Here is a 72,089-nt window from a genome sequence, read left to right as displayed (position 1 = left end):
TCATATTTTTTGCTTTTTCAAAAAAAAGGAATCTTTTTAAATGGGCTGCTATTATTGCACCATCATTTCCCATGCCACCTATGCCGCCCTTCACCCTTCCCCATACTACGTCTCTTTATCTCTATTAGTCCCCGTTCACCTCACATCATTTTACTTTCCCATTTCTATTTACTCTAAACAGTCATCTCCCCAGGTTATCTTAACTAGCCCTCCTTCTCCCTCTCTCTCTCCTCTTTTAAAACTCTTCCCTTCTCTCTCTCTTTTCAAAAATTTGATCACTGGCCAATATTTGTAAAATCTCCTCTGAAGGTCCTATTTCTCTTTTATAATCCTCTGATGAGTCATCATCTTAGTCCTTTCTTCTTAAGAGATAAAGAACATCTCCCAGCCATGTCTCTTCAGCGAAAAAAACCTATCTGAATCCCTCAGTCTTTCTTCCTTTAAAGAGAATGTACCAATTCTAGACAAACTCTCATAAAGAAAAATTCCTGTTCTTTAAAAATCGCTCTATCATACCCGATCGCATCATCAATCTTAATGGTCTAAGAGATGCCTCTTGAAAAATCAATCACTTCTTCAAATTTAAAGATCTATCCTTACTATTTTGCCTCTGTGGACTTCTAGTTTACGAAGACCCTGTCTGTATATTTTATGCTAATCTTTGACTTTCCCTAAACAGTGGTAAATTTGAGACTCTTGTACTAGGCACAAGAATTGTCTTGAATAACTTTCTATTTGAAAATTTTTTTGAAATGAAGTTCTCTGGTATAGTACCCTTCATGAACAAAAACTGGCCTGAGGACTTTAAAGTGCGCTTTGAGGAAACCAAAAAGTTCCTATCTAATTCTAACTCTGCGTCAACCAACTTTTGTGCCTTGTCTCTCTATTTCAAATATCGTATTATGGCCTATATTATTGCCACCACTCTAATTCCTAGAAAAAAATCTCTATGCAACATCACTTGTCGTGATGCCTTTGTGCTATACTGTCTGGTCAAGAAGATCAAAATAAATTGGATAACTTGGATTCATGAATAGATGCTTGAGAGTGCAAGAGAAGCCAATGCTTCAGCCAATTTACCATATGGATTACTTATCACTTGGATCCTTTTTTTCTACTGCATCGATCTCTTTGCCTACCCCCTGTAAAGTGGCTGCAACTTTTGATTCTAGAACTTTCAGTAGCATGGGATATGTCATGGTGTAAAATGAGTGGTACAGGAAGAATCTACCTGTGAAAATGCTGAGCCTTTGAAGGTAAGTAAGTCTGCTTCTAACCCCTTTGTCTCTTTGATGAAGGAACTTGAAGAATTTAAGTAATGGTTTAAAACTATCAAGGAAGGTATCATGCAACTCCAAAAGTCTACTGCCAAACCCTTGGACCTTGGGAAAACTACAAGCTCTGACATAGGTATAGTCCATTTGGGGCTTGATAGGTTCAAACAAGGAGTCAAGTTGTTATCTCGAGTGCTCTCTCACATGGACTCTTTGACATCCCAAGTCTCTTCCTCGATTGATGATCTATCCATCTGTGTTCAAAATTCCTACTCTTCATTTGTTAAAAATATTGAAAATCTAATGGCAAGTTCTATCAAAACATACATAACACGCTCACCAACTTTTTGGCGAAACGGTGAATTATGGACTTGTCTTTCAAAAGGGTGTCCTGTCCTTTATGGTTTTGGGTTGTAAAGATAATTCATACTATCTGATAATTTCATTTGCTATGCTTAGTTATAGCTATCCATTGTTATCTACTACCTCTATATATATGGATTGTGTCATGCATATATCTGCTTAGTTATATTCTCTGCCTGTATATGTTATTTTTGTTGCTTGCTATTATTTTTTATTATACCAAAAGGGGGAGAAAAATAGGAAGGGAAGCACTTATCATTTAGGAGAAAGTCAACTGAAGAGAAGCACTTATCAGTCAGGAGAAAGGACAAACTCAACTGAAGAAAAGCACTTATCAGTCAGGAGAAAGTTAATTGTTGACTTTCATAGTCTACTGTTAATTTAGCAATCATAATCAATAAAGATGCTCATAAGTCGAGGGTAGCAAGCTGACTGATAAGGAAGTCAACTGATGTTTACTCATGTTTGTCAATATCAAAAAGGGGGAGATAGTTAGCCACCAAAGTTCAGATTTTAATAATGACAAACTAATATGTAAAACCTTACTGGATATAAAAGACCACTAATGAAGAAAGATGGCTCTAGTATAGGAAGGATATTTAATCACAAAAAGATTATGGCATTCTAAAATACATGGCAGATAAATCAAGTATGCTAAAAAGGAAGAAGAATTATTATCCCAGAATCACAGCAGAATGGGAAGCACAGAAGAACAAGATCAATAAAAGAATTAATCAAGATCTAAACAAAAGAAGGAAGAACGCAATCAACACATAAGATATCCAGACTAAAAACAAAGAATCACAGACATATCTGATATGGACATGATCCAAAGATGTATATGGACATATCTGAAATGGACATATCAAACAGCTATATTTCTTAAATCAAGGAATCAATCTAAGTCCTTAATTGAGAAGAAATCTCTTGAGTTTCCTTATAAAGAATAGTAGTCAAAGACTATAAAAGAAGAAGATCGAACACAGACACTACTTACAAAACTTCAAGGAGAAAATTCAAAGTGTCTCATTCTTAACCTTACAAAGCTCTATAGCATTAACTTATAATTGTTATATAAAGAGTAGGATCGAGTCATCTTTGTAACATCAACTAAAGTTGTGTCACAAGTTGTAATGAGTAAAATAAGTTTTCCAAACTTGTTTCATACATTGTACTCGAACCAAACTTTTAACGATCTAAAGAAAACTTGAAACCTTACGGGACTAGAATAGGCACTGGATTTGTGTAACAAACCAAGATAAATCTTTGTGTTATTTAATTTATGCTTTATTATTTATGTGCTTAAATATTCAAGTTTAATTTGGTTGTGAAGTATTTTAATCTGCAGGTGAGTCGACTGTGAAGAGTCAGTAATCGATTCATAAAAGAAAATTTCAATTCACCCCTCCCTCTCTCTTAAATTATGGATATTCCCAAGATTGATTTCCAAACCCGATACGACCATTATGCTTTTTTGGTTATGTCATTTGGGTCGACTAATGCTTCGGCTGCTATCATGGATATTATGAAGGCAGTTACTGGATTTGTTTGTTATTTTCTTTATTAATGACATCTTGGTGTACTCTCACAGTGAGGAGGATCATGTCAGTTGCCTCTAAATCATGTTGCAAAATTTTAAGGTACAAGAATTATATGCAAGATTTTCTAAGTGTGAATTTTGGTTAAGTATTATGTCCTTTCTTCTGCATGTTATTTCTAGTGAGGGGATCAAGTTGGATCGATAGAAAGTTGAGGCAGTTAAGAAGTGTCCTAGACACACGACTCCAATCGATATTATGAATTTCTTGAGCTTGGTAAGCTACTATAGGAGGTTTGTAAAGAGTTTTTCATTTATTACTGCCTACTGACAAAGTTAATATGGAAAAAGGTAAAGTTTTTATGGTCTAATGCTTGTGAGGGTACTTTTGAGAAGTTGATGGATCATTGACTTATGCTCTAGTTTTGACCCTACCGAAGGGTACTGATAGGTTTGTGGTGTGGTTTGATATGCCCCATGTTAGACTGTGTTGTGTTTTGATGTAACATGGTATGATTGTAACCTATTCTTCTAGGCATCTTAAGGTTCATGAGAGTAATTACCTGACTCACAATCTAGAGTTGGCGGTTATCGTCTTTGCGTTAAAGATTTTACACCATTATCTATAAAGGATGCATATGGATATTTATTTAGACTATAAGATCTTATGGTATATTTTTATGCCTATGAAATTGAATCTTAGGTAGAGGTGGTGGGTCAAATTGCTTACTTATGACATGAGCCTTTAATACCATCCAGGTAAAACTAATGTTGTTGATGATGCTCTTAGTAGGTTGTCTATAGGGAGACTATCTCACATTGATAAGGAGAAAAGAGGGTTTTTGAAGGACATTCATAGGTTGGCAAATATAGGAGTTCATCTCTTAGTCTCTAAGGATGCAAGAGTATTTGTTTAGGGAGTATTTAAATCATCTCTTGGTACTAAGGTGAAGGAGAGATAGGCTTAGGATCCCATACTTATACAGATTAAGGATGATGTGGGTAAGCAAAAGTTTATGGCTTTCGAGATTAGGGGAGATAGCATTTTGAGGTATTAAGGAAGGTTATGTGTTCCTAATGTTTGTGGGTTATGGGAAAGAATTTTGGTTGAGTCTCATGAGTCTAGATATACAGTTCATCCACGTTTGACTAAAATGTACCATGACTTGAAGGAAATCTACTAGTGGAATAATATGATGAGGGATGTGACAAACATTGCGGCTATGTGTATGATTTGTCAGCAAGTTAAGGTTGAACATTTGAGGCTTGGTGGCATGTCTCAAGAGATAGGGTTTCCTATCTTAAATTGGGAGATAATTAATATAGATTTTTGTTATGGTTCTTCTAAGGTCTTACAGTCAGTCTGATTCTATTTGGGTCATTATGGATAGGATGACTAATTATAAGACCCGAAAAAATTTATAGCTTAATTCAATCCTTTAAGTTTGTTAAGGGGTCCCAAACTTAGAAAATTCTAGCTAAGTATTCATACTTAGTTTATTTTTAGTCCTTCGAAAGTTGGCAATCTCATTTCGCGACCTTAAAGTCCTTTAAATATCTATATTTTAGCTAATTCATGATCAGAAAGGTCAATAGGTGTTCCCGGACAAGTTTCAGATTTTTCAGACTTTGTTTGAAGCTCCTTTGGAATCCCTAAATAGTGTACCAACACAATCTTGGCACATCGTGTCACCTATCACGTTAGTTAATATTTTCCCCAGCTACCAGCGTCAAATTCTAGTGAGAGCGCGATTTTGGCGCGATGCACTGAGTATCATGTTGGTGCCATCGATGCGCCACGTCGACCTATGCATTGGCAATCCAATTTTCACTCATTAAAAGACCACGTTTTGGGGGGTATTTGGGTCATTTCACCTGACTTTCAGCCCCTAAAACACAAAATTTAATACCCTAGGAAGCAAATAAACTCATTCTTTCTCAATTTCTCTCAAAAACAAGCCTTAGGGTTTTAAAATTTCAAATAAATAACTCAAGATTCCGCCATTAATTTCTAGAATTCTTCAACAAGGTATGTAAAGTGTTCATCCAAGGGTCCTTTCCACCCTTGGAGTTCAAGAAACTTCTTTCAAGAAAATGAATTGTTATTTCCATGTTGTAGGTTTGAATGTAATCATGTTGATATTGTGGAATAGGTTCCAAGTTGAAATCTTTATTTGTTTCTTGATATTATGATAGCATGTAAGTTGAAATTTGATTCTCTTATATTGAAACCATTGAATTATTAAGTCATGATGTATTACCATTGTTGATCATAGCCAAGTATAAAGCTACACCTACCATGCGTTTAATAAAATGCTAAATTGAGACTATAGTGCCTTTATGATCCTTCGGTGGTCTAAATGATGAACTTGTGCTATACCTACATGTTCATAATGTCTTCTATGTTAAAGTTATACCTTGTATGTGTTTGATGAAATGCCTCATAAGATTGTATTGTGAGTTGTTGACTATTGTCAGGTATTCAAGAATTGTCATGTCTTATTATTTTCATGCTATCGAGTCCTGAGGGTATTAAATACCAAATAATTTAGCTGTGTGACTAGAGCCAGTGTCAGTTATAGAACAGTCTCAATTATGTCACGATCAGTAGTACTCTAGTTCAGTTACAGAACTCAGGAAAACTTAATAAACTCAGTATTAATCCAGTCCCATTCAGTATTCAGTTCAGTCCTCAGTAAACTCAATCAGATAACAAAACTCAGTAGTATTCCTTCAAACAACAGAACTCAGTAAACTCAACTTAGTTTAATTAATTAGTACAAACTCTGAACTAGGAAATCAGTTCAGTGTCTATTCATTTGGGAGTAGGATTGAACACCAAGTGAACCCAAGGTTAGGGACTCACCTGCCAGCATAGGGTGTGATCCTTAGAAGTAGTCCTTGCGTTCTAAAACTACATAGCCAACATAGGTTGAGACATAAAAACCTTCTAGTTGAGGGTTGATGAGGTGGCTTAACCTAAAAGTTGAGGGTCCCACCGTTATTATTTGAGAACCTACCAGATAAGGGTATCTCTTCAGTGTCTTTACCTGTGGCACGGTACTGATACCCTTCCAATTGAGGTTACAGGTTGGACCATAAATCTAATAAAAAAAGGGGCATGTCGGTTAGATAATTAGCTCCCACAGTCTCAATCTCAGTCTTGAGTAAAGAACTCAAATAGTTCTATAGATTTCAGGACTATTAGATACAGTCACTCAGCTCAGTACAGAACTCAGCTAGTTCCATTAGAAACAAAACTGTCAGACACAGTCACTCAGGAAATAGCATATCAGTTATCAGTTATACCAGTTATCATTAATCCATGTTATCATTAAACTCAGTATTCAAAACCCTTATGACTTCAGTTATAGTTATGTACTCATGCATGCAGTCTTACGCAGTCTTGTTCATGTTATTCAGTCAATTATAGTTCATGCATATGAACCCTTGCATTCAGCCGTACCTCACGTTGCGTACCAGTATATTTATACATAGTGAGGTATACTTTTATTTTACGCTATGGTGTTTTATACCATAGGTTCAAATGTATGGGCTCAGAGCATTCTTAGTGGTTCAGACATTCAGCCAGCAATAGTACACTAGCAGTGAGTCTTCATCATTCAGATTCTGATTAGATTTAGCATTTCAGTAGATGGAGTTAGTTGGAGAATTGTCCTATCAACTCCTTATTCAGATAGTTCAGTTTAGAAGTTTTTCAGACTAGATGTTTAGACAGTATTCAGGATTTCAGATTCTGATGTTTTATTAGACTTTATTATTTTCTTTTCATCATTATTACAGTTTTGAACCTTATGTTATTTCATCCCATTATTCCACATTATACAGTGTTATTACTTAGTTATTATAGTAGGTATCAGTCATGGGTTAGCTTGTGGCCCTTCAGGATTATGAGTATGGTGTAGCATCTAGGGTAATAGACTCGGGGCATTACACTAAGTCTTTTTACTTTTTGCTAGTGAGGACTAACTACTCAGGAAAAGATTATGCTAAGTTGCTTTTTCAGAAGATAATGAAGTTGCATGAAGCATCGGTGTCCATTATTTCACACTGAGGTATGTAGTTTTTATCTCATTTCTGTTTACATTTTAGGAAGGTTTGGGTAGTCAGGTTAACCATAGCACCGCTTTCTACTCTTAAATGGAAAGAAAAGAAAAATGAACTATAGCTTGTGTGAGTAATTTTAAGGGTAGTTGGGTGGACCATTTTCCTCTTATGAGTTTTCTTATAATAATTTATAATTCTATCATCCAAAAAGCTACTTTTGAGGCTCTTTATTGTAGGAGATGCAGGTCTCCTATTAGGTGGTTTGAGGTAGGTGATACTAGGTTGTTTTGCCTTAACTTGGTTCACCAAGCCATGGAGAATGTGAAGGTGATTAAAGAAACACTTAAGACTGCTCATAGTCACCAAAAGTCTTATGCGGATATAAGTCAAAGGACGTTAGATTTTGAAGTTAGTGATTGGTTATTCTTGAAGGTGTCTCCTATGAAAGGAGTCATGAGATTTGGAAAGAATGGAAGCTCAGTCCCTGTTACGTTAGTACATATAAGATTTTAAGTAGAGTTGGGAATGTCACTTATGAGTTGGAATTTCCAGCAGGTTTAGGTTCTATTCATCCTATTTTCCAGGTGTCTATGCTGAAAAAGTGTGTGGGTGACCCTTCGTTAATAGTGCATGTTGAGAATGTTAGAATTATGGATTCATTATCTTATATGAAGGTCTCCATTGAAATATTGGATAGACAAGTTCGTAGATTGAGGACAAAGGACGTAGCTTAGATGAAGGTTCTTTGGAGGAACCAAAAGGTAGAAGAGGCTACAAGGGAAGCTGAAGAACATAAGAGAGCCAAATATCCGTTCTTGTTCCCCATGTTGGATGAAAGTGCTTTAGGTATGAGTTTTGTATCCCTCTTATCTCTTTTTGAATTTGTCACTTGATTTTGATGTATCTTGTATTCTCATGCTAAAATCGTCCTAACTCATCATTCAGGGAAGAATGATCCTAAAGAGGGGATAATGTAACACCTCACAAAATCTCAACAAATTAATTTTTGACCCTCCCGCATGCGTAATATCAATTTTTTCCTTAAATCATGATAAAGGATATTAATAGGGTATTTTGGAAAGTTTTAGGATTTTTAGAAAAGGTTGGACGTCATTTTGGAACCCTGGGGTAGTAAGCCTCTATGATAGTAGCATGCTATTGAGGTTAGACTTCGTGATAAGGGCGTAGCATGGTGGCTACCCTCTATGATAAGGGCATTCCACCAACCTATGTTCATTTTATCATGTTTTTTATTTTTTTCACTTGGGGTGAGGTATTTCGGGTCATTTTACCCCTTGTACGACTTATAAACATAAATAACCCTTTACCCTTTAGTTTTAAAAGATCAAATACCATTCTTCTTCTCTCTAACGCAAAACCTAAGAAAACTCAAAGATTTTACAAGAAATTCACCATCCAAGCTTCAAACATTGAATTCTCTTAAAATTGTTCTATATTTCAGGCATGTTTCTCATCACTAATATGTATTTTTCCATTGTGACATTAAATTAATGAATATTTGTGTGATTTTAATTGATGGGTTTGAAATTGGGTTGAGGGCTTTTCATGGTTATTACTTGAGTTATATTCCCTATGTTTTAAATGTCATATTCATGATTTATTTATGGATTTGGGAAATGGATTGGTGCATTGTCTTAATGGTTGGAATGGGGGACATCGTTTTCCCCAACTTGATGGAATTTTATCTTGATAATGGCATTAACCTCAACCCACCCTGTAAACTTGTTTTTGAATATGGATAATTTCTTGCTTTAACGTGTCTTTTGAGCCTATTGCATATGCATTAACTTGGATTTGGATTTTAAATGGAACTTGGGAGTCAATTTGGTTATACAAATTTGTTTGGCATAATTATATTAGCTTGCAAGCATATTTGTATGATGATACCATGTTGGTAAATGCCTTAATAAATGATTGCATGGTTAATGGTTTGCTTATGTGCAACTATTTAATTTGGGCTTAAAGAGAATTGTGTAGCTCATTGTGAAGGTATAGATCCCAGGGGGATCAATACTAGAAACCATATTTGGTGGCATTGGGGGTCCATGTTATTGTGTGCTTGGTCCACACATTATATATATATATTTTTTGAGAGGGATATAGTCTTGGTGTCTTTAGCCTTTCCTTAGTTTTTCCTCAGCTTTTCCAGCTAATATGTGCTGGGTCCATTCTAGTATGGGGAACTAGACCCATATAGTCCATGGGTTCCTTTAGGATGGAGCGAGCTACACATTTAAGTCTAATGGTTTTAACTCTCATGTTCATACCCCTTATCCCTATCATGACATCCTATATATGTATATATAAAAATTATGCATGTGGTTTGACTGGTTTTGACAAATATAGTATTTTATCCCCTTATCCTAGGTTACATGCCAGTGCTCGTCCCACTGACCATCCCTGGACACTATGTTATTTCATGATGTAGGGTTCAAAGGTTTTTCTTTTGCTCATGTACAAAGTTAAGTGATTCAATATTCTTGTGGATCTGCTATGAAGTGGTGAGCCTCCATTTTCTAGAAGGCCTTGTCATTTGCTAGTTTATTTATTTCTTTTAGTACTATTTAATATTCCATTTTGGATTTTTTTGGTCATGGTCGATGGCATGCCCTGACTTAGTTGGTATTTCTAGTTTTATAGGATTTTATGGACAATTGTGGGTTGGTTAAATATTTGGATTCTTAGAACTGTCATTTGACTTATATATCCTTCTTATTACTATTTAGTTGTCGTCCGTTGTTTATATTTACAAGCTCTTTAGATAAGTTTAGGGGGTGGTCTTCAGCCCATGGTGGACTTGAGATACTCGTCACGGTTGGCCCAAGTTTAGGTCATGAAAGGTAGAGATTGGGATTAGAGAAATAAGGATAGAAAGTATGACTAGTATGTACCTCAACTTGATAAGGCCAAGGGTAAAGAGTTGAACTTCATTTATGTTGGAAAGTTCAAAAATGAAGATGTCTTTGCTAGTATCTTAATGGGTGTTGAGGGAATCGATAAGATGTTGAGAGAGCTAAATAGTGATTTATCACAACTCAATCAAATAGTGATTCCCATTCAACCTTATCAAACAACTTTAAAGAAAGTGGGTTGAATCTCAGCTCATCTCAATGTAAGGACAAAAGGTGTATCACCTAGTGACATGATTACTAATCTAATAAATAATGCTCATGTCATGGCCACTATTACTAGGAGTGGTCAGACTCTTTGTAAAGATGTTGTTGATTTTGATGAAAACCTAATGAAAAAGAATGATGAACAAGGAAATAAAATGAAAAAGTGTCTAGAGAAGTATAATGATAAAGTTCCGAACACAAATGAGTAAATTGTTGAAAGGTCAAAAGTAGATGAAGAAAAGGATGTAAGTGAGGAAGCTCTAAAAACGGTTGAGGTAATGACCCAAAATCGAATAAAACTCCTATTGTTCCTTTACCATAATTAAAGATTTATCCCTCATTCCCACAAAGGCTCAATAATAAAGAAGATGATACCAAGTTCAAGTAATAACTTGTAAGCTTTACCAACCTATCGGTGAATACTCTTTTGTTAGAAGCTATAAAAAAAAGCCCAAGTATGTAATGAAAGAATAGGTCACAAAGAAATTAGTTATGGATTTTTAAACTATTGAGATAACTCACAATTGTAGTGTCATAATGTCTAGCACAACAGTAATGAAGAAGGAAGACCTGGGTGCATTCACTATTGCTTGTACTATAGTCATGCACAAGTTTAAAAAAGCAGTGTGTGATATTAGTGAAAGCATTAACATGATGCCATTTGTTGTGTTCCAAAATTTAGGTTTGAGTACCCCAAAATCAACCATAATAAGGTTCTTAATGTTAGAGCATTCCATAAAAATCCCGTGGGAATGCTATTTGATGTTCTTCTGAAAGTGGCCTCATACATCTTCCAGGCCAATTTTGTTGTCTTGGATTGTGATGGACCATGATATCTCCATAATTAATGGTTACCATTATTGGCTATCAAACAGGCCTTTTTTTTATGTTGAATGTGGTGAAATAATGTTCAATTCAATGATGAGGAAGTTTCCTTTAATTTATGCAAGTCCATGAAGCAACCAAAGGACGTGCAAGTTGTTTCAATAATTGATGTGAGTGGTGATGTGTTGTTAGCACCATGTAAATGAATCTTATGAATGACCCTAAGAAAGGTGTATCGGGAAACTTAGGGAGTGAGGAAATTGAAGAACATGATGAAATGGTAGTTTAAATAATTGTTCATGGATCTTATACTAAAACCCCTAGCAAGTTAGATCTTGATTTGAAGAATTGTGAAAGTCCACCCACCAAATCATCAATTGTTGAACCTCAACTTGAGCTTAAGACATTTTGTTCACAAATTTGGTATGATTTCTTAGGTTAGAAAAATACTTTTCCAATCATTGATGCAAATGATCTATTGACTGAACAATTGAAAGCCTCAAAATCTATGGTGAAAAAGTTAATTCATATTAATTGGTGGACCATAGCGGACATCATAGCATTGTTCCCAAAATTTTCTCAAATATAAGTAAAAGAAAGAGGTGGCGTGATTCTAAAACCTTGAACCAAGAGATTCATGTTTGTCATGATGTGCTCCTCTTCAACGCTAGGTTGAAAATTATCACGAAAAAGCATAAAACCAAGTGATTGGGCCAATTTGTGGTTGCGAAGGTCTATACAAGTGGATAAATTGAATTAGAAGACCATGAGAAGAAGATGCATTACCATATTGGTGCACCCAAAACGACTAAGGTTGAGTCCCTTTAATCCAAGAATACAAAATGATTATCAATTGATGTCTTTCCATTAATATAACAAATGCGTTTCATGGAAGTCAATCCAAATATTATTCTTATTATTTTGTAGCTTTGGAAACTAATTGTAACTTTTTTTTGGGTTCTTAGAAGATACCATAAGTCGGGATGTGTGAAGAAAGGTTTTTGGGCTCAAAACTATACCCCAACCCAATGTATCATTTAAATTTAAGCCCAAAATATGGATATCCTAGGCTTGACATATGTTGAACATACTTGAGAAGTCCTGTCTCAATAACAAAGAAGATGATACCAAGTTCAAGTAATATCGTGTAAGATTTAGCAACCCATCGGTGAATATTCTTTTGTTAAAAGTTTTAAAAAGATGCCCGGGTATGTTAAATTCATGAAAGAATGGGTTACAAAGAAATTAGTTTTGTATTTTTAACCTATTGAGATAACCCACAATTATACTTCCATAATGTCTAGCACAATGGTAATGAAGAAGGAAAACCTGAGTGCATTCACTATTCCTTGCAGTATAGTGGTGCACAAGTTTGAAAAATTATTTTGTGATATTAGTGAAAGCATTAACAGGATGCCATTTGCGGTGTTCCAAAAGTTAGGTTTGAGTACACCCAAAACCAACCACAATGAGGTTCTTAATGTTAGATCATTCTATAAAAAATCCAGTGGGAGTGCTACTTAGTGTTCTTCTGAAAGTGGATGAGTACATCTTTCAGGCCAATTTTGTTATCTTGGATTGTGATGGACCATGATATCTCTGTAATTAATGGATGCCATTCTTGGCTACCAGACAGGCCTTTTTTGATGTTGAATGTGGTGAAATAATGTTCAATTCAATGATGAGGAAATTTCCTTTAATGTATGCAAGTCCATGAAGCAACCAAAGGACGTGCAAGTTGTTTTAATAATTGATCTGATTGGTGATGAGTTATTAGCACCATGTAAATGAATCTTATGAATGACCCTAAGGTGGGTGTATCGGGAAACTTAGGGAGTGAGGCAGTTAAAGAGCATAATGAAATGGTAGTTTCAATAATTGTTCATGGCTCTTATACTAAAAACCCTAGCAAGTTAGATCTTGATTTGAAGAATCGTGAAAGTCCACCCACTAAATCATCTATTTTTGAACCACATCAACTTGAGCTAAAACATTTCCTTCACATATTTGGTATGATTTCTTGGGTGAGAAAAATACTTTTCGAATCATTACTTCAAATGATCTATTGACTCAACAAGTGAAAGCCTCAAAATCTATGATGAAAAAGTTAATTTGCACTAATAGGTGGACCATAGCAGACATCAAAGCATTGTTCCCAAAGTTTTCTCACATAAAAGTAAAAGGAGAGGTGGCATGATTCTAAAACCTTGAACCAAGAGACTCATGTTTGTCATGATGTGCTCCTTTTCAACTCTAGGTTAATAATTATCATGAGAAAGCATAAAATCAAGTGATTGGTCCCATTTGTGGTTGTGAAGGTCTATACAAGTGGATAAATTGAATTAGAAGACCATGAGAAAAAGACCAAAATGGATAAGGTTGAGTCCCTTTAATCCAAGGATACAAAATGATTATCAACTGGTGTCGTTCCATTACTCTAACAAAGGTGCTTCATGGAAGAAAATCCAAGGTTTATTCTTATTATTTTGTTTCTTTGAAAACTAATATAAATATTCTTTGTGTGTTCTTAGAAGATATCATAAGTCGGGATGCGTGAAGAAAGATTTTGAGGCTCAAAACTGTGCCCTGAGCCAATATGTGATTTAAATTTAAGCTCAAAATATGCATATCCCAGGATTGACATGTGTTGAACATACTTGAGAAGTCCTGGCATAGGTAAGGAACATTATGAATGAATGAGAAGGTATCATTCACTGCCTGGACATGCTTGAGAAGTCCAAGTATGTACCATGCAATAGGAATGTAGGTAAGCCAACAAGTTAATGAAAAGACCGGTAGTTTCTATTTCAACCCGTGCTGGATATGCTTGAGCTATTCATGTACAGGTCATGCATAGAGAGAACGTACAACATACTGGTTTGAGGTTCTCAGGGTTGTGCTCGTGCATCCCATGCACATCTCAGGCGCAGGGTGGGTTCAAGTCTCCTATGCCATGCCAACATTTATGCCATAAGTTTAAAATTCTTCTAACTCACTTCAAAATTTTCACTTCCTATAAAAATAATTAAGCTCCAAATACTTAAATTGGCCATTTGTTTCATTTTTCTCCTCTCTTCAATCAGTTAAAGGTATGATCTTTCATGGTTTTCTTTTTGAATTCTCTTAAAAGTAGAAATGGTGCTTCACATTCCATGATGCTTTTTCATTTGAAATTGATTTTATGAGCTTATTTGGATGGTTTATGGTTGTTGGAGTCATTATTTTGGATTGGTTCCTTTGTTTACATATTTAACTGGTTATTCTTTCTTAATGAAACTAGTACACACCATATGTTTGATAAAATATTCCATTGAACTTTCTTGCCTAATTAGTATGGTGGGTTGCTCAACTAGGATAGTATGAGCACCAGGAATGTGTATGTAGATGATTTGGTGAAATGGGCTTACTCACATGTGCTTCTATTCTCTTTTTCCAAGCCTTAGTTTACATGAACACTATGTGTTTGTTGAAATGTCGATAAAAGAAAAATGTTTGTAATGGTTAATCCGATCTTTCTCGGGGCATAATGTGACACTACTAGAAATTACACTTATGGAAATATTTATTTTCCGTTGCAATAGATACTATAACCATCGCTATATATATATATTGAAGTGGTTGAGCTACTCGTTACATCCGATGGTGTTGCAATAGAATTAATGCAATGGTTTTCATTGATGGTTCAAAAAGTCTCTATAGTGATGGTTTTTTGTACACATGAATGGAGATGGTTTAGCGTCTATTAAGACAGTTATAAACTATCGCAACTGAGCTTTATGCACTGGTTGTATATATGCTATCATGACACTTATTTGTATTTATCTAATATTGAATGGCGATGGTTTACTATCTATTAAGATAGTTATAAGCCTTTCAAATGATCTTTATTCAAAGGTTGAATATATGCTATCGTAACACTTTTTTTTCTATCAACTAATGTTAAATGGAAACTGTTTACTGTCTATTAAGATAGTTATGAACCATATCACATGAGCTTTATGCAACAAATGTTAATATTCTATTAGGACACTTTATCTTCCTGTTTGTAACAATTATGATGATCTAATGCACCGGTTGCGATCGTTATTGGAATAACTATAGCAACGATTTTATAAAGCTGATGCAATAGTTATTGGTAGGTTGTTGCGACAATTATTTATAGCTATTGTAACAGTTATTTATTAGTCTAACACAACACTATTATATGATTTCATAAAGCATAACATAACATAAATCAATTACGAGTAAACACTATTCATTACCAATATAACAACTCAAGAACCAAATATTCTTGACCATCCAAAAAGTACAAAGACATATTATTTAATCACAATCATGATTCGACACTATTCATTACAACCCTAGAGCCATACATTTCTTAACCATTCAAAAAAGTGCAACACATAAGTATTCAATGTTAAAAAACAAAAATTGTTTGAAGCTTTGTCAAGATTTTCAACAACCAAATAATTACAATTGTTCTTAACCATTCCTAGCAAGGTCATATCTACTTCATCATCATCACTTTCATTCCTATCTTCAATGCCATCAGCTATAATATAACAGAAAATAATTAATAAATGATTGTGAGTCGTATATAAATACACTATTTAGTCTAGAAAATATCTATGCATATATATGCACACGTTAACTAAAAAATATTATTGAGAAAAATATTACCGTACTATTGTTTCAACATATGTATCAATAAAAATTTTTGCTTTACAATAAAGTACATGACTTTAGTTTCTGGACAATAGAACATATAGTTGAACATGTATACAAATTCGAGTCAAGGCTGTTAGCATTAGGTTCAAGCTTCAGCCTTCCCAATCTATATGTATCAGTCTTTTCCTAATGCTCACCAGTCTTCCCAAAGCTCACAATCTTCCTAATGCTCACACCTATATATAATCTAGTCTAGCATACTTATATACAGTCATACTAGGCCAATACCAAGGATAGATATGAATATATCTTTTTCAAAAAGTATTGATAATGAAAGAAATGCAATCTAAGGACATAAAAATCTCAAAAAAAAATCGCATATGAATTCCCGTAGCTAGGTAGCTTTGTTTTGAAATTATGTTCTCTAACCATGATCAGTAGTTATATGTAAAAAAAAAAATTACAACACTAACCCTGATCGGTCATAAATCTAATTCTATCCAATACCAACCATATATAAGAACAAATGAACTCATGAACAACACCATAATATAATAATTGTTGTCAATGTTTTTCAAGTTGCCTATGCACTTAAGAAATAAGGAAAAATTTGAAGCAATAATTAGAAACTCCACAACATACATTTCTATAAGCAGTAAGATGATGTAAAGTTCTGATAGAAACCAATACAAAAATTGAGTAAACACCAACCACAATGTGTTTCAGTTTTCTTATTGTATTCACACCAACCAACTGAAGTTTTCCCATTAATAATCAAATTGAAACAAAGAAAACAACTGAATACTTTCTATTCACTTGGCTAACAAATAGTGTCATCCTAAATCCTTAAAACTATCAGTATGACTGATCCGACCACAGTGCACGAACCTGATTAGTGGCAAACTCAAAGAAAAAAAGAAAGAAAAAACAACGAACAATAACAACAGAATCAACACCACCAACAACAAAAGGTATATAGACCCAAGTCCTTATAAGTTATGCAACATACATATTTCTAGGATCAACTTCAGCAAATAAATGACACGAATGAACAAGATCCCAAAATGTCGTATCAGATAGAAAAACAAATATAAACTAAAATAAAATGCTACAATCTTTCTCTATACACACTAACTAAACACTTCGTATTCACTTGGGTAACAAAAAATGTCATCCCAAATCTTTAAAATCATCAGTATGACTAATCTGAAAATAGTGTTTCACCCATAAATCATTCAAAAAAGGCAACTAGAACAGTACAAATAGGCACAAAACAAATAAATCAAAATGTTCAAGTGCATTAACCTAATCAACGGCAAATAGAAATGAAAGAACAAATAAAAGACAACCAACAATAGTAGCAAAATCAGCACCAAAAAATAAAAGATATATAGATCCAAGTCCTGACAAGTTACACAACATACATATTCTCAGGCTCAAATTCAACAAATAAATGACATGAATCCACAAGATCCTAAAATGTCATATATGATAGGAAAACAAACACAACCTGAAATGAAATGTTATGACATACAATTAACTATACAGACCAACTGAAGACTTTTAGTTAACCAATTGAACACTTCTTGTAAATCAAACGAAAACAAAGACACAACTGAAGACTTCCAGTCAACAAAAAATAATTTCTGCTACAATAGTACAATATATAATAAAATGTTATGGTAGTCCAACTATTAATAATTTAATATCTATATCAACTTTCAATATATAAAAGGTTAAATAAATTAAAATAGAGTAATAATAGATATATGAGAAAAATAGTTATGAAAAAAAGAGAATAATAAGAAGAGCGAGAAGTCATAACAATAAAGTAGCGACACTAACCTTGATTGTTTCTCCCTATAACTAGTTATGCAGAAGTAGATTCTCTTGGTGAAGGCACAGACAATGTTGCTAGTATCTTAGGATCAATTAATCTTACCTGCTGAAGTTGAGCATTTACCTCTAGATAACTTTTTGTTGCCTATTTTTCTTTTGTTCCTGAATTTCTTTCTCCTTGTTTTGCATTCCTTCTTTCAATTTTTGTACTACATTATTTGTGGCATTTAAAGTTATTTCAGAAATGCTAACGTTTTTTTTCAAAGAAGTCTTTGCTACCCATGCACCATACAGTCTTAGACGACCCGAATGTTCAAGGCCCATGATGATTTAAAATGCATCAACATTAGACTGATCAGACAGACCATCTATACTACAATAATGTGATTCAATTTTCTCCATTTGAACCTAAGAAATCATAGACAAAAAATACAGTCAAGTGAATAAAAAGTAAGTACAATTAATTGAAACCAATAAAAAATAAAAAATAGATAACATTAGTACAATTTGAGTAGCTATGATTTTATTGGTGTCTTCTATGAGAAACTAGGTTATCTTGCTATTGTGGCACAAAGATATCCTTTTGTGGTACACTCATTCTTTTTTCCTGATCATATTAAAATGGATATCAATATTTTCTTAGAATGACTGTAGTTAAGTGTATAATATAATACATAAAAGAAAACATCAATTTATAGTGGATTAAAGAAAAACACTTTTTGCCATCAGTGTGTGGATTCATCAACTTATTTCAATTTGTAGTATTTGTTTTAGATATTTTGAAAATAAATAAATCCATAATGTTAACTGAAAGCATAAAATGGATAAAATAGTTTCTCAGTACTAAAGAAAAATAACAAAACAAATATAAAAAGAACAAATCAAAAATAAAATCAAATATTTAAATTTAGAAAAAATAAATAAGCAAGCTGCCCACAACAACCATATCATAACTGGAAACAACATAAATAAAATCAAATATTTCATATTCTCAAATATGTTTTATCTTGAATTTCTCAAACTTCCAATATATGAAAATCTCTTTAAATTGACATTTTGGAATATCATTAGGCTTCTTGATCATTTGAATTTCATCATTAGGATATAGATCATTGGAATCTACCTACAAATCACTTCTATATTTTCTCCAAGATTTTTGAATTCTTTTCAATGATCATTGTTTCACAGTATTAGGGATATCATATTTTATCTAAATTTTGGTTTCAATAAGTAAGCTATTATATATAAAACAGAATTAGGGATATCATATTTCATCTATATTTTGATTTCAATAAGTAAGCTATTATATATGAAGCAGTTAACGAATAAGTAAATATTAAAAATATCAAACCTTTATGTACTCCCATAAATCATTTTGGTGTCAATAACTCTCCAGTCAAGTACATTCAATGAGAAAATGGTAGCATTTATTTCTAGTCTTCCTAGGAACCTATTTAATTCTGAAACTATTTCATCAGTGGGAAAATGGTAGCATTTATTACTAGTTTTCAAAGGAACCAACTTAATTCTGAAACTATTTTGTTCTTTATACATTATTTCTTGTAGTAGGCCCTTTTTAATTACCGGCTATCTAAATCTGCATAAATAAAAAATAGAACAAGTTAAGAATCTCACAGAGTGTACCTAAAAGGTGTTTGATTAAATGATTTATCATAACCTAAATTTTTTTACACCTGTCTGTTGTTAATCACAAAGAAATAAATAAACAAAATTAAGCATGACAACATAAACCAGGGATGACATTGAAAAATAGTTTAAACCAATTTGTTCAGCTGCAAGTAACTAATCTAAAAATTGAGACCCCTAATAAAATCACCTCAAACTCATGATTTACACTGTGAGAAATTTACCTAATACAATACTAAATACCCTGGAATATATACCATATGCCAAAAATAGTTCCAAAATAAAATTTGTTGGCTCTTAAAGGAATTTTGGAGAACCGGAGTTCATTTTTTACTATCCACAAACAATGATCAACTTCATAGGTACACAAAAAGTTAGATCAAATCACTAGCAGAAGAATAAAGAAATAGAATAAAGAATCAGATAGCGAATTCAACAAAATGTTAGTTTCATATATATAAACCATATAATCAAAAACTCAAAACTACTCCAGCATTTCATGCCTAAACTATACATTATGGTTAATCCAAAATTAGTTGAATATACCTAAATTGTTTCTCATATAAATTCCTATTTTATTCTTCAACTACTTAATTCTACTAGGGCCTAGATTTTTTCCTCTCAACACAAAGGCATTGTATTAACAATGATGAACCTACTTTCAAACTTCAAATGCACAGGTGCATCACTAAACCTCCATAGGTAACAAATAAGAGATAATGACATAAAAACATCACATTGAATCAAAAATTGATTCATGAAAATAGTGAAATAAAAATTCTAGACTAACTGTGACAGGAAAACTCAATCCAAAAGCATATTGATCAAATAAAGTACATAAATAGTAACAAAAATTAATTTGTCGGTCATCATCAATTTTTATCCATTGTCAATCAGTATTGTCAATGTCAACATCCTCTTTCGATATTTCCATAATTACATCTTCTGAATGTTGTGCAACAAAAGTCACATCAATGATATCAATGGGCAGATCATCTCTTTGCTAGTTCACATCAACATTAATAACTCTTTCTAATGTACTAATGTCCTCATTAGGCACTTAAAAATGTTTCTAATTCTGATATACCAATGTCATCATTAGGCTTCCCCTAAAATGTTTCTTCAATATTTGGACACCTTTCCTCCTTTAAATCATACAAATTAATAGGTACTTTAGTTCTTGCATTGTAAACTTCTTTCTCTATAGAATCTTCCATATAAAAAATCTGATGCACTTGAGATGCTAGTACATAGATATCATATATGCTGTATTTTTTATTTAAATAAACTCGAGTCAGTCCATATTCACCAACCTCGTTGTAAAACTAATAATATCTAAAGAGTACATCACTAAATCAACCTAAATAATCAATCTCAATGATATCTTGAATAACTTTGCAATAGATAACAATTCCATAGGTAAGATTCTTATCCCTAGCACTAGAGAAGATATTTGTTGTTGCTGAAAATATTACTCCACTATTTTTAATCATCAATAAAGCATATTGTGTCTTCATATGAAATTGATATCCATTAATGAAATATGTTGTATATATTTTAGCCACTAAATGAGGACCTTTAACTAGCCATTTAAATATTTTAGCACTTCAGCAGTTTTAGCTTTTTCCCTAAACAAATCTGTGAATTCTCAACTGTGAATTCGTGCTTTGACCCAACCTTCGATTGAAGCTACTTCTGCGGATTGCGATAGCACCTGACCTTGGATCAAGCTCTCACTCGCTCAAGACGTCGATGCGTCACCGGGTTGACCCTTTTCTTACCAGCATGAGAAGTTACGATGGATGCCAAGATGAAGACTCCTCAGCGCCAATTAGGGGGTACAAGAGATAGTTGGATCGTAAGACTTTCTCTCACATCCCACTCCCTTCCATGAGATAGTCAATTTTAGCATCTTTGAAGAATCATATTGAGAAAAAGAAAAAAGCCTGGGGATAAAGTGATGAGCCCGAGATGTTATAAAACTTTGGGGCACTTCCTCTATAATGACTATAAATAAAATCTCTATATTATCTGCAAGCATGTGTTACAAATTAACTCATTAATGATATTGATAAATAAAAGTAAAATAGATTATGACTTATAAATTAAAATTCAAATATAAATAATTATTTATCTTACTTGATAAATTACCTCTACTTGTTCATCTCCAGTATTGAACAATGTATATCGAGGAGCTTTATCTAACTATTGATTATCCATGTCAAAACTATTGTCTTTCTCTTTATTCTTGCCTTAAATTGGATACCTAATCTTAGGAAATATATTTGAAAAATCATCTCTCTCTATTTGAATGACCTCAAGATCCTCTATTGGATACCCTACTAAAATTTGTCTTCACCCTATCATCAAGGTATCTCAAAAAAAAAGTATAAACATTTTATAGACAAAAAATCCCTCTACTATAAATGTTTCCGTAGTATTTCAATTATGAATAAGCTCGCTAAATTGAAACATTTCTATTTCAACAGGATACATCTAACAAATGAGTCGAGCCCCCCCAAACTTAATTTCATCCACTGAATAAATAGGAAAACTTGTAATTAGTCAAAAAGGTTGGAGAAAAAATTATTTCAAGATCACCATGCAATATCTATGATTTTTTCCTTCAATCTATAAAGATTACTCCTCCTTATAACCTTACTATATATATCTCTAAAAATATTCCCTAGCATAATCAAGATCAAAGACACATTCTTGGGTAGCACTTTCCTAACTGCAATTTGGACTAAGTAATGAATATGAAATGAGCATCATTACTTTTGCATCGTAATACTTTTATCTACCTACACAAGACTCGATATATTAGACGTACACGCGTTCAGGAGTTTCATGTCTTGTTAAGATAGTGTAAAACAACTTTTTCTCCTCTGGTTACATAGAAAAACATGCTTTAGCTAGATTAAGTTTCCCGCTGTTCTCATATTAAACTAGCTGAATCTCTTTATGAATACCTATCTCATGCATATCATAGTAAGAATTTACATGATCTTTAAACTTTACATCTATGTCTAACAAATACCAAGCAAACTATCACACATATTCTTGCATCGGGTCAAGATTGTGCCTTAATTTATTTTGTGGCCAATATGGTAGTTCTAAAAATATGGATTTTTTCTCCATGGACCATCACTGCTTCATTTTCTTTTCTTTTGGATCTTTCCAAAAACATTATTGAAGTCACATAGTTCTTCAAGGAATTCTTCACCTAATAAAAGAGTAGGTGCAATTTTGTTTTCCTGTTTACCAGTAAATTATTTTTTATCCCTTTAATATGGATGTCCTAAAGGCAAAAAATTCTGATGACCTAAGTACCACATCTTATGATTGTCTTTTATATACTGGTGGCAAGTATAATGATTACAAGTGGGTCATGCCCATCTGCCCTTGGTGTTCTGTCAAAAAAGAACTGCTAATGTTCAAAAGTCACTAATAGTTCACAATAACGTTGCATACATATCAAATGTTTTGTTAGTTTCCACATCGTACATTTCAACACCCACATCCCATAGAGCCTTCAACTCTGCAATCAATGGTTGTAAGTGTAAATCTATATCATTTCTAGGAGATGAAGGACCTGTAATAATCATTGAAAATATTATATACTCTAGCTTTATACATATCCATGGTGCTAAGTTATAGTTCACTAACATAACCGCCCATGTGCTATTAGAAATGCTCATTGTTTGAAAGAAATTGAATTTATCGGTTGAAAGATCCAATCTATCATTATGAGCATCATTAGTGAAATCGGGGTGCAAGAGATCAAACTTTTTCTAAGCTTCCCTATCAACATGATGTCTTAATTTCTCATCCTTGAGTCTTTCAATAGTATGACATCTCAAAGATACAGATGGTTTAAAACACATGAATATTCTCTAAAGCCTATGCTTTAAAATAAATAACCTTTAAACCATTGCTAGAACTTCAGCGGTGTTTTTAGCCAACTCATCATGAACGTTCTTCCACCTAGAAGATCCATACACAGAGCAATTATCAAGCTTTGCATTCTTATTCCTTAATAACATATAATCATTAGGGCATGCATTATTTTTTTCATAATTGAGAATCAAATCTTTTATTAATTATCTTACTTTTTAAAAAGACTCTGGTATCTTAGCAATCAAAAAAACATCTTTTATGCATTCTCACTGCTTAATAACATACAATCATTAGGGCATGCATGAATTTTTTCATAATTGAGAACCAAATCTTTTATTAATTTTCTTGCTTTTTGGAAAGACTCTGGTATCTTAGCAATTGAAAAAGCATCTTTTATCAACTCTAGCAAGTATGACAAGGTCACATTACTCATTCCATGAATGTATTTAAACAAGTACAACCAGATAGTGAAACTGAACTTTGAGAAATTCTTACACCCCGAATACAACTCCTATTTTCCTTCCTCCACTAACTTACAAAACGTCTTCATATTTTCTAATGCTCTCTCTCTTACTCCTTTATAACTCTAATCATATTATACATATCTAAATGAATTATGAAGTAGTTTACCAATATCATCATGCATGTAAGAATTTGCAACATAACTTGTTAGATGTAATATATTTCTGTAGGAAAACCCTTCTCCATGAAAACTCACTATGTGTATTTAGGAAAAAATCCATGAGCAAACAAGTTATCCTCCACCACCTTTTAGGAACACCAATAACAATTAATGCACCACCTATAAGGACATAATATTTCATTTTCTTGGGAAGCGTGTTCAAATACCTTATTGAGAAAATCTCTGGCTCTACTATTATAATCATCGGTTGATCAAGGATGATACATTTAATTTTTATCTCCAGTATCTATAGCCGATGTGACATGAATTTAACATCAAAGGAAAAAAATTTATGAGCAAGTGAATACAAAGATAACTTAACGTTTCATGAGAACATATAGTAATTTTATAACATATATTTAATAGCAAATAAGATGGAGAAATGCAAGTCCTACATTTAGTTACATATTTTACTTACTCTAGAATAATAGCAAAAAGTAACGTTAAAACTATTTGCTAACAAACTCCTAATTAAGACAGACAAGTTTTATGTGAAATCATTTTAACTCAACTATTAAAAGGGCATGCCACTATAAGATAGAATTTCTAATACCAAATAAGAATGTGAAGATATAAAATCATTTTGACAACCTATATAAGTAGTCCCAAGGTGAAAATTACTTCTAACCCTCAATAACAAGTACATTCTAGACTATATTAGCTAAGGATAAACATTTAAGACTCTTAATCTCCCCACTAGTTGTGGTGTCAACCTTGATCTCTATACAGTAGACTGAGTAATCAACCTCACAAATGGTGTCAGCTACCAATTGTCTAAAATTTTTCTTTATTAATTTCAAACCTCCATATTAATTAAAGACCTATCGTATCACTCTTAATGATACAATACTAAAAGCATTCATACTTTAAGTGTTTTACTAGCCTTTACCATTTCGGATGCTTTGCATAAATGGACGACATGGAATCAAATGAAAAATAAATTTAGTATAGTTGGTATTAAAATTAATATTTAACTAATTCAATCAAAATTCTTATTAAATCTACCTCATTAAATAAAAGTAAATACATATACATACATAATGGAGAATCTAACAGCTTCACAATTTCATCAAAGTTTATAAGCAGTCACTAAAATGCTACAGAAATTAAAGTTAGGAACAATAACTTTAAAATTTTGACCAACAATTGATTTCAATTCAATTGATATACTAGAATCAAATGCAAATAAATATTATTAATGTATTTGTGCAAAACCAACTATGGAATTAGTATTTGAATCATAAAATTAAAAGTCAATGTTAGTATATAAATATGATCATACACGTTTGTTTTCATACAATGAAAATTAAAGAAAAAGTTTCTCAACACATTATTCGCAATTGTAACAGCACATTAACTAAAGAGGAAAAATAAGTAAAGTGTTTGAGTTAGCAACCTACTTTTCAGAAGAGAATCTATCATCTTGAGCTTCACATCAATTCTTGTTCACTTGATCGTAAGCAAATATCGTAGAAAATAGTTAACTATAACAGCTTTTGTTCTTAGCACTAAAGAATAGCATTATAAAATACATATGCTTTGATACACAGCCAACTAAGAATTAAAATTTGAATCATAAAGCTGAAAGTCGATGTTAGTATATAAATATGATCATACACATTTGTATTCATACAAAGATAGCAAAAGAGAAAGTTTCTCAATACATCATTCGCAGTTCTAACAACACATTAACTAAATTAAAAAATCAGCAAAGATTTTGAGTTAGCTCCTTGCTTTCTACAAAAGATTCTATTAGCTTGAGTTTCTTATCAATTCTTGATCATGAGGTCATAATTTAATAACATAGAAATCTATAAACTATATTAACTTGTATTCTTAGTAATAATGAACAGATATAAAATTATAACTAATAACCATATTGCAAAAAATTACGACAAGTAACAAAGGATGATGTAGAAGACATTATGCAAAATCATTCCACAACAATAATATTTTATTACCAACTAAACAACCCCTAAAGACTTAACATATCATAATTTAGAAAAGTATTTTATTTATTTGACTAACGACATCTATACACATTTCAATTTGGTTATAATGATAATATTACATCATATAAGATCACCAATGCCACATAATATAATTTCTTTCTTATATAAAAGTATGTATGGTTGCACTTATATTATCTTACAAATTTATCTCTCCCACTTTGTTTCTCTCTCTCTCTCTCTCTCTCTCTCTATATATATATATATATATATATAAAGAGAAAAGGAACAATTTTGACGATAATTGAATAAAAAAATCTAGACCTGCCCATCAATTGTATGTTGAATGCAGTTTCAACAACTGAAATAGAGATCTGTATGAGCTATCATTATTTTAAATAATCTTACCTTTTCAATAAAAGAAGGAAAGATGAACATGATGATAATTGACAACATTAACAAGAAGATTAGTTAAATTGCAATCTCCTTTAATGTTATTTAATGAATCCTTGAATAATATGTCGAAAATGACAACTGACAGCAGTAACATTTTGTTGCTCACAATTCCAAATAAAAGTAGAAATTGAAAGTGTATTCTATTACATAATGACTAATCACATTCATGCAGGACACTCTCCAAAATGACAAAATTTGGACAACAACAAAAAACAATAAAAGACATGAAAAATTGATATTTACTAGAGTTACAACTTAAATCTTCCAGTACAAGAGAGTTAATTTTAGATATGCAAAAATGATTGATATTTACATTTCTTTTAAATATATTCCCCTAAAATCATAGGGTTAATTTTTAAACATGAAAAAGACAAACTTTTTTGTAGATGAAAGTGTTCTCAATTCTTCACAAAATATGTATGTAAATAAAACAAACCATATCACCAAATTCCCCCAAAACCTTAAAACCCTAAAAACTTCACCACAAAAGGAAGAAAAAATTGAATCTTTTTCCTTTTTTCAGTGAGAAATCATTGTTTATTCTTAACAAGATAGGTAATTCATAGAGATTTTTATAACTCTATTAGATTATAAAATTTTAGTTTTAACTACAAAAAAATTATATTTTAGACAAAAATTAGAACAAGTGGGAGAAGAGACCCATTTTTGAAATATTATATTATTAATTATATTATCGACAAAAAATTCATAGCTTTCATATAAACCCATTTTGAAAATCATACAAGTATGGAAAATTATAGTTAGAGCGATGGATTCTTACATGCAAAGATTTTGTTGATGAGATGAGAAAGTCGGAGATGAAGAGATTGTCGGAAAAGAGGACTGGAGTTGAGAAATCTAGTAGAAAATGGAGTTAAGCATTTAAAATCAAATTTCACATAGAATCAAAGAAAATGGAATCAAGAAATTCACTCTCTTAGCTAAAAAATTCACTTTTTGATCTTAGATATCAGAAACAGAGTGAGAAAATTGATCTAAGCTCAGTTCTCTCACTCTCTCTAGAGAAAGAGAAATAGTGATGTAGTTCTCTCTCTAGAGAATAAGTGAGAGAAAGAGTATACTGATGTCTGAAAGTTCTATGTTATTTGATATATTTACAATTTTATTTCAATGAAATTGACAAGTGGGACAAAAGTAGTGAAGGGAAAAAACATGTTGGGTTTGCCATAGATACCCTATAGCTACGGTTATAACATTTGTCACCACAATTACCTCTTAAGTGATGGTTTCAATGATTATGTTATGGTTTAGCATACTAAAATATTGTGATGGGTATAATCATTGAGATATCCTTTATCTACAGTTGAAGAACTGTTGCCAAATAAGAGTCATTATAAGTGCAATATCTAGTAGTGTGATCATTATTGAAGCATAATTTTGAGTCTAACTGGTCTTAAGCATTGAATAACATTTGTTATTGGTTGAAGTAGTTTGTTAAGAAATATGGAATTCATGGTTATTGTTAGTCAACATTTGTAAAATGGAACACACAAGTGAGATCTAAGTAACTTGAGAGACATGAATGCTTACCTTGCCCTATGATAGATTGAGTGAGGCCAATCTTAAGGGCATTAGATCATTCTTGTTTCCATTGGGGGGCATGGTTGTTTTATAAGCTAGAATGATGAAATGTGGAGAATGTCTGGCAATGTAGAGTCAAATAGTTGAGTGTTGTTATGAAAGAGTCCTATGAGTTGTAATGATTAAGTTACCTTGCATCCACATTTATCTTCCTGTAGATGTTTTTTTTTCGTAATATATGAAAACACCAAAAATATATTTTACCTATTTTTTTTTATTTGGTTTCGTTTTTTTATTTTCCATAGGTATGTCTCCAAGGATGAATTTTCCAAGGAATTCTAAGAAGTGCTCCGCTAAAAATAAGGGCAAGAAAAGGCTACAACCAAAAAGGAAAAAAACAACAACCTATAAAGTAGTCCAACAAGGTCCTAAAATGAAAACCAAGATGACTTACCTTTTGCAGTGAACCTCCTTAGAGGAGCCCAATCTGACGAGGCTCCTAGTAAGATAGTATGACCATCCACTCTCATGGACCTGAGCGCCTAGTGTGCCAAAGATAGTCTTTACCTTTCTTTACTCTTATTTTATTTTTGCATTGATGTAATGACTTTTAGTGTGGGTGGGGCATATTATTCTATATTTTATGGTCTGTGCATATTTATTTCACTTGATGGTATTAGTTGGATGGATTATGGAGATTGTAATGCCCCAAGAACCAATCCCCAGATATCACATGGTGCTCAAGGCCACACGTGGCCTCAAGCTAACCCTCTAATCCTGTTATCACTTTCAGAACTCATTATAGCAAAAATCATGCTAAGATAAAGAGGAATAACCATGTCATGCACATACTAAAATACGAAGTAATACTGCCCTATACAAACAAAATACTCAAATCTCTATATACGCTGGTACACTAGTCTGACAAAGCCTCTACTACATAGAACTGAGGAGCCATTGGGACAGATCCCCAACTAACTCTTACTGAACTGAAAGTAAACAACCATATATTAATAAGAAAAAATCAGAGACACAGGTCCTCGAACCATGAGGACTTACCAACCACAGAAATGTAGATAAAGATACTCAAAGATCACTGTCATTGCTAAGACTAAGCACCTGAACCTATATCATGAGGAAATATAGAATACAAAAGAGTATAGGAGTCAGTACTTGAAAATGTACTGAGTATGTGAGGGTGGATGCAACATTTTAAATAATGTCATAAATGTATAAGAAAATCATGCATGCTAACAATAATAACTCTCTTCGCTTGAATTATCTAAAACATCATTTTCGAAAGTCATCAGTAATAACATATGATTCATAAATCTCATAAATTATTTAACTCAACTCAAACTCTTAGACTCATGACTTAGAGTGACTCAGTAACTTATGGTACTTAGATCATTATGGACGTGAAAGTTTCTTATAACCGACATAACTACACCATGTGAACTGCATGGAGTCCAATGTTTTGCCCTCCTAAGGAGAGAACCCCATATTGGCGGGGGTGTTGTACTCTTTCCAGGGAGTACAACTTTAATCTCGTTATCTCAATCCCATACTTGGCCTCTGGCCCATAACTATCAACATCAATCCTAGGGTGGCACATAGTTTCGAGGAAATACTATATTTCCGCTCGGTGCTAAATATTCCTCCAGACTCAGCTCAGAACGCATTAGGAAATCCACATTAATCAATATTAACTCATAGATCTATTTTAGAGACCAAAACATAAATATATATCTCATCTGTAAATCATAAACATCTTGTGGATTCCTAACCCGACTCAACTCAACATAATCTTTATCAACATCAAGTACATTTGCTTTTCGAATCATTCTCAATATCAAAGCTTCATGGAAACATCATAGGACTCATTCTTGACTTTGAATCTCAAATATCAATGTATATGTTCAATAGTCAAATTTCTCATGGAAAGACATAACTCATGATACTTGTCTTAAATCGCGCAGAAATCATCAATACATAATGACAATATACAACTCATGGAATAAATTCTCAATTTAAGAAATATGATGATGAAATAATCATAAATATCAAACTTATTCAACTCAAATCGCATAAATCATAAATAAAGAAATTTGGGTATAAATCCACTTGAAAAATTATGTAAATCAATAATAGAAAGTAAATCTTTAGGCACAAGAACGAAAGGAGTGTTCTTGTTCAAGCCCCACATACCTTGGATTATAATTTTGGAGATGTAGAAACTTGTTTGGAACTTCTTTATCACACTTTTAGACCAAGATTCTTGATTCCCTTGACTTGGAGAACTTAATTCTAGAACAACTTGGAGAAATCCATGGAAGATCCTTGAATTTCTTGGAAGAAGATTGAATTTTTGGGTTTTGGAAGAAACCCTAATTTCTAGATGTTTCTTGGAAGAGGAAAGGAGAAAAATGAATAGCTATTCTCTACTAGTATATATATATAAGACCATATGGGGCGGAAATGACCAAAATGCCCTTTTTGAAAAAGATGAAATTCACTGATCGGGGCCTGTGACGGTCGACCTGACGGTCCATCAAGTCTCCTGACGGTCCACCAGATCGTCTGCCACTCGAGTGCCAAAATTGGAACGTTCTACCTCGACGTGACGGTCGAAGTGATGATCAATCAGGAAACTGATGGTCCACCAAGTCCTCCGTCACTCGAGGGCCAGAAATGAGATATTCTGTCTCGACCTGACGGACCCCTTGACGGTTCATCAACTTTTTGACGGTCCACCATCATGGCTGTCACACGGTGACCAGGAAGAGGGGTCATTGCCTTGGACTGACGGGACACTTGACGGTCTACCAAGGACCTGACGGTCTACCAGGTCGACCATCAGACCTGGGCGATCCAATATCTCTAAGTAAAATGGCTATAACTCCCTCATCCGATGTTGGATTTCAATGAAATAGGTATTGATGGAAAGCTTATTCAATGCTCTACATGACAAAAAGTAGAAATTAGAAAAATATGACATGGTTTAAACATCAATCACTTGGGAAGTCATACATATCCACTCAAAAGATGGATTTAGTCTTAAGAAACAATTGGGGTATTATAATATCTCCCCCTTGGACACATTCATCCTCGAATATTGCCAGATAGGCCAAGAACAAGAGAAAATGAGGACGTATAGCTGGAACGACTCACATCTAAGGGCTCACTTTACTCTAAACTTTTGAGTACTTCCCCAAATGCATGAACAATAGAGAGAATAACCATATAGCTGAATACATTAGATTACGAGGAAACTAAATTACGCGAATAGTACCTTCAGCTTGATTCAAACTCCTGGAGAAAATATGAGGGTAATTAGCTCGCATATCTGCTTCTGCTTCCCAAGTGGCACCCTCTGCTGATTGATTTCACCACAGAACTTTAACTAAGGGAACTTCTTTGTTCCTTAGTCTACGGACTTGATAATCTAGGATTTCAACCGGGATTTCATCATACGAAAGGCTATTCTGAACATCACAGCTTTCCGACGGATCAACAACAACAGAGTCTCCAATGTGCTTCTTAAGCATAGAAACATGAAACACAAGATGGACAGCTGACAACTCTGCAGGCAACTCAATCTCATAAGCTGTTTTCCAAACATGATTCAAAACTATAAAAGGGCCAATATATCTGGGACACAGCTTCCCTTTCTTTCCAAATCTTTTCACCCCTTTCATGGGAGAAATTTTCAAGTATACCATATCACCAACTTCAAACTTAAGAGCTCTTCTTCTCACATCTACGTACGACTTCTGATGACTCTGGACTATTTTCAACCTCTCCCAAATTAACTTAACTTTCTCCATAGCCTAAAATATAACATCAGGTCTAATAACAGCAGCTTCACCCACTTCGAACCACCTATGGGCAATCTACATCTTATCCCATACAAAGCTTCAATGCAGCCATTCCAATGCTAGCATAAAAACTATTGTTGTAAGAAAATTCAATCAACGGCAAATGTTCATCCTAACTTTCTTTGAAATCGAGAACACAAGCCCTCAACATATCCTCCAAAGTCTAGATAGTCCTCTTAGCCTGACCAGACCATCTGTCTGTGGATGAAAACCAGAGCTAAGATAAACTTAGGTGCTAAGACCCTTCTGAAAGGCTCTCCAAAATTGAGAAGTAAACTGAGTACCTCTATCAGAGATAATAGACAATGGAACTCCATACAAACTGACTAACTCTCAAATATACATCTTAGCATAGTCCTCCGCGGTGAAAGATGTATGTACTAGTAGGAAATATGGTGACTTAGTCAACCTTTCTACAATGACCCAAATAGAATCATGATGACAACGAGAGAGAGGTAAACCGGTCATGAAATCCATGTTCACCACTTCCCACTTCCAAGATGGAATTCTAAATTCTTGCATCACGCCACCGGGTCTCTAGAGCTCTATCTTTACCTGTTGGTAAGTTGCACACTTTTCTACAAACTTCGCTATATCCTTTTTCGTACCATTCCACCAATAAATTTCTTGCAAATTAGGGTACATCTTGGTAGCACAGGGATGAATAGAATACCACATGCCATGCGCCTCAGCCATAATTCTCTGCCTCAGATCATCAACATCAGGAACATATAATATATTCTAAAATCTCAATACACAATCTCTTCTTTGGGAGAAAACCTCCACCTTTTGATTTTTAACTGATTCTATCAGTTCGACCAAATGAGAATTCGTATCCTGCTTCTATTTCACTTCCAAAACTAGGGAAGATTTGGAACTACTTTGGACCCAAACATTACCCTCAGCTGAGTTAAGTAATCTAACACCTAACCTATCCAAATGATGTACTTTATGGGCTAAGTCCCTCTTATCTTCCACAATACGTGCTATACTACCCATGGATGATCTGCTAAGGGCATTTGCCACTACATTGGTCTTGCCCGGGTGATACAAAAAACTCATATCATAGTCCTTCACTAATTCTAACCATCGCCTCTGCTGAAGATTCAACTCTCTCTGAGTCAACACATACTGTAAACTCTTGTGATCCGTAAAGACATCAATATGAACACCATACAAATAGTATCTCCATATTTTCAAAGCAAAAACCACTGCAGCTAACTCAAGGTCATAGGTTGGATAATTCTTTTCATGAGGTTTAAACTGCCTAGAGGCATAGGCTATAAACTTACCCTTGTCATCAACACACAACCCAAACCAACTCTGGAAGCATCACAATATACGACAAAATCATTTACACCATTAGGCAGGGTCATCACAGGGGTTGAACTGAGTCGAGTCTTCAACTCCTGAAAACTTTTCTCGCAAGAATCTGACCACTGAAATTTAACCTTCTTTTGGGTCAACCGGGTCAAAGGAATAACAATGAAAGAGAAACCTTCAACAAAACAATGGTAGTAGCCATCTAGACCCAAGAAACTCCTAATATCAGATGGGGAAATAGGTCTAGGCCAATTATTCACATCTTCTACCTTTTGAGGATCAACTAGAATACCATAAAAAAAAACAATATAACCCATAAAGGCAACTGACCAAAGCCAAAATTCACACTTCCTAAGTTTGGCAAACAACTGCTGATCCCTAAGGGTCTGTAAGATATTTTGAAAATAATCTGCATGGTTATTCTCACTTTAGAAATATACAAGGATATCATCTATAAACACAATAATGAACATATCTAGGTACAGTCTAAACACCCGGTTCATGAGGTCCATAAAAGCTACCGGGGCATTCGTTAGCTCGAAAGACATAACCAGGAATTCAAAATGACCATAACGATTGCTGAAAGCCATCTTTGGAATATCACACTCTTTGACTTTAAGTTGGTGATAATTGAATCTCAAATCTATTTTTGAGAAGTAGCTGGCACCTTACAGCTGATCAAATAGGTCATCAATTCTAGGAAAAGGGTACTTGTTCTTGATTATGACCTTGTTAAACTGATAATAGTCAATTCACATGCGCAATGAACCATCTTTATTTTGTACGAATAGAATGGGTACACCCCATGGAGACACACTGGGCCTTATAAAACCCTTATCAAGAAGATCTTTGAGTTTTTTTTTCAACTCCTTAAGTTCTGCAGAGGCCATACGATACGGAGGAATAGAAATAAGTTGTGTATCAGAGAGAAGATTAATTCTGAATTCTATCTCTCTATCGGGAGGTACCCCTGGGAGATCTTCCGGAAAAACATCAGGAAACTCATTGACAACACTAAGAGACTGAATAGTTGGAGTCTTAGACTTAGTGTCCTTAACTTGGACTAAATGATAGATACAACCCTTGGATATCAATTTCCTAGCTTTAAGATAGGATATGAAATGACTTTTAGGAGATACAGAATTTCTGGACCACTCAAAGACTGGCTCATTGGGAAATTAAAACTTGACTACCCGGGTACGACAGTCTATAAACGTATAAAAAGAGTGAAGCCAATCCATACCCAGAATAATATCAAAATCTACCATGTCTAGCTCAATCAAATCTGCAAACATGACCTTGTTAAGAACAGTGATAGGATACTTTTATATACTTGCTTAGCAATAACAGATTCACCCACTGGTGTAGAAACTAAAAAAGGCTCAAAAATCTTTTCAGCACTGATTTAAAAATTCACAGCCACCAACGGAGTCACATCAGAAAGACTTGACCTAAGGTCCATCAACAAATACATATTGAAATAAAATACACGAAGCATACCAGTAATAATATCTGGTGAATCCTCCTGCTCTTAGCGAGGTCTTATAGCATAAAAGTGACTATCGCTGACTACCTGCAGTACTAGATGAGGCACCCTGAAGAGGATTGGGATGAAATACAGGGGATGGAGCACTAATAGTCTGACTCTGGGGACGAACATCGTGACTCCCCTATCTAGCATATGGGAAATCTCTGAACTTGTGGCCCAACTTACTGCAACCAAAACAACCTCTCTGACTGACTAAGCACTCACCAAGATGGTCTGTACCGTACTTCATACATGGGGAAGGATGAGGTCTATTACTTACACTGTCTTGGGACCTGGATATAGTAGGCCTATTACCCTAGTCCAGCCTAATTTTGAATGCAGAAGTACTGGTTGATGAAGGCACTAGCACAAGAAAATGGCTCTGGACCTGAGGGCGGATCCCTCTAAAAAATCTAGTCTGACTATAACCCTGTTGCTCTGATCTAATTCTTTTATTCCCTCTCACCCTTTCTCTCCTTTACTTTGTCCGCTTTAATCTACTAAGCATGAATTATTTGTCTTAAAAGGTTCATGTCCCTATTAAGCATAGTGGATCTATACTCTTTTACAACATAACCTAATACACCGGCCAAGAACTTACTCATACTAGTTCTAGAGTCAACCATCATACCCGAGAGAATACTTAGATAACTGGTTAAGCTAATGGTAGTACTCCTTAACTATCATAGGGCCCTATCTCAAGTTCATAAATTTGTCTAATTTTTCTTCCCTCATCTCCGGGGAAAGAATCTATCTAAGAAGGCATCTTGGAATAATTGCCAAGTCACAGGAGTATCATTCTCCCCTCTACTCTTCCTCCACATATCTACCCAATTTTAAGCAATATCTTTCATTCGATAAGCAGCTAATTCAACACTTTCCTCCACCGTCACATGCATAATGTGAGTGATCTTTCTCACTTTATCTAACTACATTTGTAGGTCCTCACCTACTTTCGACCCATAGAACTCAGGTGGATTTATTCATATAAAGTCATAAACCTGGCCTACAGCAGAATTATTCCCTTGCAGAGGTAGAACAGTAGCCTGGGTGTTGGCTTGGATGTTGGCGGTGACCGCCTGGGCTAGTGCTTAGAAAGTGCCTGGAATTCAGTATGGGACATCATCTCACCAAAAGGATTAATGGGTTGAGGTAGTTCGTTGTTTCTGTGAGCTCTATGAAGAGACATTTTCTATCATAAGAGAGCACAATTAATAGCAGAGAGAAACAATCATAGGCACGATAGACTCTTGAAAGAAAGAAATAACTTTTCCTAAAATATCCCGTAGCCTCTTGCTCATAGATGTGGCACGCTACACACCAATAATCAAGACTCTACATAACATGGCTTTTCAAACTCCCTAGGACTCCTTGAACCTTAGGCTCTGATACAAAGCTTATAACGCCCCAAGAATATATCCCGAGAAGTCACATGGTGCTCAAGGCCACACGTGGCCTCAAGCTAACTATCTAAGCCTGTCATCACTTTTAGAACTCATTATAGTGCAAATAGTGCTAAGATAAAGAGTAATGACCATGTCATGAACATACTAAAATATGAAGTAATACTGCCCTATATAAACAAAATACTGAAATCTCTGTACACGCTGGTACACTAGTCTGACAAAGCCTCTACTATATAGAATTGAGGAGCCATTGGGATAGATACCCAACTGACTCGTACAGAACTGAAAGTAAACAACCATCTATTAACAAGACAAAATCGGAGACACAGGTCCTTTAACCATAAATACTCACCAACCATAGAAATGTAGATGAAGGTACTCAAAGATCACTATCGCTACTAAGACTGAGCACCTGAACCAATATCATGAGGAAATCTAGAATACAAAGGAGTATGAGAGTCAGTACTTTGGAAACATCATAGGACTCATTCTTGACTTTGAATCTCTAATATTGATGTATATGTTCAATATTCAAATTTCTCATGGAAATACATAACTCATGACACTTGTCTTAAATCGCTTAGAAATTATCAATACTAATGACAATATACAACTTATGGAATAAATTCTCAATTTAAGAAACATGATGATGAAATAATCATAAATATCAAACTTATTTAACTCAAATCTCATAAATCAAAAATAAAGAAATTTGGATGTAAACTCACTTGCAAAATCAGGTAAATCAATAAAAGAAAATAAATCTTTAGGCACAAGAACGAAAAGAGTGTTCTTAGCCCCACATACCTTGGATTATAATTTTGGAGATGTAGAAACTTGTTTGGAACTTTTTTCTCACACTTTTAGACCAATTATCTTGATCCCCTTGACTTGGGGAACTTAATTCTTGAACAACTTGGAGAAATCCATGGAAGATCCTTGAATTTCTTGGAAGAAGATTAAATTTTTAGGTTTTAGAAGAAACCCTAATTTATAGATGTTTCTTGGAAGAGGAAAGGAGAAAAATGAATAGCTATTCTCTACTAGTATATATATATAAGACCATATGTGGTGGAAATGACCAAAATTCCCTTTTTGAAAAAGCTAAAATTCGTTGATCGGGGCCTGTAACGGTTGATCTGATGGTCCACCAGATCATCCATCACTTGAGTGCATAAACAAGAATGTTCTTCCTTGACGTGATGGTCGAAGTGACAATCCATCAGGAAAATGATGGTCCACCAAGTCGTCCGTCGCTCGAGGTCCAGAAACGAGACATTCTGTCTTGACCTGATGGACCCCTTAATGGTCTGTCAACTTTTTGACGGTCAACCATCTTGGTGTCACATGGTGACCAGGAAGTAGGGTCATTGCCTTGGCCTAACGGGACACTTGACGGTTCACCAAGGACCTGATGGTCCGTCAGGTCGACCATCAGAACTGGGCGATCCAATATTGCTGAGTAAAACAGTTATAACTCCCTCGTCCGAAGTCGGATTTCAATGAAATTGGTATCGATGGAAATCTTATTCAATGTTCTACATGAAAAAAAAAGTATAAATTATAGGAATACAATATGGTTTAAACATCAATCTCTTTGGAAGTCATACATATCCACTGAAAAGATGGATTTAGGCTTAAGAAACAATCGGGGTATTACAGAGATATGCTCTTTTTTACATTTTAATGCTTATTTATCCCTTGTGGGGCTTGTTATTCATGATTGACATTTCTTTAGATGGGTCCCTTCTAAAGAATGTTGATGATAATGTTGGCTATACCCTTGTCGAGCTTTTTTCATTCGCTTAATATGATGTGATACCCAATTATGATTTTATTAGTATTGGCGGTTTGTTTTGGGCAATGCTTATAAGATTGTAGCAAATTTTTCTTGTCTTCTTTTGTATAAATGAGTTCAATAAAAGCCAAATGTTTTCTTTGAAACTTGGTCCTTTCCAAAAGAGAAAATTTTTGTTTTTTTCCTTTTTTCATTTTATATTCACTTTAGTTATTTTCATTGCCAAACCAAGTGGTGTGTCACTAATGATAGATGTTAAGATAACATTCATAGGTGAAGTACCTAGTCTTTAGATTTTATTGGAATAGGCAAGAATTAGAAAATTCTTTTAAAATGTAATTTACAATGAATGAAATAATTTTGAGAAAAAACAAAAATATAGTTTTCTTTTTGAAAAATAACAAGCTATTGAGTGAGACCATTAAATTCAATTTTTTGCTCTCTTTACAAGGATGGGTCTTTGACTAGGAGTAATTTATTAAGCTCAAATTGACTCGGATACTAACTTTTTGCTCTTTGGGTACGATGCTTTGTGGTGTGATATTTTTGAATAATTCTTGTACATAGGTGTAGTCTAGAACTTGCCTTGATTGTATTCAAAGAGAAATATAGGCAATCTTGGTTTGGAGGATGACCCAAGACCTTTTTTGACCCATCACATAGCCAAATTCCAATCTTAACATTGTTTCTTAGTAGCCCCATTAATCCTTTTTCCCATTTTTCTTTCTTCTTTTAATAATAACCATGTTATAACACCTAAAGCCTTATTGAAAAACTTTCTTTAGGTAATTAACATCCTTTGATGCATCCTATGATTCTAAAATAATGAAATATATGTGAAAGCCTATGAAAGGTGTATGTAAGATTTTCAAATCATGTGCTTAAGAGGAAAGAGATATGCTTGATGATAATGTTGAATAGCCTAGTCCATAGAATTTGAAGAGAAATTAGACAAATATGGGTCTAAGAAGTGCGTAAAGTTAGAAATCTCTTGAAAAGGACAAAGAAATGAAGAATGAAAAAGGTGGGTTAGATATTTTTGGTAAAATCTATGCTTAAGGCTAAGGTAAGCAAGGGAAATGATTTAAATGTAAATAAGGTGGATAATTTTAAAAAATTGGGGTAGAAGGGGATGAGCGAGTGAGTTGAAGAAGGCCTTTTACTGACTTGATCTATATATTCCTTTCTACACCTTAAACCTTTATCATGACCAACAAGACCTTGGCAATTCTAAACTTGGTAAGTCTATATTAATGGCAAAAACATAAAGGGCATGCCTATGGTTCCACCCGTTGTACTTGAATTTCTTTGAGAGAGAGTGTGAATTATTTCATTATTTGAGCTTCTTTAAGAGTTGAAATGTCTTGAGTTTGTGGAACTAACTCTTGCATATAAGCGGCATCTATACTTTAAGGTAGACGGTCATGTCTTACTCTCAGTTTGGGTAAATGGGTGAGATAAGTTTTATTCTATAGATTGAGATGATCTTTGAAGATTTTGTTTCACCTATTGAGATGCTTTGTTAATTTGAAAGGTTCATTTAATACTATAATACCCCATATTTTTTCCTAGCTAATTTTATCTCAAGAATGTCTAGTATTAGCTTCTAAATTAAATGATGATTATTCTATGAGTAATTTTCAAGATTTTCACTTTTTGTCCTTTAGGAAATTCAATAAGCTTTTTGTCGATAAAAGATTCACCCAAATCCCATAATCGGGTCAGAAGTTACGACTATTTTAAGTTCCCATCATAAAACAGCACCATATTAGTTAGTGGCGTTCCATGCCACAAGAGGAAATGGCATTTGGCAAATTCCAGTAGGGGTTCACAATTATGAAGTGTCGCGCCAGGGCCCAAATTTAGAATTATCTATTTTCTAGTGTCTTAGCACGATTTCCCCTGAGTCGCGCCAAAGTTCTAGTTCACAAAGGAAGTGGAAATGCGATGGCCCCACTTTGCACCATCCCTCAATTTACCAATTGTCAAAATCCCATGACACGGCGCGATAGCACTGCGTTGTGCTAAGGTTCTAATTCGGGAAATTTTCACTGAAATTAAATGACGTGTCCAGGATTAAAAGGGTCAACTTCCCACCCCTATTTTAGCCCTTTAAAACATGATTCAACAACTTTTTATCAAAAATATAATAGTTTCTCTCAAGAACATGCTAGGGTTTCCATAGAAGATCCAATTTCAAGAAAGTTTCACCATCAATCATCACGAAGTCATGAACTAAGGTATGCATAGTATTCATTCATGGACTTCTTTCATCCATAAAGTCCAATAATCCCTTTTCTATCTTCAAGTTATGGATTTTCTTTATGATTTCATGATTGGGTTATTCTTTTTCATATTGATAAATGAGAAATTGAATTCTACTCCATGTTGGATGATAAATTCTATGTGGGTTACATTATTATGGATATAGATTCATGCAAACCTATGATTAAACCCTTGAATGATGAAATTAGAATTGAACCATGATTTTTAATTATCATACAATGATGTTTACATGTACCATGCCTATAATATGTTTGATTAAATGCCTAGATGAAAGAAAAGTGCCTAACTAGCATGATACCATGAAATCCCCATGTATGTAGAAGTTATGCCTATCACATGTTTTGATGAAATGCTTCAATAAATGTATTAAGGATTATGATGTTAGTTATGTGTTCAAGTAAGTTATGCTTGGTCATTTCTCTTCCATTGAGTCCTGGGGGTACTCGTACCCAGAACATTAGCTGTGTGCCTATAGCCATGTCATGTTTTCATGATACTCTCAGTCAAGCTATGATCCTTAGACTTTAGATAGTCTTATGACTTAGGAAATCTACATGATCTCATAAACTCAGTCAATTATCAGATATCAGTAGTATTCTATCAGTCAATGGAATTCAGTAACTCAGTCTATGTTCAGTTTAGTAAATCATGTTCAATGTCTATTCAGATAGGAGTAGAAATTAGCACCGAGCGAACCCAAGGATGGGAACTCACCTGTTATATAAGGGTGTGATTCTTAGAAGTAATCCTTGCATTCTAGAACTATGTAACCAACATAGGTTGGTCACTTCAAATTCCTAGTCTTGTCATTTGGTCTTACCAATGCCCCAGCAGCTTTCACGAACTTGATGAACCGTGTGTTCAAGTAGTACTTGGAAATATTTGTCATAGTCTTCATAGATGATATTCTGGTCTATTCCCGCAGTGAGCATGATCATGAAAACCATCTCAGAGCAGTACTTCAAACTCTCAGAGATCATTATCTATTCGCCAAATTTAGTAAGTACGAGTTTTGGCTAAGGTCAATAGCATTCTTTGGTCACATCATTTCCGTTGATGGCATTAGAGTAGATCCTCAAAAGACCGAAGCAGTAAGAAACTAGCCTCTCCTTATCTCTCCAATAGATATTAGGAGTTTCTTAGGTTTGGCTGGCTATTACACATGGTTTGTTGAGGGATTTTCTTCTATTACACTTTAGTGGTCAGATCCTTGCGAGAAGAGTTTTTAGGAGTTGAAGACTCGACTCACCTCAGCTCCAGTTCTAGCTCTTCCAGATGGTTTAGATGGGTTCATAGTGTATTTTGATGCATCCAGAGTAGGTTTGGGTTGTGTTCTCATGCATCATGGTAAGGTCATAGCCTATGCGTCTAGACAGCTTAAACACTATGAGAGGAATTATCCTACTCATGATCTTGAGTTAGCAGCCGAAGTATTTTCATTGAAGATTTGGAGGCATTATCTATACGATGTTCATGTAGATGTCTTCATAGATCATAAGATTCTTTAGTATGTCTTTTCTCAGATAAATCTCAATCTTCGTCAGAGAAGGTGGTTAGAGCTCTTGAAAGATTATGACATGAGTGTCCTTTATCATCTGGGCAAGGCCAATGTAGTGGACGATGCTCTTAGTAGACTATCCATGTGTAGTGTTTCTCAAGTTGAGGATAGTAAGAAAAAGTTAGCTCAGGAAGTTCATCATCTTGCCAGAATAGGCGTTCTCTTAGTCGATACAGATGAAGGTGATATATAGGTTCAGAGTAGTTCAGAATCATCTCTAGTTTCTGAGGTAAAAGAAAAGCAAGATCGAGATCTTAGCCTTGTCAAGTTAAAAAAGTCAGTTAAGGATTAGAAAATAGAGGTTATCTCCCAAGAGGAAGATAGTGTTCTTCGTTGTTAAGGTAGTCTCCGTGTTCCAGGTGTAGAAGACTTAAGGCAGCAAATTCTTGCAGAAGCGCATGGTGTGTGCTACTCTATTCATCCAGGTGCCATAAAGATGTACCACGACTTGCGGTAAATCTATTGGTGGTGTGGGATGAAGAGAGACATTATAGAGTTTATGGCTAAGTTCTCTACATGTCAGTAGGTTAAGATAGAGAATCAGAAGCCTAGTGGGTCGATACAGGAGTTCAGTATTCCTACTTAGAAGTAGAAAGTTGTGAACATGGACTTTGTGATAGATTTACCTAGAACTCGTCGTCAGCAAGATTCAGTCTGGGTCATTGTAGATAGAATGACCAAAGCAGCTCATTTCCTTCCAGTTCATACCTCTTATTTAGCCAAGGATTATACCAAACTCTACAACAAGGAGTTAGTCAGATTACACGATGTTCCATTGTCCATTATCTCAGACAGAGGTACCTAGTTCTCTTGTCATTTCTCGAAAGCATTCTAAAAGGGTCTTGGTACCCAAGTTCATCTCAGTACAACCTTTTATCCTCAGACATATGGTCAGGCAGAAAGGACCATTTAGACTCTAGAAGATATGCTAAGGGTATGTGCAATTGATTTCAAGGGTAGTTGGGATGACCACTTACTTTTGATTGAATTTGCATACAACAACAACTATCATTCCAGTATTCGCATGGCTCCATTAGAAGCTCTCTATGGTAGGAGATGTAGATCTCCAATTAGTTGGTTTGAAGTTAGTGAGACCTCAGTTATAGGGCCTGACTTGGTATTCGATGCCTTACAAAAAGTCCAGCTGATTAGAGAAAGACTCCGGGCTGTTCAGAGCCGACTGAAGTCTTATGCAGAAGTTCGTAGAAAAGATTTTGAGTTTGATATTAGTGACTATATCTATCTAAAGATCTCTCCCATGAAGGGAGTGAAGCGATTTGGCAAAAAAAGAAAACTTAGTCCCTGATATATCGGTCCCTTCAAGATTCTCAGTCACTTCGGCAAGGTAGCTTATGATCTTGAATTGCCTTCAGATCTAGCCTCAGTTCATCCATTCTTCCATGTCTCTTTGATCAAGAAGTGTATAGGTGACCCAGCAGTTGTAGTCCCAATTCAGAGCATCGATGTTCAGAACAGCCTCTCTTATAAAGATATTCTAGTCAAAATCCTAGACTATTCGACTCGTAGATTGAGGAACAAAAAAGTCCCTCTAGTTAAAATTCTTTGGTAAAATCAGTCCGTCGAGGGAGCTAATTAGGAAGCATAGGCATAAATGTATTCCAAGTATCCTCACCTCTTCTTTACTCAGATCAAGCTCACAGTAACAGTTCTCCTTATGCTTACTCAGTTTCATGTTCAGTGTTTATCATAAACTTGGCATGCAGTTTCATGCTCATGTTCCCATTATAAACTTGGTATCAAGTACCATTACATATTCATTCATGCACTCATGTATCGGTTCAGTCATATAATTATGCACCAGACATGCATTCTTATTGTAAGAAACGTATTTCTTCAGAACACTCAGTCATGCATTCATGAATCAGTTACACATGCATCAGATATGCATGTTCAGTATTATCTGTTCAGCTTGTCAATCATGTCAGTCATAAGATCATGTTCTGGTTAATCATGTTCAGTGTGTATGTTAGTGTCTTTTATCCCCTCTCAGTCAGCCTTATTCGAGGATGAATGTTCTCAAAGGGGAGGTATTGAAATACCCCATACTTTTTTCTAGCTAATTTTATCTCAAGAATTTCTTTTATTAACTTCTAAATTGAATGATGATTATTCCATGAGGAATTTTCAATATTTTCACTTTTTTCATTTGGAAAATTTAATAAGCTTTGCATCGATATAAGATTCGCCCAAATCCGATAATCGTGGTAGAAGTTATGACTATTTCAAGTTCCCATTGTAAAACAGCACCATATTAGTCAGTAATTATTTTATTAGTTGGAGTTAGTTGGGGAAGGAGTTAAGAATAAAGTGGAGGTTAAGAAAAGGACATATATTAAGTTTATTAAGAGTAAAGATACAGAGGAGAAGAGGGGGAATAGGGAGGTCTACAAAGATGCAAGAAAGAAGGCTAAGCTTGCAGTTACGGCAGCTAAGACAGCAGCATTTGAGGGCTTATATGCAGGACTAGAGGAGAAATATGTGGAAAAAAGGTTGTTTAGTCTTACTAAGGCTATGGAGCGGAAAGGCCGGGACCTCGACCAAGTAAAATACATTAAGGGGGAGGATGGTAGAGTGTTGGTGAAGGATGCCCATATTAAGAAGAGATGGCAGGAGTATTTTCATAGGCTTTTGAATGGGGAGAGGAATAGAGATATTGAGTTAAGGGAGATGGAACACTCAAAAGAGAGATGTGATTTCAGTTATTATAGATACTTTACGGTCGAGGAGGTCAGAGAAGCTATTCATACAATGCGGAGGGGAAGGGCGACGGGGCCTGATGAGATTCCGGTGGAATTTTGGAAGTTTATAAGCAGGGCATGTTTAAGGTGATTAACTATTTTGTTTAACAGTATTTTTAAGATGGCAAGAATGCCCAAGGCTTGGAGGTAGAGTATAATGATTCATTATACAAAAACAAGGGTGACATTCAGAGTTGCACCAACTATATGGGTATCAAACTGTTAAGTCATACTATGAAGATTTGGGAGAGGGTGGTTGAGTGGAGATTAAGGAAGATTGTGTCCGTTTCATAAAATTAGTTTGGTTTTATGCCTGGTTGTTCAACGAAGGAGGCAATCCACCTGGTGAGGAGATTGGTGGAGCAGTATAGGGAAAGAAAGAGGGATTTGCACATAGTGTTCATCGACTTGGAGAAGGCGTATAACAAAGTCCCTAGAGAGGTTCTTTGGAGATTCCTAGAGGCAAGAGGGGTCTCAGTAGCGTACATCAGAGCTATTAAGGACATGTACGATAGAGGAAAGACTTGGGTGAGAATGGCAGGAGGGGACTCAGAATATTTTTCCATCATGACAGGGTTACATTAGGGTTCAACTCTTAGTTCATTTCTATTTGTATTGGTGATGGACGTGTTGATGCGAAGTATCCAAGGGAAGATACCATGGTGTATGTTTTTTTTACAGAAAATGTAGTGTTGATTGATGAGACGCGAAGAGGTGTGAATGAAAAATTAGAGTTTTGGAGGCAAACTCTAGAATATAAGGGGTTCAGGTTGAGTAGGTCCAAGACAGAGTATATGGAATGCAAGTTTAGTAACTTGATGCAGGAAGAAGATGTGGTCATGAGGTTGGATTCCCAGGATGTTTGTAAGAGGGAAAGTTTTAAGTATTTTGGGTCTACGATTCAAGAGAATGGCGAGATTGATGAGGATGCCGTTAACCATATTAGAGCAGGTTAGATGAAGTGGAGGCTCAACTCAGGAGTGTTATGAGATAAAAAGGTCCCACTTAAGCTTAAAGGTAAATTCTACAAAGTGGCAGTCCGTCCAGCTATGCTATATGGAGCAGAGTGTTGTCCAGTCAAGAACTCTCATATTCAGAAAATAAAGGTAGCGAAAATAAGTATATTGTATTGGATGTGTGGTCTTACAAGAGGGGATAGAGTTAGGAATGAGATAGTCTAAGAGAAGGTGGGAGTGGATTCTTTGGAGGATAAAATGCAGGAAGAAAAGTTGAGATGGTTTGGGCATATGATGAGGAGGGGTACAGATGGCCAGTCTGCAGGTGTGAAAAATAGTGTTAGAGGGTTTCAAGAGAAGAAGAGGTAGGCTGAAGAAGCACTAGAAGGAAGTGATTAGACATGGTATGGAGCAACTGTAGCTTATCGAGGAGATGACCCAAGATAAGGGTAAAAGGATAGGATGAGTGCATGAGTTATAGAAAGTAGGTAGGAGCCACTAGTCAGGAAGGCCCAGGTGTCCCTGGTCTGTGAATGTTTGTTACTACTAGGGGGTGTCGTATTCTGGATGCCCTATAACTTATCTCTTATTTATTGGGCCTATTTACCTTATTTAGTATTGCTCGAATTTATACTTTATTTTATTTTTATTTTAGTATGGCTTATTCCTTTTTATTTTATGCCATTCATCATGCTTCACTACGCTTTGGTTAATATTCACTACCTGGAGTCGGGGGTCTATTAAAAATAGCCTCTCTACTTCTTTGGAGATAGCGGTATGAACTACATATATTTTACCCTCCCCAGACCCCACTTTGTGGGAATACACTGGGTTTGTTGTTGTTATTGTAGTTGGGTAAATATCCTATCAACTCCTTACTCAGAAGTTCAGTTGGTTAGAGGCTTTCTAGACTATCATGTTTTAGACTTCAGTATTTTCAGTTTTGTTATAGGTATTCTATTACCCCACACAGAAGTTATATCATTCAGATAATGTTCAGTATTGAACCTTATGGCCTATCAGTTCAAGTTTCTGCATTATAAAGTATTTTATGCAATATATAGGTACAGATATCAGTTATGGGTTAGCTTGTGGTCCTTCAGGGTCATGAGCACCATGGAGCATCCTGGGTACTAGATTTGGGGTGTTACAAACTTTGTATTAGAGCCTAAGGTTCAATAGAGTCCTAGGAAGTCTGAAAGCCGTATCTAGTAGAGTCTTGTACATGGGTGTGTTGCACGCCGCATTTATGTATAGGAGGATATAAGATGTTTTAGGAACACTTTCCCTTCTTTCAGTATTCATGTCGTGCCAGTGAGCATAATCTCAAGTCAATCTCTCAGTCTAATCCATTTCTCCCTTTATTCTACTGAACATGCCTCCCAAACATTTACATGGACATGTTGTGAAATGGCCAAAGTAGTGTATCAGTGCCTAAGATGCACCCTATCTAGACTAGGGTGTGCCTTACCTATGCCCAATTTGTTATGTATCTACTCTAGATTTGCTCAATTAGATCAAAAGTGCATTGGTTTTTTCCTAATGTCTGGAAAAAGGGGGGTTTTTCAGCTCATATCCATAATTATTGAATTATTATTATACTTTTTGTGAGCTAGGAAACATTGGATAGACTCTCATGAAGAATTAGTAGTTTTTATTAAAGATTCATAAAAAATAAATATTGGATATTTTATTCTCTTTACTTCCTATGGATCAATTTGAAGCTAATTTTTATATGTCACTACTTTCTCTCTCTATGAGTAGGTAATTCTTCATATTGGAGTTATGCTTGAGTTGGTTGTGATTAGTGCATGTCTTTTGTTTGTTTTTCTTTATAATTTGCTATTTGATATGGGTTTTGCATTTATTCTATTATATAACTAAGAATTTGGGGTTACAAACCCCAATTACCTTAGCACCCATATCATCCATAATATAAGGGATAGGGGTGAGGAATGGGTGTGATTAATAACATGAATTAGTTTATCTATTAGCATCTCTTAGACATAAGGATGTTAATTAAGCCCATGGATTGGTATAATTGTTACACTTGTGAGGTGTACGAAAGAACCGATTTGCGATATTTGGTATTTCATTGACAAATTGACACAAAAGCCTCTAGATCTAACCTACCCATGTTTTATAGCCAAATATTGACAAATAATCAAATACCTAGGCATGAATCCATACCTACTAAGGCATAACCCCAAGTCTCATCTACTCTTGGTTAATCACTAATTGTTTCTAGTTTCGAAATAGTATTCTCAAAAAACAAAAATGCTAAATTCATAATCATTCAAACAAACCCCTATTTTACTTTCACATTTATTTATATGCATTATGGGTTAACTCCTAGTTGACTTCTAACACTCTCAAATATTGAATTATTGTCTTCACTCTCTATGGATTCAACCCCAACTTTGTTGTGTCACTATATTGATGACAAATTCTTACATCTTAAGCGTGTAGTCTAAGCATCATAAATACTCTTTTTGTTAACTTTGAGCTACTAATAACTTCCACAAGATAAACCTCAATTTATTTTGTGAATTCTTTAATAAATTAAAGCCTAAAAGCTTCATATCACCCACCTTAAACAAACCTATGAGAGATATATATCTCCTCACATATAAAGCCTTGAATGGTTAAAAATATTAAGCTTTGACCCTCATAAAATTTCATGGGGTTTGGACACTCTGGCAAGGTACGACTCAAGGGTACCAATCGTACCCTAGGATATGACTAGGGGTGCCCCGCTCATATGTTGGGTAGTATATTTTTGTTTGTATTTTGACCAAGGTACGACTCAATATCACACTAGTTATATGGTTGGATACAAGGTGTATGATGCCAAGTTGTATGATGCTTATTGTCTTGTCTAGTTTAATCTGTCCAAGATACAATTTATGGGTACTTTTCGTACCCTAAGATAAAACTTAGACCTAGGTTGTCATATGATGGTCAGTATAGGAGACCATGTTGGAGTCTAGGGTATGAGTTAGGGTACTACTCATACCCTAGGGTACCGCTAAGGGGGTTAGGTCATACCCTCCTGGGACTTAGTTTTCAGCTTTTAAGATGAGTACAGTCTAAGCATTTCCCACCTCAAACCCTTATGTCCCCACATTATATAACCCTTGGTGTCCTCTCATCACACTCACTAGAAGGTAAAAACACTCCAAATACTCTCTCAAGCTCACTCTTGAAGATTGGAGGTTAGGGTTTCTACAAGTGTTCTTCAAAGGGCACTAGAGTCAAGTTTCTATTCGGAATCCTCTTGTATAAGGCATGTACTCCTCAACTTATTTTTAGTTCCAGCTAAAGGAATATTTTAATCTATTTTTAACGTTGATTATGAATTATATATGGTGGATTTGAAAACTTATGTTGAGGGTTTTGGTGCATATAGTTGGGTATTAGTTTAAACTATGTTTTCACATATTTTTGGAGATGGTTTTCATATGTGGGTACTCTTTAGATATGGTTTAATAAATGGGTAATGGGTAACCCTTATTTTTATGGTTTATGCCTTGGTTTTGGTCTTTGAAAAAGTATTCCCTCAACAGGTTTGATAAAATTCCTAAGATAATGTTTTTACTCTATTGTTGAACTTTCATTGGAACTATTGCACGGTATGGTTTGGTAATGGAACCCTAAATGGATTTTGATGGTTTTACACTGCTATAAATGGTTTGGAATAATTTTTAAATAGTTTGAATGGTAAGAATAATTTTGAAAGGTTAAATAGTAAAACCATGGTGGTTATGAAATCTAATTGAAGGAAAACCGTATTGGGTACATGGGAATCCCCCAAGTGAATCAAAGGTTCAAGCTTCGGAGTTTACAAGTGATTGAAGGCCTTTTGGAGCATTTTTGAAGCTTTGTTCATGAGAATCTAGGATTAGAACCTTTACACTCAAGAGGCACCTCAAGTGAAGGGTATAGAAGACATTTTACACACTAAAGTGACATTCAAGAGGCGTCCCATTTCCCTTATTCATTAAGGGTATTTTTGACATTAGTTATGTAATAGTATAAATAGACAAATTATCTTCTCTTTTCATTAGACTTTGATGAATGGATTGATTATTACTCAAATTGTATTTTCTTTCCTTAGTGTAGGTCTTGGAAAATCCATGTTAGTGTAGGTCTTGGAAAAGACATCAAAACTAGGGATTAATACATTTGATGGATTTTACTTGTGTTGATCAACTGGCAAGAAAGGTGTGATTGAGGAGTGTGAATTCCTTTGGTCAACCTAAGACTGAGATTTGAACTACCATTGGTGTTGTGTATCTTGGTGTTTGATACACACCTTGGTGCTATTCATTGGTAATAGTAAGGGTCTCATTATCTATCTTTACTTTTATGCAAATCTTCTGCATCTCCTTTCTTCTTTGTGTTGTTTTTCCTTTCTTGTCGTGGATGGTTTTTTATTTAGGACTTAATTTCATTTTAGTAATAGATTCTTGTATCATTTGGTATCAGAGCCATGTATTAGAATTGTTCCCACAACTCTAAGTCTTGAATCTAAGAAAATCTCTACAAAAAAGAGTCTAGAGATTAAAAAATACAAATAAAAGTGTTGAGTCTTGTGTGTTTGATAGTAGATCTGAATTTCACAACTTAGATCTACTAATTTTTAGCTTGTTTTGACAGTTTCTAGAGTTAGATTCTTGTTCTCTAGCACTTAAAGTTTCTAGATCTAAGTTTAGAGAAAGGTTTGGTTGAATTTGAGCTAGATCCACCATTGTTGTGCCTTATTTGAAACTTTTTGAGGTGGGGTCTCATGGTGCATATCTTTTTGTGGCGTGTTTGTGGCTGATTTTGTGTTATTTGAGCTTGCCTAGACCCAAGGAACCTAGATCCAAAAGAAAAATTGAAGTTAGAGTTTGTTTTCCTTGTGGTCAAACTTTGGTCAACTCTTGAATATTCATATTGTTCTTCACCATCTTCATATCTTGTTGATGAAGAATATTCAAAAAGGGTGTTAGATCCACAAAAAGAAAGAAAGAGAGTGAAAAAGTTGTTTGTACAAAACAATATTCCAAGAATATTCAAGTTATCCAAAGAAGAAGAGACAAAGGGAATATTCAAAGTACAATTAAATGTACAACTGGGGGACCATTGTTTTCAAATCAATTTGAACTTACAAAAAAGGCTCCACTCCTCCATTTTTCACCAAATTTCGTTCAAACACTCTCCTAAGTGGATCCTTGGCCGAAACTCAAGTTGGGAATTGGAAAATTTTTGCAAAAATCGACAAGCAATCATGTTGTGCCACGTCATCACTAGTTGATCAACCTAATAAGCTCTAAACTAGATTTCTTAGTGTCAAATTTTTATTCTAGTTTCTTGTGTGCTAAACTCTATCACTAATTGGCAAACTAGTAAGCTCCTACTAGGTTGATAATTAGTCTTGAGTCCTTTTGTTCGTGTCTTTGCTTTTTATGTGCTTTTCTCATTTTTAAGTCGTAGTAATTTGTTGGTTCAAGTACGTACATCATTTTTATTTGAGTCATATCAAACAAAAATTGATGCCGGGCCAAAGTATATTTATCAGGCATTCACTTGACAAGTACATACCAAGATTTCAACACTTATGAGACCAAGTGTGAGGTAAGAACCGAATGTGAGAGTGGTGGGGCTATTTTTGGACTAACTTGTTTTTTCATTTTGTAGGTATTTCCTTTGCTGTTTTTGCTTGTTCTTTAGGTAATTTAATCTTGGAACCCAAGGTTTCAAGCACCCAACCTTTGGGAAATGATGTTTTGGGAGTATTGATGTCTCGGTTGGATGCACTAAACCAAGACTTGAAGGGTGATTTGGACTTTATAAAAGGTGACTTGAGATCCATGAAGGGTGATATAGGATCCATGAGGGGTGATTTGGGATCCATGAGGGGTGAAATGATTAGAATTAAAGTGGGGGTTGATATATTATGTCCACCAAAACCTCCACAAAATTCAAACCACCAAGTCCCAAATCCACTTGACCGAAGACCCTACATTCCATAAAACCCCATGCCACAAATCCAAACCTATCATCAACCAAATCTAGTGCCTCCTCTCCACAAGTTAGAATCCAAGGAAAATGAGGTCATGCCTCAATATGGAGAGAAACTTAGTGCTGGGATACAAGAAGGATGTAAAGAAGGGATGGGAAAGAAAAGGGAAGCCACGGGTAGTGAAATCGGAAAGGAAAAAGAACACTTGATTGTGGATCTTGTCCACAAAGGACCCTTGTTATTCACTAACCCGAATGCTAGCACTTTACCTAGAATTTATTCTTTGTATGTGGAGGTTCAAGATCATATATTCTTAAATAAGAATCCAGAAGGAATTCCACACACACACATGGTTGATGAGTTAATGGAACCCTTAGCCGAAAGTTCCAATCTTGGAACAAGTGATGAAGAAATAAATCCAAGGAGATATCTTGACATATTTCATTGTGATGTGGATCATGAGGGCTGTTCCATGATCTACAAGGTAACAAAGCTATCTTCTACACCCCTTGAATTGTTGTGATGTGGCTAGTAGTGGCCAAATTAATGTTGTTTCGGATTTGCTTAGTATAGAAGTGTATGAATCTTCCTTTTGTGATACTCTTTGTGTTTTTAGGTTACATAAGGACCAAACTCTTGTTGTAATTTTGCAAGCACTAGTTGATCCTTTAGATGACAAAATCAATTCTTTTCGTGAGAATTATTTGTGTCCATCTAGTGCTAGCACTTATAAGGTTCCATCACCAAGTGACAAGGGTATTCATACACTAGTTGACCCTTTTGAAAACCAAGGTGAGTCTACATTGCTATGTGAGTTTCCAACAACTAGTGAGGGTGTGCAAAATAATCAATCGGGTGGAGTTGACCTTGATTTGCTAGAATGTTTAGGAGACCTGAATTGTGATTGTGTGTAATACCCCGTACTTTTCCTAGCTTGAAAAGTTTCCATAAGAATGTTAGAAGCTTTCTTTGAAAGATGAATCTACTTTTGTAAATGTTGTATTTTCAATATTTTCACTTTTTATCATGTGGGGAATCGAATAAGCTTTCCATCAATATGAAATTCGCCCAAATCCAAAAATCAAGTGAGTAGTTAGAGCCTTTTTAGTGAGATAGTGTATCACCTGAGCCTTCAGTGCATCACAGAGATAGCTCAAATGGCATTGTCAATTTTTAGTGCTGCTCTGCGATAGTGGCACGTCGTGCCAAACTTCCAGGTCACAGACAAGGTGGTAACGCGATAGCTCCGCATCGCGCCACCATGCAATTTCTCATTTGTCACTTTTCAGTGACTTGGCACAATACTGGCACATCGTGCCAAGGATGAAAATTAGGAAATTTTCTTAGAAGGTCCTAGGGTTAAAAGGGTTAATTCCCACCCTATATAAGCCTTATAACACGAGATTTGGTCATAATTCAGCAGCTTATACTCAATTACTCTCAAAAACTCTCAAGAATAAGCCCTAGGGTTTTCATAGAAAGTTCAATTCCAAGGGAATTCACTGTTAAATTTCAAGAATCTCTCCGTCAATCTTTGTAGAATCACAAGCTAAGGTATGTGTAGTGTTCATTTGTGGACTCCTTTCATCCATGAAGTCCAAGAATCTCTTTTCTAAATTCAAGTTATGGATTTTCTTTATGAATTTCATAATTGGATTGCTCTTGTTCGTATTGATAATGACTAATTGCATTCTAATCCATGTTTGGTGATAAATTACATATGTAATCGATTAGTAATGATTTAGATTCATGTAAACCTAGGATTAAAACCCTTGGATGATGAAATTAGAGATGAATCATGATGTTTGATTGTTGTATAATGTTGTTTACACATTCTATGCCTATTATGTGTATGATTAAATGCCTAGATGAAGGAACAATGCCCAACTAGTATGATATCATGAAATCCCCATGTATATACAAGCTTATGCATATCACATGTTTCATGAAGTGCCTCAATATATGAATTATAAATTGTTTTGTTGGTTATGTGTTCAAGTAATCCATGCTATGTCAGTTTTCCCATGCTATGTCAGTTTTTTCTCATTGAGTCCTGGGGGTACTTGTACCCGAACATTTAGCTGTATGCCTAGAGCCATGTCATGTTTTCACGATCTCCTCAGTCAAGCTATGATCCATAAAATTCAGTCATGTGACTCAGGAAATCTCAGAAATCTCATCAACTCAGTACTCAGTAAGATCAGTAATCTCATGAACTCAGTACTCAGTAAGACAGTAATCTCATGAACTCAGTTAGTTATTAAATATCAATAGTATTCATCAGTCCATGAAATTTAGTAAACTCAGTCCATGTATAGTAAGCCAATCAGTTCAGTTTAGTGTCTTTCAGATGGGAGTAGGATTCAGCATCGAGCGAGCCTATGGATGGGGACTTACCCGCTAGACAGGACTGAGATCCCTAGAAGCAATCCCTAAGTTCCAGAACTATATAGCCAGTGTAGGTATGAGATGTCACCCATTATATAGGACTGACATACTCAGGGATCACTCGTTAGCGCATTTAAATGTATAGGACTGATCCCAGGGGTCACCTACTAGATTAGGACTGACTCCATAGCAGTTGTCTTTACCAGTGGCGCAGTACTAACACCCTTCCAGCTGGGGTTATAGGTTGGACCCTAGTTAGCTTAGTATGGGGCATATCGGTTAGATAAATATATCCCATAGTTTCAATTATAAAAATTAGGATTATCAGATACAGTTAATTCAGCTCAGTAATACTGATTTAGAACTGTCAGATATAGTCAATCCTTGTAATTATAAATAGACTACGAGATCACCCATTAGATAAGACTGATCTCAACAATGGTCAATCAATAGAAGCATAATCAGATTCAGAGATCACCCGCTAGGTAGGACTAATCTTAGACTAAATCAAATATTCTTTATTATTAGTATACTCAAAGATCCACCACTAGATAGGACTGATCTCATATTTAGTTACTCAGACATAGTATGGAACTTAGCTAGTTCTATCATATTCAGGACTGTCAGACACAGTCACTCATGTTATCAGTTATCAGAACATATGTAATGAGTCTTCAGCTTTAGGACTATTAGATACAATCAACCAGACCAGTTCTTCATAATCAGAACTGTTAGACACAGTTATCCATGTATCATTAACATAGTATCAATCCCTTAGTATTCGTAATATAGTATTCAGTCCTAATATGATCTTAGTTACAGTTACGTAGCCATGCATGTATTCTCACGTTCATGTTAGTCAGTCAGTTATATTTGTTCATGCACATGAACCCCATGTATTTATCCTACCTTACTTGTATACCAGTATATTTAAAGTACTCACACATTCGTGCTATGGTATCTTATACCATCAGTTTAGAGGCAAGACCTCCAGATCAGCAGTAGATTCCAGTCTCATCAGTCAGAGTTAGAAATGGGTCCTCATCTTTTGAGGACATGATGATTACATTAATATTTCATTTTTTATTTTACTTTAGTAGATGGATTTAGTTAGGGACATATCCCATCAACTCCTTATTCAGACAGTTTAGAGGCTTTCAAATTGCAGCATGTCAAGCAGTTATTTTAGATTTGTTTTGGTATTATTATACTATTTTTAGACATTGTGTTATCAGATGTTTGTTCAGTATTGAACCTTATGGCCTTTTAGTTCATGTTTCTGCATTATCTTATTATATTATGCAGTGTATAGTTATAGATATCAGTCATGGATTAGCTTGTGGTCCTTTGGGATTATGAGCACCGTGTAGTGTTTCGGTTTAGAAAATTAGGGGGTTACATTGTGCTTGTACAAATGGTTTTTATTGGGATTCCTTTGCTTTTTGTAATAGTTTGAATATGTGTGTGGGCTACTCTCTTGAAAGAAAAGGTGGTATTTGTTCAGGTATTCCGTCTACTTTTTCTTTGTGTGTTTCGTATGATGAGCTTGAAACTAGTGAGTACATTCATAAGGACACCAAAGTTGAAGTTGACTTATGTCACACCTCTCTCGACCCTCTTTGTTCTTATGACATTTCCAATAGTTATAGAGAGGGTATGCTTAACCTTGTGGATGGAACCTTAGGAGAAAATGAGATTGGCCGATACTTAAGCCCTTGGTTACTTCTTTTATTTGACCCCGGGGTACTTGTGAGATGTTGGAAGAGTAGTTTCAATTTATGCTCACTATTTTTTAATATTGATGCTATTCACTTCTTTGGTATTCTGTATGCTAAGCATTTTATGTTGAATACCAAGGATTTGTGGGTGTATGTCAAGTGTAAACAACCTTGGAGTGATGGACTTTGTGTTGCTAAAGGAGTTTTTCTAAGTCGTAGGTCCCCGATTTTGAATATTTGTCTTCCCTTGAAAATATTTACCATATATGTTTGTTTTAGCATGTGTTCTTCATTCCTTCATGTTTTCCTTAGTCATGTCCTTTGTAGTGCTTGTGGTAGGTGTTACATGATCGTAACAAAGGATAGTTGGGTGTATTCCAAAAGTGTACCCCCTTGGCATGATAGATAACTTGTGGTGCTAATGCTAACCCTCATACCATGAGGATTATGTGCTTGTTTTCCATCTCTTTAGTTTTGCAAGGTGTTAATTTGAGGACAAATTCCTTTCAATATAGAGAGGATGATACAAGCATAAGAAGCACTAAGAGCAGAAGATATTTCCAAAGGTTCAAGCTTCGGAATTGACAAGTGATTGAAGGCCTTTTAGAGCATTTTTAAAGCTTTCTTCAAGAAAAGCTAGGAAGAGAACATTTACACTCAAGAAGTGCCTCAAGTGAAGGGTATAGAAGACATTTTACACACTTAAGTGACACTCAAGAGGTGCCCTATTTCCCTTATTCATTAAGGGTATTTTTGACATTAGTTATGTAATAGTATAAATAGACAAATTATCTTCTCTTTTCATTAGACTCTGATGAATGGATTGAGTGTTACTCAATTTATAGTTTCTTTCATTACTGTATGGCTTGGAAAAGCCATCTTAGTGTAGGTCTTAGAAAAGACATCGAAACTAGGGATTAATACATTGGATGGATTTCACTTGTCTTAATTAATTGGCAAGAAAGGTGTGATTGAGAAGTGTGAATTCCTTTTGTCCACCTAATAGTGAGGTTTGAACTACTATTGATTTTGTGTGTCTTGGTGTTTGATACACACCTTGGTGCTATTTATTGGTGATAGTAAGGGTCTCATTATCTATCTTATGCAAATCTTCTTCATCTACTTTCTTCTTTGTGTTGTTTTTCCTTTCTCTTAGTGACTAGATTTTGTTTCTTTAGGCCTTAATTTCATTTTAGTAGTTGATTCTTGTATCACACGGGAATCCCCTAAGTACTATTATACATATGTATCATAGAGAGAGAAGGGTACTCGAGAATCCCCTACTTTATGGTATCTCCGATTTGTGCGACTACACATTTCAGGGCTCGTTCAAGGGTTTACACTGGACCCATATAGCCTGTGGGTAGATTATTACGATTAAGCTACACAAACCAAGGTTAGTGGTTTTAAAGGCATGCTTAACCTGGTTCCCATTCCTAGAATGGATTATATAATATATATATATATATGTATATGTATATGTATTTATGCTTGTAAATTCATATGGATGGCTTACTTGTATTTAAAGGTTGACATTATTTTATCCTTATCTTAAGTGCATGCTAGCATTCACCTGCTAAGCCATCTTCAAGTGGCTATATCCCCACATGATATAGGGATTAGCCGTACTACTCCTACTGCTCATTGATTGAATCCAGGGACAGTCGGTGTTAGATTAAAGTGGTGATCTTTCATAGTTCGGAAGGCGACCATTTCATGTCATGGATTACTTTGTATACTTTTATCTTTTCATAGACTTGATTTTTTTCTATGATCGGCGGTATGTCCCGACTATTTACTCTTTGGTTTTGATCTAGAGACTTTGTATGGACAATTATGGACTTGGGTATGGATTGATTATGTGCTATAGATATATATACAAGGGATTATGGTCCTAATTTTGGCCTAGCTATTAGTGGGATATCGGGTGATTTGGCTAGCATGGGTTAATCTTGGTATGGACCTATCCTAAAGTACTGGATCATGCATTAAACTATTTTGTCATTTGTTCAGAGTTCACCCTAATCTAGGTAAATTTATATATGATGGTTGGTTTGGTCGGGTATCAGGGGTGGTCTTCTGTCATGGTTGGATTTTGGATTTCCCGTTACGATAAGGCTCAGGTTTGATTCGTGTCATGTTTGAATCAGAGCTTTAGGTTTTGGTGTCATGGGGTGTCCACAAGGTTATATCTAGTAGAGTCTTTCTTATAGGTATGTCTTGCAGCACACACATAATTAGGAGGCTCCGAGGAATTTAGGAATGCTTCACTTTCTTGATGTTCTACTTTCGAGCTATAGAGTCTAAGGTCTTGAACTCTTCCTTAAATCTTCTTTTGGTTCATCTTTCAGATCATTTCCTCTCATCAACCTAGCATTTATAGAAACTTACCTGTTGTCCCGCCCCATTTTTCTCGCGAAAAGCGGGATTCGACGTGACCACTCTTTCTGAAGTTGTTTAAGGTAGAGTGTGAAGAGTCTCCACCTAATGTATTAAGGTGTGTTAGGGCACCGGTCTAGGCTAATTACGATCCTATTTTATTGTTTTGTCTTAGTTCACCAAAAATTTAGTTAACAGTTTAAATTACCTCGAAAGGAAGGTGTTAGTCACCTTTCGAGGTCCACAAAGGTGGTTTCCAGTCGAATTCGTACTTTACGTAGGGATTCTATGTGATAAGCAAAGGTCAATTATTTTATTAACTTAATGTAAATGTTTCTAAGTGACAAAACATGACTAACAAAATATGTAATTTAATTATTTTAACTATCAATTACCTAAGTGATAAAATCATAAAGCATGCAAAATACAATAGAGAAATGACATGATTTATAACAAAGGGGGCTTATTAAATTAACTACCCCAAATAAGTAAGCATGTAAAGTAACTATAAAAGAAAATGAAAGAGTAAATTTGAAAAATCAAACAAAAAAATGTTTTTGGTTTCATTCGGATCAGAACCACAACTTCTTAATCATTATCCGGTCCACTAGCCGGATTCTTAAATAAGTAACAATGTCAAACATCATGTAATGTCTCTGGGTATCATCACTTCCAAATGACTACCCGCCATACCCCATCTAGGCTGGTTGTTAACCTAAATGAATACTAAAAAGGGCATAAAACTAACACCTCTATAAATTTCTATCACCCCACCTATCACCCAAAAGGCATTGGGCTTTGCTAATTTGAATTTATGGGCTAGACAAATAAAGTTATGTTTCCTAGGACTCAAAGCACATAAAATACAAAGGATGTCAAGAAGCATGTAATGTCTCAAGTTAGCCTCTAGGTTAATTAAAGAGTGATTAAAGTGATTGACATATTAAGACAAACAATTATTTATGTATAGTTAAGTCTACTGTCATGGTATCTAGGTGTTAATAATTATCTTACGCGAAAAGCAATTATCAAACTATTTCAAAACAATGTTTGCAAACGTGTTAAAAATAGAAGGCATGATACCCATTAATTTATTATGCAAAAGATAATTAACCAAATTATAAATTAATAAAAGGTGTTAAGAATTAATGGATTAAAATAGATAAACAGATTTGAGATTATAATTTTGATTGCTAAAAATTACTACTGAAATTTGCTGGAAATTCATAAAAAAGCTACAAGTTGTGTTTAATTGCTAAAAATAACTTCATGTTGGCAGAAATTCAAAAAAAATGTGGGACCTTGTGTTTGATGTTAAAGATGATTCTTGTATTGTTGAAAGTTTTTCTAAAAGGACTATCACTGATTTAGGTTGCTGAAAATTACTTAAAATTCTAAAAAAAACTTGTGTTTATTTGCTGAAAAGTTGTTTTAAAGAGATAAAAACAAACTGACTTTTTATTTGCTGAAAAATAGTGTTAAAGTGCTGAAAATTAACAAGTATGTTGGAAATTTGTAAAAAGAAATGAAAAAGATTGCCAAAACGTGATGTTTTGATATCTAGACTGATTTTATGTCACAAAAAATAGTCACAACTCGAGTATCAAAAATTATTTTTACGATGCCCGAAAATAAAATATGTCACAATCGAAAGTTGGTTTTAATTTTAATGCTAGTTGCTAATCCTAAGACATGCTTTCCAGGAAACTAACAAGTAAATTAGTAAATCCTAAATTACATAGCACGTAAAGCACATAAACCCCATCCCCCCGAGCAATCCCGAATAATTATTACAATAGAATAGCATTTATATAGAATTACAGGCCAATATGAAGAAGACAAAACCACTAAACTAAAAGGGAGTAATGTAATCCCTCCCAAACCCCCCAGCGACTCTTCAAATCCCAACATGTTAAACACAATGAAAAGAGACAAGCAATAGTGTTGTGGCGAGATTCTGTGCATAAAATTGACCGAGCAATGGCATAGCATACAGAATATAGAATAATTCCTATGGACATTAACATCGTTATATAAGATATAAAGGAAAATACGTCGACATGGACTCACCAATTGACGATAACAAGCAGTAATAAGAAAACCAGGTATAGAAAAGTTCAAGAGAATTCCCATGAGAGAATAAAGATCGATCAAGACCAATGCTCCAAAAAAATAAGTGCAACTTAGACAAGAAATAAAGTAAAACTTTTGTTTGATTAAAGCTTTTCGTATCAAGGAGTGTAAGTTGTAAGTTGAGCACTAAGTTGTGTTTTCTTTCTAAGAATGGGGAAGGCTGTTTATATCGTACCATTTATAAGGAATTGAAAGTAAAAAATACATAAGGATCAATTAGCAATAGTAAGAAAGGAAAATAAATTATTCTAAACAGTCAATCAAAATCAATTAAGGAGGAGGAAAATATTAAATTCCCATAAATATTACCACATAAATCTGTCCAAAAAGCTAAGAAGGATCATACGTGCTGTGACACCCTAAAAATCTATCCCAAGATGTCACACGGTGCTTAGGACCACAAGTGATCCCAAGATAACCCTTCTACTAGCATAACTCATAAGAAACTGAATGATATGTATAAAACGACTGAGTTTACTATGCGGAAACACAATAATGATAGAATCTCAAAAAAAAAAAAAATACAATATCAATACAACTTTTAAATTCTGATAAAATCTAAAAAAGGGACTAAAAATACATAACTGACTCTAACTGACATCTGTGAAGCCTCTACTATACTGACTATAGATAGCTAAGACATGAACCCCAACTATTCTAAATCAATACGACTAAATAAATAAAATAAAATCCTACTCAAACTATATGACTGACTCGACCCCTTGAATCAAAAGGACTCATCACCTGCTGACTGGAAGCTATAATCTGTCTAACTATGGTATGAGTGCTACAACTGAACTAATACCTACATCATGAGACAATATAGCACATAGACATATATGTGGATCAGTATTTTGAGGATGTACTAAGTATATGGGGGTGAATGTATAAGTAAAACATAATATCAATCATCATAATTTGTAAACGATACATGCTAAATGTAAATGACTCACATAAGCTGGAATATCTAAAGTACTGAAATATACAGCAATAGGAAGCAAAACATACTTTATAAATCTTGTGAGCCATACCATTTAATTCTAATGGCTGAGCTTGTGTTCTCTCTTTAAATCATACTGTCTAAGTGTAGAAAGGACTCACTCTAAAATCTAAATTTTAAAAGCTAAAATCTGAAGTTACAATTTTTCCTTAAAACATAATCTAAGTAAAACTTGTGAGCCTTTTACACTTATTTTTTAAAAGCTTTTTTGTTACTCTCTCTGTTGTAAGATCTATAGTCTGAAAGGAAAACTCTTTAGAAACTGTTCTGAAAAAAGGAAATACTTTATCTCAAGACTTTAAGAATCTTAAAACCATAGCTTTCAAAACATATGCTTTTATCTTAAGTCTTTAAGCCAATAGACTATTTTAAGAGTAGGGGACATCTTTTGGGAGTTTCTTCTAACTAACATAAACTATGTGAGCTGACATGGAGTCTAACTCTTGCCCATGTTAGGGAGAGTAGTTCTACCCTTGACATCAAAATAGAACCTTAACTTAAGTGATCACAATCTTAGTCATCTACGTAGAAGTGGGAATCATCTTAATCCTACAGTAGCATGTAGATCCGGGGTATAAGACCTTGGAATCATACCTAACTTGGTTCTAAATACTACTCTCATACTTAAACACAGAACTTTAGGAAAATTTACTTTAAAAATTAGCACAAAGGTTTGCAAGAAAACCAATTATGCTCTTTTTTTCTTTAAATCTCAAGTCATATGAACAAAGTGGATTCTTTATATTAGCTTAGGACCAAAAAGGTCAAATCTTTATCAAAATTTGAGAATAATCTTATTTGAGGGTGCTATTAGCATAAATAATCTCAAAATAGCAATCTTAATTAGGGCATAACGACCCATGTATCAATCTCATGTTAAAACATCTCAAAATTCATGCTTGATAACGTAAACATTCATAATGAACAACTTGAATCTTGAATTCCAATTGATACTTTGAAGATGAATTCTTAGAGCCTTTGTGTTAGGAATACTAAATCTTGAATTTGTTTGGAGGAATTTGGATTTCTTGGGGAGAAATTTTGATGAACTAGGGTTTTGCTTGAGAGATATTTGATGAAAAATGAATGTAATGTGCTTTGAAGGGATTTAATTCAGTATTTTAGATGGACTAAGGGGTGGGAGAATGTAATACCCCGTACTTCTACCTAGCTTAAATTCATCCCGAAGATGTTAAAAACATGCTTTCAATATGAATAAACTTTTATATATATGTAGAATTTTCAATATTTTCACTTTTTGTTGTGTGGAAAATTGAATAAGATTTCCATCGATACCAAATTTTCGTAAATCCGATAACCGGATAAGAAGTTATGGCTATTAAAGTTTTAGTCGTAAAACACCATCATTTCAGCCAGTGGCGTGTCATGCCATAGGCTAAAATGACATTTGTCAGTTTCCAGTAAGACTCCGTGATTACACCGCGTCGTGGAGGGCTCCTAAATTCCAATTGTCTTTTTTCGAGTTTACCTCCGTGATGTCTCTGTGTTGCGCCAAACTTCCAGGTCACAAATAAAGTGGAAACGCGATAGCTCCGCATCGCGCCATCTCCCACAGTTGTCAAATTCTAGAGACACAGTGCGATCGCACCGCATCGCGCCAGCCTGCCAAATTGGGTAATTTTAATAAAAAATAAATATTTTGTCCAGGGATAAATTGGTCTTTTTCCAAGGTTTTAACAAGTCCAGGTGTGGGATTTAATCCCTAAAAATGTTTCAAATCATTATTTACTCACTTTTTCCCCAACTCGAGAATATTCTCTCCCTAAAAACAAAACCCTAACTTTTAAGAAATCAAAGCCAATTCTGAGAATCTCTCCAAGAACTTCAAGAAACTTACAATCAAGGTATGTCAAGTGTTGATTCATGGGTCCCTTTCACCCATGAAGTTAAAGAATCTCATTTTCAAAGTTCAAGTATATGGATTTTTATGAATCCCATGTTGGGTTTGCTTTTATTTATATTAATAATGACCAATTGAATTTTAATCCATGTTTGGTGATAAATTTTACGTAAAATTAGTTATTGTATGAGTAGATTCATGTTAACCCATGATTAAACCCTTGAATTGTGAAATTAGAATTGAATCATGATGTTTACTTGTTGTGTAATGTTGTCTACGTATATTATGTTCATTATGTGCTTGATGAATTGCCTATGTGAACTAATAAGAGAAGAAACCATGTCATGATTAGTTTATGTGCAAGTGTTTGATAAATTGTCCATAAGAATGGATTAATGCCATGATATAGTATACAATTATGTATTCCCCATTCATGTACAAGTGATACTCCCCAAGTGTTCGTTGAAATGTCTTAATGAATGAATCGTGAGTATATAGCCATTGTTGGGATTTTAGGCCTATGTTATGATTTACATATTATGATATCGAGTCCTGGGGGTATCTAATACCCGACAATTTAGTTGTGTCTAGAGCCAGTGTCATGTTTTCACGATATCCTCAGTCAAGCCATGTTCAGTAGAATTCAGTCAGTCATGCGACTCAGGAAAACTCAGTAAACTCAGTAATCCCAGTAATATCAGAAAGCTTAGTACTTCAGTAATCTCAGTAGTATTTCGTCAGTCAATGGAACTCAATGAACTCAGTTCAGTTTAGTTCAGTTAATCATGTTCAGTGTCTATTCAGAAGGGAGTAGATTTAGCACCGAGTGAACCCAAAGAAGAGGGCACACACTGATAGTTAAGGGTGTGATCCTTAGAATCAATCCTTGCATTCCAGAACTATATAGCCAGTATAGTTTAAGACATCAACACTGACAGATGAGGGTTGATGAGGTGGATAAACACTATTATATGAGGATCCCAACATTCTCTTTTGGGAACACTGTCAGATGAGGGTCACCCACAACTTGTCTTTACCAGTGGTGGGGTATTGACACCCTTCCAATTGGGGTTACAGATTAGACCCCAACCAGCTATATTGCTTTATTTGGGGCATGTCTATTAGATGACTACTTCCCACAGTTACAGTTTCAGACTCAGTCTCAGTAATATAACTCAGATAGTTCTTTAGAATTACAGGACTGTTAGATACAGTCAACTCAAAATAGTACAAAACTCAGTTAGTTCTATCGGAACCTAGACTTCAGATACAGTTGCTCAGTATCACTTATATCAGTTATCAGTGACTCATGTTATCAGTAATCAGACTCAATAGTCAGTACCATCACGAATTCAGTCAAAATCACTTATTCATGCATGTATTCTCACATTCATGTTATTCGATCAGTTAGAATTGTTCATGCATTTGAACCATTTTTATTCAGCCTACCTCACTTTCATACTAGTACATTCAAACGTACTAACGTATTTCCGCAATGGTATTTTATACCATAGGTTCAGAAGCATAAGCTCCGGAGCACTAGTAGCATTCCAATTTTAGCAGTCAGAGTTAGTAGTGAGTCCTCATCCTTCGAGGACATGATCATTACTTTATTTTTTCATTACTTAGTTTATTCTAGTTGTTGGAGTTAGTTGGGGACATGTCCCATCAATTCCTTATTCAGACAGTTTAGAGGCTTTCAGACTATAGTGTTTTCAGACTAGATATTTTCAGAAATTGTTTTAGTTTTGGTATTGTCGTACCACATTATTCAAATATGGTTTTATCAGATGTTTATTAGTTTTGAACCTTACGGCATGTTTCAGCCTACTATTTCCATATTTATATAGTATATTATGCAGTTTTCAGGCACAGATATTAGTCATGGGTTAGCTTGTGGTCCTTCAGGGTCATGAGCACCGTGTAGCATTTCGGGTACCAAATTTGGAGCGTTACAGAAAATGAAAAAAATGTCATATTTAAACTCTCAAACAAAACTGAAAAATGCAACATTTTGCAAACTGGGTGGCCACCACGATGCGCCACTATCGCGGTGGCTCAGTGGAAATTGGACTATCAGGAACTGGGCTCTTTCCGCGATGCGCCACAATTGTGGAGCCCTTATATTTGTTATTTCGACCACTGGTGCGACGCAGCAGAATCACGGATTCTCACTGGAATGGGACAATTGGGAAGATAGACTTCTCCGTGATGTGAGGCTATCGCGGAGGGCCACTAAAATTTGACAATTACGGATTTCTCCTTCTCCGCGACTTGCTAAGTTTCCAGGTGGCACACTGTCAACTTAAAAATGTCATAACTCCTTCACCGAGTGTCGAATTTGGGCAAATTTAGTATCGATGGAAAGCTTATTCAATTTTCCACACAATGAAAAGTGGAAATCTTAAGAATTTCAGATGAAATAAATATTATTTATCTTTTAATCAAAATTCTTGACATTCTGTGGACAAATTTAAGCTAAGAAAAATATGGGATATTACAATATCTCCCCCTTGGGAACATTCATCCCCGAATAATACTGACTTGGTTGAGATAGGAGGAAAAGACTGAGATGATACGCAGGATACTTATGAATTGAATCATGACTTAATATCTAAATCTTAAATTGATGTATGATACATATACTGAGCTAAATCTGCAATTTACATGGATACGAACAAACTACCTCTTGAAATGGCCATACTCACGAAATTTTAGGTAGCAAGACTAGACTAAATTGAAAGATGGAAAACTAAGGAAATTTGTCTGTCGGACTGTTAGACTGGATTGCTAACTATACAGAGTGAATCATACTGAATGCTCATACTCAGACGGAGTATTTTTTTCAACACCTTTCTAAGAAACTTCTAGTGCTATTTGTGAGTAAAGAACTATGGGCATGATCTGAAAAAACATCTGAATAGGAAACTACAACATTTCTAAGACTCTATAGCATGGAACTTAGACCTATAAATCATAAGTCAGGATACAATTTCTAGGCCTTAATCAAAGAAACTTCTTACTTTCAAGCTTAGCAACACTTCTCAACCACTCCCTCAATTATAATATTCCCCTCAGATACCATACACGCTTGATTCAACTTATAATTCTCACATGACATTGATAATTCCATCTACTAAAGTCTAAAACTAAACTAAATCCTCTAATCTAGGTCAAGCCTAACTCGGAATCACAGGTACTGCACCTAACTTCATAATACTAGCCTGAACCATGGATTCATTACCCCAAGCATTGTCGTAACTACTCCCCTCTAAGATAATTCTTCTTATCACCTCTATAACAAATTCAACCTCTTACTAGAAAATTCATTAATGCAACCCTCTCCTATCCTCTTATACACCAACATGACATTCAAGCCTATCTTCATAACCATATGCACTTCTACACAAATACCCATAAGAACTTTCATATACTAATATTAATAACGCACGCATAAAACATTCTCAACTAACCAACTCATACACAAGAAAATAAAATTCTCCTCAAAAAAATTTTCAAACTTATAGACTTACACAAAACCAGCTTACAACAATCTTCCCAAACATAACATATTTACTCTTTCCTATCTACATAATTTTTTTTTATCATCACTCTTTTGACCCAGGGGAGGTCACTGAAAGGTTGGAATGCCAGGGTCTAAAACATGAAGGGATCCTAAGCAGAACTTGACACTTTACTGAGACCTGAGAAGTGGAGTATTTATGTCATGGGTTTATTAAGGAGATCTAGTCTGAGGACGTACATGATATAAATCTAGACTTCGCTGATTGTTAAGGGTGTTGCATGAGTACTAGAACTGAACATCCTATAAGGCCTGAATTTGGAGTTCATGACTTATGGAATGTGATTCCAACAGTTGGATGAACTGGAACTCCTCTTTCTAGAAATTAGGAGAGTACATGACTCTCTATTATATGCATGAACATGACCGATGGTCAGGGAACTGACACATAAGGCATGAGTAAATATCAGGATAGCTGAAGTACGAAACTTTGTACTAAGATGAGAATGGGTCGAGTATCATCCTCTTTTACTGACTTTCTATACTACACTGGCATCACTTACTAGAATCTGGAAGTTTGATTTAGTTACTTATCCGATAATCTACCCCTTAGCTTTAAGCCATCATTCTAAGTCTGTGGATCGCTGAATAACTATAATCTAAACTGAAATCACTTTACTCGTGAGTTTGGGGTATAATCAATACACATAAAACTAAACTTACCCTGAATGACTATATCTTAACGTGTAACACCTAATGCTAGTACCTCCTTCTGAGATTCAACTCTTACATTTCTATAGCCCCAAAAGTCATTAGATAACAACTTGAACACTTACCAACTTAAATTCTATAGCTTACTAATATCACATCTCTAATCTTACACTAGCACACCCAACGTCATCAACCTATAACTCATAAGTTAACTGACAAGAATATCATGTACCACATAGCCTCGTTCATACTTATAAATTCAAGGGTACTACTGACCACACAACACATAATAACCTTAGAAAATAATGCAACCCCATATCACCTTGGGCATACTTCTTTATCATACATACTACATCATACTTAATTACAAATAACTAAACTCAAACTATTGCATACACTGTTCAAGCCTACAAAATCACTTCCATATAACTATGATCACTAATCAAGAAATCATTACAACCACTTTGATGACCATCAACTGTTCAAACTTAATGTCTAGTTCTAAACATACTTCAACAACCCAACCTTACATATAATTCTCACTTGGAAGCTATGAAATAAAATATCGAGAAACACTAGTCCACTCGGATGTCATAACAACAATAATCGACCATAATCATATGGCCTATCTTATTTACAATCCATTAATACATCCTTCTTCTACCCATTATTACTATTTACCCTTCTATATACTTAAATTACTATCATAACTCTATGTGTTTCAACTAAACTCCTTTTTGTAATCTCAAGGAAAACCTAAATTAACGATACTAAACCACCAAACAATTCATTAATATCCTATACCTTTCAATTACAATAATTACCATCAATAACTCTTTCTTTCTCTTCCTTCTACTAAAATATCACACAAGAACATATCACCTTAACATAAATTGTTAACATGCACAAGTTTATCTCTATACTTTCAATCAATCGACACACTCACTTTTCTCTTTACTACTCTTCTATACCCATACTTTCAATTATTTATAAATCATAACACTGAAGTTTATAATATCCCTCGAATGCATACTATATTTAATAGTCTAGGTTCATACTATCTCCTCTTATGAGCACTAGCTATACAAAAGGGGTCAATGGGCAATCTGAATATAAATCTAATTCTATCTCAACTGAACAACTCAGGAGGATGAGGACATAACTTTCAACTTAAGGGACTTATGACATACTATAGATCTCCTCTCAAGCACTTGGTGTGACTTCTTAAGTTTTTGCTAGTAAATCTGAGAGCACTATCTGGGGAGAAACTAGAACTTGCTAATCGTGTTATCTCAAGAATAATACATAGATGAGGAATTTTGGGGTAACACACGAATAGACAGAAGATACTAAGAAAAAAACTTTACTACATGATCTAAAGTAGGTAAGAAAGGAAAATTTTATTAAATGCCTTGTAGCCTCTTGAAGAAAAGTACAGACGTCTCTATACTATTCCGTAAGGCTCTACTAGACACGGCTTCACAGACACCCTAGGACACTTAAACTATATTCGATGATACTAACTTTGTAATGCTCCTAAAATCTATCTTGAGATGTCACACGGTGCTTAGGACCACAAGTGATCCCAAGCTAAACCTTCTACTAGCATAACTCATAAGAAACTGACTGATATGCATAAAACGACTTAGTTTACTTCACAAAAACATAGTAGATTGAATCTGGAAAAAAATACAATATAAATACAACTTTAAAATTCTGATAAAGTCTGAAAAAGGGACTGAAAAAACAAAACTGACTCTAACTGACATCTATGAAACCTCTACTATACTGATTATAGATAGTTGGGACATGACCGCCAACTATACCAAATCAATATGACCAAATAAATAAAATAAAATCCTACTCAAACTATATGACTGACTTGAGCCCTTGAATCAAAAGAACTCATCACCTGCTGACTGGAAGCTACAATCTGTCTAAATATGGTATGAGTGCTACAACTGAACTAATACCTACATTATGAGACAATATAGCACATAGACATATATGTGGATCAGTATTTTGAGGATGTACTGAGTATATGAGGGTGAATGTATAAGTAAAACATAATATCAATCATCATAATTTGTAAATGATACATGCTAAATGTAAATGACTCACATAAGCTGGAATATCTGAAGTACTGAAATATACAGCAATAGAAAGCAAAACATACTTTATAAATCTTGTGAGCCATGCCATTTAGTTCTGAAGGCTGAGCTTGTGTTCTCTCTTTAAATCATACTATCTAATTGTAGAAAGGACTCACTCTAAAATCTAAATTTTAAAAGCTGAAATCTGAAGTTACAATTTTTCTTTAAAACATAATCTAAGTAAAACTTGTGAGCCTTTTACACTTATTTTTTAAAAGCTTTTCTGTTACTCTCTCTATTCTAAGATTTGTAGTCTGAAAGGAAAACTCTTTAGAAACTATTCTGAAAAAGGAAATACTTCATCTTGAGATTTTAAGAATCTTAAAACCATAGCTTTCAAAACATATGCTTTTATCTTAAGGATTTAAGCCAATAGACTATTTTAAGAGTAGGGGACATCTTTTGGAAGTTTTTTCAAACCGATATAAACCATGTGAGCTGACATGGAATCCAACATCTTGCCCACTTTGGTGAGAGCTATTCTACCCTTTCCATCAGAATAGAACCTTAACTTAAGTGATCACAATCTTATTCACCCATGTAGAAGTTGGAAAATCTTAATCCTACGGTGGCACATAGTTCTGGGGTATGAGATACTGGAATCATACCTAACTTGGTGCTAAATACTACTCCCATACTTATGTTTAGAACTTTAGGAAAATCCACTGTAAAACTAGCACAAAGTTTTGCAAGAAAATCAATGATGCTCTTTTCTTTTCTTTAAATCTCAAGTCATATGAACAAAGTGGACTCTTTATCTTAGCTTAGGACCAAAAGGATCAAATCTTTATTAAAATCTGAGAATAATCTTGTTTGAGGGTTCTCATAGCATAAATAATCTCAAAATAGCAATCTTAATTAGGGTGTAGTGACCCATGTATCAATCTCATGATAAAACATCTCAAAATTCATGCTTGATAACGTAAACATTCATAAATCATCTTAAAATATGGAAATTTAAAGATATGCATGAACTTATGAACATACTTATATAATTCAACTTCTAAATCATTGAGAATATCATAAGCTTGTAAATAACAACAATAGGTATAAACCCCAACATGAATTCCATGGGAAAATCATATATAATTCAGAAAATCTATAATTAAAATAAGTCTTTGGCACAAGGATGAAAGATTTATCCTTGTTCAACTCCGCATACCTTAATTGGTGATCTTTGATGAAAAACTTGAATCTTGGATTCCTATTGAAGCTTTGAAGATGAATTCTTAGAGTCCTTGTGTTGGGAATCCTAAATTCATAATTTCTTGAGATAATTAATGGAGGAATTTGGATTTCTTAGGGATAAAGTTTGATGAACTAGATTTGCTTGAGAGAGATTTGACGAAAAGTGAATGTAAAGTTCTTTGAAGGGGTTTAATTCATTATTTTAGACGGGCTAGGGGCTGGGGGAATGACCAAAATGCCCTCTTTAAACCCCTAATTGAAACTGAAAAATGCAACAATTCACGAACTGGATGGCCACTGCGACGCGCCACCATTGTGGCAGCTCACTGGAATTTGGACGATCAGAAACTGGGCTCCCTCCACGACACGCCACAATTATGAAGCCCTTATGTTTGTCATTTTGACCACTGGCACAATGTGCCAGCATCATGGAGTCTCACTGGAAGGGAAAATTTTGGAAAATAGGCTTCTCCGTGATGCATGGATATCGTGGAGGACCACCAAAATTTGACAATTGGAGATTTTGCCTTCTCCGCGATGCGCCAAGTTCTCGGGTGACACACTGTCAACTTAAAAATACCATAACTCCTTTACCGAGTGTCAAATTTGAGAGAATTTGGTATTGATGGAAAGCTTATTCAATTTCCCACACAATGAAAAGTGGAAATCTTGAAAATTTCACATGAAATAAATATTATTCAAATTTGAAGCAAAATTTTTGACATTCTAGGGACGAATTTAAGCTAGGAAAATAACGGGACATTACATGTGTATTTTACCATAAATCCACAACTATAAGACAAATATTATACTTAAATAAAGCCAATTAATCCTAATCACAGCTAAGTCATACGTTTTTCAACTAAAGAAAACATTTTGAATTTTCATGAATAAACATTTCATAAGATGGCTAATAGAGGGGCCCAACTATTAATTTAAATGGACAAATCATAATGCCCCATCAAAATCAATTAACGAGCAGAATCACATTAAAATAAAATTGTGACCCAATATCAATGGAGAATGAGTAAAATTCATCACTATTTAACACATAAATGTGTTCATGAAAATTCCCTAATCAAAGGTTTATGCAATACTTGTTAAACACATATCAGAATTCAGCACAATATTCAGGTAGAGAGCACAATCAAAATGAAATTCACAGCATCTTGACATGAATCATGCTAAGTATAATCAACATAGAACTTCCACAAAGAACATATAAAAGAACCAACCCAAGACTTAGGGATACCGCAAAAAATAGAGTAAATTTAACATATTTTAGACACACACATAAATCACTAGAAGGTTAACAAAATTTTTAACACCACGGTATCAACCTTAAAAAATAAAAGAAAGGGTAGAAGCAATTGAGACATAAATATAGAAATTAAAAATAGAATTAAACCTGGGGATAGGTTCTTGTGAACCCATCATCTTTCGACGTCATGGGGATGTACGGGGAAGTAGTAATAGTAGTTACATGTGATGAGAGAGAAGGAAGCTGGTATTATTGTTACAGAGGTGATGATATAGAGAAGCAGTAGTGGTGGCGATTGGGCGCTTTTTAGGTGGGGTGCTGCTCTGGCTGGTGGATAGCTTCTTTACCGGTTGGTGGGGCTGCCAACTTTTATTCGCTGGAGAAATAG

The sequence above is a fragment of the Capsicum annuum genome, chromosome 12 (assembly GCF_002878395.1).
Source record: "Capsicum annuum cultivar UCD-10X-F1 chromosome 12, UCD10Xv1.1, whole genome shotgun sequence".
Lineage (NCBI taxonomy): Eukaryota > Viridiplantae > Streptophyta > Magnoliopsida > Solanales > Solanaceae > Capsicum > Capsicum annuum.
Note: the sequence above shows the minus strand (reverse complement) of the source record.